The 72089-nt window shown below is 36.0% G+C and overlaps 5 protein-coding genes and 3 non-coding genes across 9 annotated transcripts in view; 3 read left to right on the top strand and 5 right to left on the bottom strand.

Moving 5' to 3' along the window:
* The window catches only part of LOC121297249 (TNFAIP3-interacting protein 2-like), a 5997-nt gene extending 41 nt beyond the window's left edge, over positions 1-5956 (bottom strand). Inside the window, exons 1-6 of the mRNA XM_041223437.1 lie at positions 5131-5956; positions 3102-3407; positions 2400-2495; positions 2039-2287; positions 1600-1716; positions 1-1468 (exon numbers count right to left, since the gene is read on the bottom strand). The exon at positions 1-1468 is cut by the window's left edge and continues 41 nt beyond it. Of these exons, the coding sequence (XP_041079371.1) occupies positions 1175-1468; positions 1600-1716; positions 2039-2287; positions 2400-2495; positions 3102-3407; positions 5131-5523 (1455 nt within the window). The 5' untranslated portion in view covers positions 5524-5956 and the 3' untranslated portion in view covers positions 1-1174. The remainder of the gene's footprint in view (positions 1469-1599; positions 1717-2038; positions 2288-2399; positions 2496-3101; positions 3408-5130) is intronic.
* A 6054-nt stretch (positions 5957-12010) lies between these two features.
* Positions 12011-12123, top strand: trnal-caa. The gene is made up of 2 exons: positions 12011-12048; positions 12078-12123. It is a non-coding gene; the product is annotated as a tRNA-Leu (tRNA).
* Positions 12124-13501: 1378 nt separating this feature from the next.
* On the bottom strand, positions 13502-13575 carry trnai-aau. Its single transcript has one exon. It is a non-coding gene; the product is annotated as a tRNA-Ile (tRNA).
* A 329-nt stretch (positions 13576-13904) lies between these two features.
* Positions 13905-13977, top strand: trnak-cuu. Its single transcript has one exon. It is a non-coding gene; the product is annotated as a tRNA-Lys (tRNA).
* A 10733-nt stretch (positions 13978-24710) lies between these two features.
* On the bottom strand, positions 24711-29504 carry LOC121328021 (N66 matrix protein-like). Its single transcript, XM_041272457.1, has 6 exons — positions 29436-29504; positions 29252-29299; positions 28819-28842; positions 28251-28295; positions 27578-27802; positions 24711-26181 (listed from the first exon to the last, which is right to left on the bottom strand). Exons 1-6 carry the CDS (start codon positions 29490-29492, stop codon positions 25735-25737), a joined length of 846 nt encoding a protein of 281 aa, XP_041128391.1. The 5' UTR covers positions 29493-29504; the 3' UTR covers positions 24711-25734.
* Positions 29505-37548: 8044 nt separating this feature from the next.
* Positions 37549-47161, bottom strand: LOC121326685 (dentin sialophosphoprotein-like). The gene is made up of 4 exons (XM_041270052.1): positions 47059-47161; positions 44350-44459; positions 39116-39764; positions 37549-38677 (listed from the first exon to the last, which is right to left on the bottom strand). The coding sequence occupies exons 1-4, from the start codon at positions 47159-47161 to the stop codon at positions 37863-37865; spliced, it is 1677 nt and encodes a 558-aa protein (XP_041125986.1). The 3' UTR covers positions 37549-37862.
* A 3263-nt stretch (positions 47162-50424) lies between these two features.
* LOC121328011 (dentin sialophosphoprotein-like) lies at positions 50425-57006 on the bottom strand. 2 transcript variants are annotated; one of them, XM_041272435.1, is made up of 14 exons: positions 56921-57006; positions 56285-56353; positions 56142-56189; positions 55026-55055; positions 54305-54337; positions 54061-54093; positions 53626-53667; positions 53469-53501; positions 53208-53240; positions 52566-52601; positions 52390-52431; positions 52050-52088; positions 51784-51849; positions 50425-51409 (listed from the first exon to the last, which is right to left on the bottom strand). In XM_041272435.1, the coding sequence occupies exons 2-14, from the start codon at positions 56336-56338 to the stop codon at positions 51035-51037; spliced, it is 864 nt and encodes a 287-aa protein (XP_041128369.1). In that variant the 5' UTR covers positions 56339-56353; positions 56921-57006; the 3' UTR covers positions 50425-51034. The 2 variants fall into 2 exon arrangements, with proteins under 2 accessions (XP_041128369.1, XP_041128378.1); XM_041272444.1 differs by lacking the exons at positions 54305-54337; positions 55026-55055 and having other exon boundaries at positions 50426-51409.
* Positions 57007-71925: 14919 nt separating this feature from the next.
* Positions 71926-72089, top strand: part of LOC121326677 — a 6251-nt gene continuing 6087 nt past the window's right edge. Inside the window, exon 1 of the mRNA XM_041270041.1 lies at positions 71926-72009. Within this exon, the coding sequence (XP_041125975.1) occupies positions 71926-72009 (84 nt within the window). The remainder of the gene's footprint in view (positions 72010-72089) is intronic.

The raw sequence follows: 72089 nt of genomic DNA, 5'->3' as shown, positions 1-72089 counted from the left end.
TTGAAAAAAAAATCAAACATGAAATACAGGACTACTACTATGGCTTATGGTACTTTTGCACTATAATTTTCCAGATGTTAAATAACATATCTAAATTGTGTTCATATTGTTTTTTTTTTTAATTAATTAATGTCTCAATCCTAAAATTATAGGTGTTGCTTTTGGGCACTGCTGTGGACTACACAAAAATGTGTGTCACTCTTGAGTAGAGTGACTTGTGTATAGAGCCTGGTTTCCCCCTATATTGTCCATGTAGCAGAGTGGACATTGTCTGTGTAAGTCTTACATAACATTTCAGCTAAAAAACAACAAATTATTGTTATTATTAAATTTCCCTTAACACTGAATTATGTATTCTAAGAAAAGAAGCTATTACTATTAAATTAAATATATTACCATTTACAATATGTACACAAAACAAGCACCAAGGTATTACACCAGCACTTATCCCAAGCTTACTGTTCTTTTAGACTTACTGTACATAAACAACAAAAAAGTGCAATAAGTAAACATTTATTATTATGGACAGCACAATGATAAAACCCCCACTAACATCTTACTTGAAAAAGAGATTCTGTAACTGGCTACAGCTTTATTAGACATGTGCTCTGAGAATATCTGTTTCTGTTGCTTCTCACAATAAAATCTCACAAGTACAACTGGCCTTTTGGAGCACACAGTTGCGACAGTTTGTGAGTCGATAAGAAAGATATATAAAGTTCAGAAATGCATAAACAGACGAAACAGAAAAAAAAAACACTATTTTAAAATCAGAAGAAAATTATTTTGCTTCATTTTACCAACATAGTGTCACATGACCAAAAATAGCATGTGCTATTATTCACAAAACAGGGCAATACTCTAGCAGTCAATTGTCACATTGTAGCCTGCAGCTTTGGGTCATGTAACCCACTATCTGTCACTCTAACCAACAGTCTCAACTCCAGTAAACACCTGTATAAACTGACATTTGGAATATATTGGGTGTATTTTGTAGTAGTGAAGACACAGAGAAGTAGGGCACTACACAACAGTTAAGGATGCTGTAAAAGCAGCAAGACTGTAGCTATTTCTGACAACAGCATTGTAGCAGGTATTTGAAACCATACAAAGTAGTGCTGTTACTTCAATGGTTACATATCGTCTCCTTGGATAGTTTTCTTGTTTCTTTGTTTTACAGTTCCGCACATTCTGTGCAATGTTTCAGAAATGCAGTCGTCTGTTCCTCGTTATAAACTACAAAACAGCGTGGACACTGTAAGTCAGTCTGTGCTCTGTGCTCTGATCTTGAACTCCTGTTTGTTGCTGGAGAATCCTTTGTTGCTGGAGTCGACTGGGAGCTTGATCTGTTTGCTCCTGATTGATCAGGGCTATTGCCCAGCAACACTTCAGCAGCACCTGTCTCTATGTGCATAAGGTTCCTACTGCCAATGTGTATTCTGTAGGGGGCAGCTTGATCTCCTGCATCCTAACAAATTAAAGGTGTGGGTTATTTATTTGTTAATATTTTTTCAATATTACAAATAATTACTTTTTTAAAGTTCCAAATGTTAATATTGCTTTCTTAAATCATTGATGAATATTAGAATTTTCAATTACCTGTCTTCGCAGCTGCAGCTCTAAACGGACTATATCTTCCTGAAGATCTTGTATTTTGCTTTGTGCCCTCTCTCTATCAGCTCGCTCAGACTTAAAATCATCTTTATAAATGAGAACCTGAAAAACAAAAGAAGCGATTATAACCGGATGTTATTCTTCTATCACTGTTAGGGTTCTAGCCTATTGGTCCCTCACAAGGAATGTATAGTTAGGAGTTAATAACAATTCTGCTAAAACAGGATCGAAGAGTCCCCCATTGGATTCAAGCAAAAGCAACTTTCCTTAAGAATAAAGATATTGTATACAACTAACGAGATGCAGATGGAGCTGTTAAATTGCAGTTTGAGTAGTTTCTTGTTAGCAGTATGCCTTCGCTTCAAAGTAGTGCCTTTACAACTTTTAAGAATTGTATTTAAGAAATGTACGTGTGAAAAAGTACCTGCTGTTCAAGCATTTGGATGCGTTCTCTGTCCGTTTTCCTGGTTTCACTGCTGAACCTGTTGCATTCCTTCATCTTGTCTTCCAGCAGTTGGTTAAGCCTCAGGATCTCCTGCTGCATCATGTCCATGTTGGTCTGCACCGAGCCAAAGCCTTGCTTTGGATTCACTTTCAGATTCTGACACAGTCCTTTCACATACTCTTCCCTGCTAGCATCATACTTCTGCCACTTGGCATTCAAGCTTTCTACCTGTGGCACAAAACAGAACAACATTGTCTTTAACATATAAATTATATAAGCTTGTCAACTCAAATGTCTTTTAAACAGCATTCAAAATACTGTAGTTTAAGAAATAACTTACATGAGCCACTTTCTGCTGTAAAGCTTTATTTTCTTCCTGTAGCTGGCATACTATAGCCTTAAGATGAGCAGTCTCATTAGAGTCTGCACACTGAAGCTGTGGGGGGGGGGGGGGGGGGGGGGGAATAGAAAGTATTGTTATTTAGTTTATTTTTGCATATTATAAACTGTGGTCAGGATAACATTTACTATTTTAATTATTTTTAAGGTTAGTTTGTCAAAATACACATGGTATACTTTCAGGTAATTTTATAAAAAGAATCCCCTGAAATAAATATATAAATAAATTTTTAAAAATCCATGTTTACACTTGCTTTTGGAAAGTCCCTACTTATGCTGTAGCAGAGAAAGACATTTCACTACTGGTAAAAGATGTACTAAAGCTTTTGACATCCATGAACAAAACTATCAAAATGATTAATAATTAGAAAAACTTTCACCTTCAAATGGGCAGTTACTAGTTTTAGTTTTCTCAGTTTCAATATCAGCTCTGTGAAATTCCCAAAACAGCTTTTGATACACATTTGGCTATTTTCCATGAAATTAAATAATACTGGATTAAACCTGCATGAATATGCCTACCACCCCTTACCGTCAGTAAACATGACACTATTGGGTTTGGTAGAAAATCCTGGGCCTAAATAATAATAAATAATAATTGTTTATAGGGTATTTTTAATTCTGTAACCATGATCTGACATACCTTGCTAGATTGTTCTCTATGAATCTGTTCATCTCCAGATTCAGGATGTTTCTTCTGTTTACTCTCCAGTCTTTGTGACAGCTGCTGACATACTTCCACTGTGGCAGCCAGCTGGGCCCGGAGCTGCTCTGCCTCATCAGTGAGGGAATGACACAGCACCTCCCTGGTTGTCTGGACCCTTTCCTTCTCTGCCAGAACCCCCCGGAGACGCAAAATCTCCAGGTCTTTCTCATGTGGAGGTCTAATTATCATTCTCTGGATTTCTTCATCTTTTTCTCTCAAGTCCTTTCGTAGTTTCTGAAGCTCCTGCAATTAAAAGTCAACACCAATGGTCTTTTAGCAGTTTGGAGTAATACATGCTTTGCCATGAAACACAGATGAAACTGGACAATGACAGTTTGCTGTATCTATCTCGGCAATAAACTTTTTTTTGGTATTCGTATAAAAGTCAGTGGAAGTGAAGCAGAGCATAAACATAAAAAAAGTTCACTAAGGCAAGTTTGTCAACAACTTTAAACCTCCTGTGGGGGAAAAAAAAAACCGTAAACCCCAATAAAAAGATGTCCCTCAAGTGGATCTGTGCGTAGTTAGATCAGATTTTAAAACCAGTTTCCTTCCAATTATTCAAGACAATAATAGGCACGTAATATAATCAAATACATCCTGAAAAGAGGTACATACATTACTGAATTTAAAAAAAAGTAGATTATAGATTGTCAGCCTTTGCATATGGATTATATGTTAATGTTTCTTTAAGCGCTTTCATTTTAATAGACTTATTTTGGAAAAATTGCTAGCAGTTTCCACACTTCATGCAAAAACAGGCTGAGAAAAGTTACTATCTTTAGAGGAACAACATTATTTCTATATTTTTCAGAAATACATACCTGTGTAAAATCTAAATCTACCTGTGTCACACCCAGGTCGGCAGCAATTTTGGTTGACAAGCTTTGACCCGGGTCAAGTGAGACGAAATACATGATGGGCATTAGTAAGCAGATGAAGTAACAGCCACGCTTGCATGAAGGTTTCACTTCTGCAAGGAACATTTCTGTTTATTCTGTTTAGCCATATTTCTGTTGATTGAGACACAGCATGAGCCAAACTGAAGAAACGTTTGATCTAATCAACATTTGGGCTGAAGATTCATCTTGAAAGCCTGAACAAATAAAAGCGTGGTCATGTGAATGTTGCTGCTTCCCCGGCATCACACACCCACTGTGTGCTTGCTTCTGTTACCCAGGTAGACCCTGCTACCAGTCACAGCTCGGGTTGAGTCTGACCCAGGGAGAACATGCCAGTGTGAAGGGGGCTTAACTAATTAGAAATTTCAGACCAAATTGCTGGTTATTGACAGTTATTCACCCACCCCAAAGGTAAATGACATATCATGGTCATTCTGGTTTGTTACTAAAATGATCAGGTGTGACTGAGGCCCATGTTATTAACCCATATAATGTATTAATAACTGTCATCAAGGAAACTCGAATAACTAGGGCTGGTTACAGTCGATTGGGATTTATTAGAACAGATCACTTACTGTATTGCAAGGCTTAACTCACCATGACCGATATGGGTAATATATAAGTTTTACTTTTATTATATATTTTTATGAAAGTTTAAGGCCCGCATATACAGCAACAGTCTGGTCCGAAACAATGTCATTTCCGCATTTACAAGCAAAACTCCTGCATTCAAAAATATACATTTTATAGTTGCCATTCTGAATGTTTACTGTACAACATCATATTTATACATGTCAGTATAGTAGATAGATTATGTTTCAGTGATTAAATTGCCAATGGAAATGGGAAATTGATTTCAACCGTATTTCCATGTGTAAATCGAAAACGTAATGGTGTATGCTTATAGTTTATTTTCCTTAGACTACGTCACAATGCTTATTTTTTTTAGAAACAGCAACTGTATCATTTGTCGTTACTTTACTACAGCATAGCCTTCACTGTTCGAGGTATTAACATTACAAATAGAAAACAAACATACGGATAAATAATAAAATAACACTTACTAGTTTCATTGTTTCCAGTTGCTGCTCAGAATTTATTTCAGTTTCCTTCTGTTGCTGTTTAAGTTTGCCGATTTCCTTACAGAGATTCTCGAATAAGGACTTTGAAGGTCCGAAAACCAGAGGCCCTTCTTCTCCCACATGAACAGCGGCATTTTCGTATCTTGCTAGCCTCGCCTTTAGGTCCCCGATTATATTGTCTTGTACGCGGACGTGATGGTTCAATTTGGCCAGTTCCAGTCTTGCTTCCTGATAAAAAGTGCTCAAAGTTGTATAGCTCTGTAGTTTGGTTTTAAGCATTGCGTTTTCCATCTTGATTCCTTCCACCATCTCTTCTTTTTTATTGTATCCGTGGGTCAGTGGTTCTGTGCTGCTGAAGCTGGTGTGGGAAGACATTGTAGTACTTTAACAAGCTATTCCGCTTGCATGCCAAATGTGTTGGGACAGAAATTCACCTCTATAAATTATAAAACACCTACTGTAAACTACAGTACCTGTACACAAATGGTAACTAACATCTACCAGCGGCAAATCAATGCAATCAAACATACATGCAGATCACATTGCGAAATTAATAATATTCCAGAACTGCAGGGGGGGGATTTCCTTTTGGGACTTCCCCACTGCTCCGGCGGACTTTTTATGTAATTTTTGTAATGCCAGGCTTCTTTAGACTGCTCCTTTCTGTATTGTTGTGATTAATCATTGCTGGTAATCGAACTCAGAAGATTGAGTTTTTTTTTTTTTTTTTTTTTAAATATTATTTAATGAAACTGGTAGTTTACCTTTCAAGAAAATAACTTTTCGGTGCACATGCGCACTGATACTTCCTGACTGTCGGTTTGCGTAGGCAACTGCGTATGATGAAGTATGTCTGTTTTTTTTTTTTTTTTTTTTTTTTTTTTTCGTCTTTCAGTCAGAAAACGATTGCGTTACCATTTACTATGATGTGCCTAAGTTCCAATATTTTATACTTGATCGTATAACTTCGACGGCTCTATATTTTTTACTTTGTATGTTGTTCAATTATACAGTTGAATTACAAAGTTGTGCATTATTTAATAAAGCGTAAGCGTTTAACGCTAACAAGCCATGTTCAAAAAGCTTGTTAGGCCTATTTAGATTGTAGTTAAAATAAACTTTATTTATTTAATTAGTCAAAACATACTAGTAAAAGCTTTGTGAATTTGTGATGACAAAAAAAAACCCCAAAACCCTGTAGTACTATTTAGTATGTAGGCAGTCAGAATGGCATGATTTGATGCAACAAGCCCCCTCCTTCCCCATCCCTCCCTCTCTCCCACCCTCCCAATACCCCAGGACTGGCAAGGGGATTTTTCCCACATTATATGGAGCAGCAAACAGGCAAACCCCCCACCTTCTTATGATGTCTCTGACTGATGCATTACTCACATGACCCTTCATGCATTCAAATCCTTTCTTAATATAAATGGCACGCATGGGTGTTTTTGTAACTAGCAGTAAAAGTAAATTATGCATCAACAGTGAACATTCCTAGAAAGCATCTGCTGAAAGCGAATTCTGAGTGATGAAGTCACAGTTCATGATGAACTGTAATGGACTGTAAAGCACATGTCCCTCCAGTCCATTCAAGGTATATAGCAATTGGGAAAAGTCAAGTACATAGTAGAGGTGACATTTTCTTATTGTGATTATGTTTGTGAAAAAGTACTTAAATGTAATAATTAACTTATATTTCTTCAGATTTCCTAGTTAGCATTAACTTTAAAAATATTTAGAACCATCACAGAGTTTTATATTGCATCTTAAGCTAAGTAGGTTTATGAATCTAGTATGATGGCAGTATTCATATACCGGATTATTTTATGGACTTTACATGATGTTTTAGCCAATGTTTTGTAACACTGAAGAATGAGTCACTCCATTAAGCCAATTGTTAAAATGTAAAAGAAAATGTTCTCTTTTTTCTTTTAGTTATTTTACTCTGTGATACTATGCTATTGTACTTTGTTAAACTTTACATTAAAATTTTGCTTTCTGCAGTATCTCAAGATATATACTTTTGTTCTTTGGCTCAAACTGGCTGAAGTGACATAATGAAAAAGAGAAAATAATAGGGTTGATAATAACAATAGCACTGCGCAGTATTTCTTCTGAGAACTTGTTAACACCAGAAGCAAATTTTCAGAGTTACTGTTGTGATTTTGTATAATAAAAGGCTCAATCTGTAGTTCTTTTAATCTATACATTTATTTGGTTAATTCTAAAGTAAACTGGCAAAACCAGTAGTTGTTGTAATAACTGGACATGTGTCTATTTACAAACATTTACCGATATTAGCTGGCAGTTGTTTTTTTGTTTTTTTTGCCTGGATAAAAAAGACAATTTAGAATTTAGAAAGTAATTTGTTGAGTAAAATTATTTATCTTTCAATTTTAACTGACTTAAAATGCAGAAGTAGATCACTTCTGGCATGCTAAACTTGGTAAGGCCTACTTGTATTTAATTTATAGAAGCATGGGCAGCTCACTGCATTTATCTATGTTGCTCTTGCGTTGATGCAGACTACCATAGACCCAAAACCATATAGCCATAAACAGAACTCACAGATTATTGTTGTGTGAATTTGGGGCCAGCAAACATGTGTTGCTGTTGGGGGTTAATGTGTAGTTTACAAACCTTACGTTACCTTTCGAGGAGCCATGCCAACTTGAACAATCACATATTAGTGTTATCAGTCTTCAAGATCAATTGTGATTTTGATCCTATAGTCACGGCCCCTTGGTAAGGGTGTTTTTAGATATAAATGGATATTATTAACTGTCTGCAAAGATGAACAGACAACTGACATTTTTGTTCTGTAAACTTTTGGCCAAACTTTTGTAGTTTCCTGTTGTATTTATTTATTTGTTTATTTTTAGAATTCCTGTAAGGATTAGTGAAACCTTGCAAAATGCAGAACACTGTATAATCACACAAAAAGTCAACAGAGATGATATACTTAATATGGGGATCATAATTACAGTATGCTGTATCTGCCCATTTGGGTTTCCCTTGGGAAAAAAAATCATAAAACAAATTCTGAACTTCTGAAATGTGTACATATCACCAAAAGGGGAAAAAACTATTAATTGTAGAATTACACGCTACAGTACCAGATACAGAAAACATTGCATTGTTCTCTTTAAATTAAGATCATATGATTTTAAGAAGTGTTGACCATGCATTATTTGTTAGGGTATTTGAACTATAATGATCAAATATAAATGCTGTAGACTGTTCAGACTGTAATTAATATCTAATTTTTTAGATCGAAGATGAAGAAAAATGACTGAATATATTATCAGTAAAATTTGAAAACACCCACAGTACACAGAGATGATTTTCTATGGTTCAACAACAATTACTCAGCTAGCATTGCACTTCCCAGTGACCTCTGAAATCCCTTTACTACAAGGAAGAGTAACTAGGGATTAAGACTGAAACTCACAGTGCTGCACATTGTTGTATAATTAATATCAAGTTAAAAAAAAAATGTTGCCAGATTCTAATAATATATCTAGATGTCCCAAATACTGCATAGTCAACCAGAATTAAAACAAAAACTGTTATTGTAGCATACTTTGTGCACTGACACAAAACCAGTGTATATTATCAATACCATTTTATGTAATGTGACATGGTAAAAAATACTTTACATTATTTAGTGAGACCATATTGGTTGGAGTTTATAAGATTACTCTAATCGAAACCCAATTTATTCAGCTTTTCCTACTTTTACAGCATGCAAGCATGTTTACATGGCATTTGATTCACATTTAAACAAACATGAAGAAAAAACAAGCAAACAGCTGAAATAAGTAATTATCTGTGTCTGTTTTCCAGTAATAGTTATTATTGATAAGGTTAACGCAAAGGTTAGGCCTAAGATTATGGTCAATATAATGTGGTACCACTTTTTGTTATCGATGTGTAAATATTACAATAACTAAAATCTCAAGGGATCGTTTTCTGATTCATTTATTTGATATTTAGACAGTTATTTGTATATATTGAAGATGGTGTGGGAATAATTAACATGTCATGAATCACATTTGGAGTACCACTGTACTTGTGGGACAGACTGCTCATTAAAAATATTTTGCATATTTTCAAAGAGGAGACAATTATCTTTTCGGGGATACCAATATATTTAGGGGCTGATTTTAGGATACTTGCAAAGTAATTTGAGGATGCAAAACACCCATATTGCGGTCAAAAGCAGCGTTCTGCACATGCAAGCTGTATTTAGCTACCATAAAGTGGGACTTTAGCGGTCACTAAAAATGTGCGTACATAAAGAATGTTTTTCACCTGGCAATCTGCACCCACTATAAAATGATATTGAAATATATTCAAATGAAGAAAAGAGCATGGAATTGGGCGGGGATCTGGAATACTAAACAGGCGCAAACATTACAATGAGATGTAAGGATTTTGCCTTGCACTTGGGCAATCGCTGACCCTCCAAAAACTTTGCACCTTCTCTTACAAGGTACAAACCATTGTAGATGCGAGTAGCTAAGAGCTGTATAAAAGCACACACCTGCAGAGACCTGTCACTGGCTTCAAGATGGCTGCTGTGATACACTTCCTGGCCCTTGTTGAGAACAGGCAGGAAAACCTTTGGAGGAGAAGGGCAAGACGGAGAAGACGTTGCATATTCAAACCCAGGGTCACTTTGTTTGGGATGCTAGAGGATGTGATGGTAAGGCGTTATCATCTCACTCTGCAGGTCATCCTAGACCTAATAGCTGAATTGTTTCTCGTGCTCCACAAATCTCATACAGTGCCTACTGCTCTCTGTACTCCTAACTCACCTCATCTCTGGGCTGTAAGTGCGGCCGCTAAATATCCTGATGCACAGGCGGTGCTCATTGTGACCCTCGTTATCATGATTGCGGCTCATTATTTGTGCGTGTTGAGTAATTTGCATTGTTCTTCAATTTAACGTTTTAAATTGCCACCTAGGAGAACTTGAGTGTGACTAATGCAGTCCTATTAACCCCCTCTCCCCACCTCACGGAATAGTGAGAACACAAGTAGTCAAATCACCCATCCTGTGGGGCATAAAACATGTCTTAAATCCCCAAGTAAATCCCCATGGTACCCCAGGATTGGCAAGGGGATTTTTCCCACATTATACGGAGCAGCAAACAGACAAATCCCCCACCTTCTTATGCAGGCAAGGCTGGACTCCAGGTAATGCCCCATAATGTCTTTGACTGATGCATTACTCACATGACCCTTCATGCCTTCAGATCCTTTCTAAATATAAAAGGCAGGCATGGGTGTTTTTGTAACTAGCAGTAAAAGTAAATTATGCATCAACAGTGAACATTCCTAGAAAGCATCTGCTGAAAGGGAATTCTGAGTGATGAAGTCACAGTCCATGATGAACTGTAATGGGCAGTAAAGTGCATGTCCCTCCAGTCCATTCAAGGTATATAGCAGTTGGGAAAAGTCAAGTACATAGTAGAGGTGACATTTTCTTTTTGTGATGTTTGTGGAAAAGTACTTAAATGTAATAATTAACTTATATTTTTTTAGCTTTCCTAGTTAGCATTAACTTTAAAATTATTTAGAACCATCATAACGTTTTATACGAGGGCGACCTTTATTAATAATACTACGATTTTCAAACGCTGCAATATTTTATGACATGATTTATAACATTTTAGAAGGAACGTGGTTGCTTATTTTCTGTAATACGGTAGCCTACCTGTACGTAGTAACGTGTGTGCCTAATCTATTCCACTACTGTACATTTATCGGTGACAGTTACTGAGAGCCTATTGGGTGAGAGTTGGAAGGTCAGGGAGTACTGTATCAGCGAATCAGGAGTGTGTATTGGTTGTCAAGGGGCGGGACAATGCTGGTGTGGCTGTTAAATCCAAGAGTGTGACGTAGATGTTTTTCTGCACCAAAAATTACCTCAGAATATCAGATTGATTTCTGTAAAAACTACAATATAACCTACTCGGATATTTATCTTATTTGTAATCAATGTAACTTGTTTGTTATTTCTCTGCAAGAGAAACCGAAACTAAATATGTTCATAGATAGTAAGCAGTTTTTATTTGTACGGGATTGAGTACAATTGAACTAAAAACAAAACACCAAACCACCTTATAGAACTTCAGGACTGCTCTTCTGTACGTAGTTTGTCTTGCATTTTCTTTCAAAATTGTACTACCATAAAATAAAACATGCTTACTTTGTACATTAGTTTGTAATTGATGTGCTAGATTGAGGCTCCCGTCTCTTACATGCACATAGTGTTGCACTTGTATTTGTTTTACTGTGTGTGTTTTTTTAGTAGGGGGTAGAAAAAATACCTTAATGTTTCTTTATTGATAGCGGCGTTTATTCGAGGGCGGCCTCTATTATAAAGCTGATCACTGCGGCGTCAGTACGAAGGCGTCTTTAATTTGAGTGCGGCGCTAAATTGAAGTAATACGGTAAGTCTGGTTTATTAGGCCTTTTATTTGCCATGCATGTTGATGTAAAACGAAAACTGTATTCAGACTGTCAGATGTTTAGTAGCCTATTTGTAATGCTACAAAAAATTTGCTAAAAATATATTTATGTATAAATATATATATATATATATATATATATATATATATATATATATATATATATATATATATATATATAGTTTTTTTTTTAAATATATATTTCACAGGCACAGCTAATGCTAAGTCATACTGCGACGAAGTCAACAGTTTTTTTTTTAAATTGTCAAGACGAGCCATCGGTTGAAAGACTCGATGACGAACCCTACACCCCTTTTGCTCTACGTTGTCAGCAAACATCCAGACTGGTCTGATGTGAGTAAGGGAGAAAAAAGTTACTCATTGTCAGGATGGCCGAGTGGTCTAAGGCGCCAGACTCAAGGATTAATAGTCTTTCCATGGACATGGGTATTCTGGTCTCTGTATGGAGGCGTGGGTTCAAATCCCACTTCTGACAATCCCTTTTTTTTTTTTTTTTTTTTTTAATTAAATCTGTGAAATGCTTTCGTTTTTGCAGTTATTTATTGGAGTTAATTCAACTAATTCGTCACACTTAGAACAAGTCCTATTTTATTGTTTTAATTAAGAAAGAAAAAAGAAAAATACGGCCAGTACTCTAGTCCCCTATGAAAAAAAGGTTCCCACCTTATGTGAATGTTTGCCCCCCACGAAATATGATCCCCACCCAAACCAAAATGTTTTTTTATTGTTTGTTTGGTTTTTTTTGGAAGGAGGCCCAGTTGCTTAATTTCCACCCAACGCTACAATATAATTTACGAAAATATAAATGTGATATTTTTAAATTTACAAGAATCTGTCTGATAAGAGCTTACACTCACCACCTCTGGTGGTGGCAAGGTGCTTTGCACTTGTGATAAGTGAATGCATGTTCAAAAATCAAAGTATTTTCTAAGATATGTTCTGATAGCAACTTTAAAAAACAGTGCTTACATTATTATGGTGAATTGGACATTGTAAACGACAATTAGAATAAATAATTGTGACGTAGTTTGTAATACAAAGCGGAGTAGTGCAGTTATTCAGAGAGTGTACCAGATAAAGAAGTGCATCATTTAGTCAGTAAGTTTAGTTTTTAGAAGGGTTTTTTTTTTTTTTTTTTTAACATTGCATTAATTGATGTATCGTTGAACAGGTTTCTACTGCTAGTTATGATTTATTTACATTTTTTTTTTTTTTTTTTTTTTAATTTCTATATTGAGTTATACGTTTTAGTTAACAACACGTTGGCTTACTTTTGGGAGATCATATGTAATAAAAAAGGAAACAATTCCTAAAGGCAATAAAAAATATTTTAATAAACAGTAACCTAACATCGACAGAGGGATTTGGAAACTAGCATGAAAATAAAAATGGAAGTATTATATTGTATATTTAAAAAATAAAAATGAAAAATTTCCCCCAGACCTAATAATGATAATAATTGTTTTATAGCTACAGTAAATAAATTTATTTTTACTACCCTGCACAATCCCTTTTTCTCTATAGGGATCAGAGATATAATAGTGGCTCTCACGTCAGACTACGCGAACTCTAATTCTAAGATTCCGCCAGGTCCGCGTTAATATATCCCCACTTCTAAATATATATATATATATATATATATATATATATATATATATATATATATATATATATATATATATATATATATATTTTTTTTTTTTTTTTTTTTGGGGGGGGGGGGGGGGTCGGGTAGCTGTGACTTTACGCATCGTTTTTGCAATTATTTATTCGATTTAATTCAACTGATTCGTCACACATATAAGAACATATGTTTTACTGTTTAGATAATAAAAAGAAACAAAAAATAAATGTGGCCAGTACGGGGATCGAACCCGCGACCTTGGCGTTATTAGCACCACGCTCTAACCAACTGAGCTAACCGGCCAGTTAGCATAAGCGTTTCTAAACAGCCGTAAAGAGGTACGATAATATGAAGAATTTTGATTGGCATAAAGCACCAGATTAAGAGAATGATAACTCAGTCAGTTCATGGCGGGACGTACAGAAAGAAACACGAAACCTAAATCTAAAGTCTAAGAAGACCCTTAGATACGCAAACAAGTCAAGAAAACGAGCTTGGCCCCGGGCGAGTTTGGAATGACAGGTAAGGAGAACAGCAAATAGGCACTTTTTTTTTTTCTTTTAAATTGAAGGCAGAAAGTGAGATAACAAATATGAATTGTAGTATATGAGCTGTTATGACACATTTACGTAGCCCGGCTAGCTCAGTCGGTAGAGCATGAGACTCTTAATCTCAGGGTCGTGGGTTCGAGCCCCACGTTGGGCGCATGCTTTTTTTTATTTTAACGTTGTGTTATATTTACATTTATGTCTGTGTTAAATGGAAAATATGAATATTTTTATATTTATTTAAACCTGCATGTTAGTTAATACACCCTCACATTTTGATCAGAATTAAAAACATGGCAACATATCATCTACGAACATGTAAGAGACATCTTTTTTTTCAATTTATAAGAATCTGTCTCATAAGAGCCTATTCTGGTGACCTCTGGTGGTGGCAGGGTGCTTTGTAGATTTGAAAAATTAATTTCCCTTTGAATTCGAATGACAACCATTACCGAATGGGAAGAGCCTCTCTAACCGTCAATCTGTGAGCAAATATACAAAAGCTGCCCTATCAGGGCCCTGCTATGAAGAGGGGGGAAGTCCCGCCTACCTCCTGTTGAAGAGGGACGTCCTCACAGTAGCACATCGCCATTTTCTCTCTCATCTCTCTGAGACAGGTCGTACATTGCTTTTGCTTTTTACGTACCGAATTTGGCTAATTTGTTGGATTTATCCATAAATTAAGGAATAATTTACTGTAAAATCCCGCTCAAGCGTGTCTAAAAGAGTGCCCTATTCTCGCGTCAGTCGTTACATCTGCCAGACCAGTAAGTGAGCTTCATGCGCTGTCCATTGATGGAACGAACAAGACCCTCTCTAGGCTCTAGAGTTTTGCAGGCGGCATGCCCTTAGGCATCACGTGGGCTCTGTTGCTATCGCCGTGGGTCTGTACTGTTGGTAATCTAGAGCCACAACATTTGGTACAGCTTTCCCATTCAGTAATGGTTGTCATTCGAATTGAAAGGGAACGTTAGGTTATTACCATAACCCTGGTTCCCTGAAAAAAGAGAATGATAACCATTACCCTTTAAGGTCGTGTCCCCAGCTGACCTCTGTTTTTGAAAGAAAATGGCAATGTGCTACTGTGAGGAAGTCCCTCTTCAACAGGAGGTGGGCGGGACTTTCCCCTCACAAAAGGGGCCTGATAGGGCAGCTTTTGTATTTTTGCTCAGAGATTGAAGGTCAGAGAGGCTCTTCCCATTCGGTAATGGTTGTCACTCTCTTTTCAGGGAACCAGGGTTATGCAAATAACCTAACGTTATGTTCACAAACCATGAAACCTGTTTCCAACTCTTGGTAGGGTTCTATTTTAATGTTCAAAGTATTTTCTAAGATATGTTCTTATAACACCTTTAAAAACAGTACTTACATTTTTTTGGTGACTTGGACCCACTGTAATCGACAATTTGAATAAATAACTGTGATGTAGTTTGTAATACAGAATGAAGTAGTGTAGTTATTCATAAACTGTAACAGATCCAACAGTGTTTCCCAAAGAAGTGCATAATTAAGACAGCAAGCTTAGTTTTTAGAGTGCATATTTATTTAACATTACATACAAGATCTTGCATGGTATTTCACATTGAATGTGTTGTTAAATAGGTTTCTACAGCTAGTTAAGATTCATTATTTAAGATTTTTTTTTTTAATTTGCATATTAATATTTTTTATGTATGGAAAATGTCAGCAGTTCAATTGCTCTTTCCATAATTCAGTAGCTCATCCCTTATCTCATTTTTGTTGTCTCCAATTTTGGAATCAGCATTTTGATCTTCAGCATTCAAGTACTTTTCTTGTTGGTCATGTAGTTGTTTTTCTGCAACATTTTCACTGTCAGCTACAACATGATGGTACAGGTTTGCTCCCTATAAAGAGTTTAGAGATACATATCAATTGCAATGAATATAATTGAAATGGTTCAAATGAAATGTATGTATATCTAAAGCCATTTAACAATAACATACAGTCCCCATCTTCAACCAAAGAGGGCATAATGATTCATTTCTAAAATTTTAAGGAAAAAGTTTACAAATTTATGATAATAAAACAGTTACATACGTTTAGATGTGGATATTTTCCTGGTGGATATACATGGAGTTGTTTGTAAATATAATGCCCATTGTGGAAGATCCGGCTCCTGTAGTACATCTAAAGAATACAAAAAAAAAAAAAAAAAAAAATCAATATTAAGAAATGTATAAATGATTTTATAGATTTCTTTTTTTTTCACCCCTGCATTATCTCTTCTTTTATACAGCATGCATTGGACAATGGACAGTATAAAGTATGAAACATTTTAAACAAATACTTAACTGTATATCAAGTTACACCTAAATAAAAATAAATATTTAGATGTTTAAATTGATTTCAACAAAAATAATAGAAACTTAATAAGCCGTGTTACATTTCTTCCTATGTAAGTAAGCACAATATCTGTAACCTCCCAGAGCGAGGCAGTCACCATCTGTCACACACTTATTCCAAATAAGCCCTCAAGTGCATTATCGTACAGCTAAGCTTAGTGATATACAGGAATTACATAAACTTTTATACAAAAACTGATCATAATAGCCTTAAAAATAGGACAATCGATGTAATTGGAGTAGATCCGATGACCGCATTTGTAAATACATTTTTACAAATACATAGTGTAACATGAACTTGCCTTCTATTAAATTTCAGAGATCTATTAAACAGATTAGGTAGTGTTCCCCATCTTTCGCAAGCCACTGTGCAAATGCTATGAAGATGTTGAATGTCTAAGTTAATGGCTTAAATACTGGACACATGATTCTACTTACATTACATTATTTTTTTATTCCTGATTATAATTGGCTGCAGTTATGCTGTATGGTTTTCTGTAGGCTGATTGGCAGCGGCACCACCTTAGTCTATTAAAAACCTTGATGGTCAAAATTAAGACATTACGTTGGCTTACTTTTGGGAGATCTTGTGCGTAAAAAAGGAAAAAACTCCAAAAATATAAAGGCAATACAAATTATTTTAAGAAACACTTGTAAATGTTTTATTGGATTTGTGGCACATTATAACTGTCTGCCAATAAACTGATTTGAAAAGACCTCAATTACTATTAAGTATTTAGTTATTTATGCACAATCTTGTTTATATAGTTTACATTAGAGTTTTCAATAATAATAATAATAATAATAATAATATAATAATAATAATAATAACAGTAATTGCTAGTTTTGATACCTGGCAACATTGAAAACAAGCAAATTACAGTGTAATATATTTTTTTTTCTCTTAATGTCAACAGAATGATTTGCTTGTTTTATGTTATGTAAAACTACTAACATGTGTACTAACTAAATTGACTGAACAATATTACTACTACTACAGTGAGAGTCCACCTGGTGAATCTGCTCCTGGCTCTTGCTAGACTAGCCATCTATAAGAGCAGGAAGCGTAAGATTATTGGAGAGGGTCTCTTTGACTGCGGAGCCATGTTCAGGGCCCTGGTCCGGTCCCAGGTTAATTTGGAGCACGCCCACGCAGAGTCCGCTGGCGACATGACGGCCTTTGTCGACCAGTGGGCTCTGCGTGGCGTGCTCTGTACCACCCCCCCTTTTTGTCTGAACATTTAATTTAAAGTCTTTTTGAATGTTTTTTTGTTTAAATTTGTTAATTGCCCATCCATTTAGCATCCTCAAATTGAGTCCTCCATATTGGACTGTCCTAATCTGGGCATTTAAATAGGACTACTACTACGACTACTCCTACTACTACTACTACTACTAATAATAATAATAATAATAATAATAATAATAATAATAATAATAATAATAGAGTGAATATTGAATACATCATTTTACCCCTTGTTCATCATAGCAGTTTAACCCAGGTTGTTGATAAGGGTGACGAAACATCTAAAAAAAAAAAAAAAAGAGGAACAATTTCTCTGAAGCAGTAACCAGCAGAAACAAAAACAGTGAACATGAAAACTTCTAAGAGTTTGCATTTATTATGTCAATTATCTCTTCCTCATTCATCCAAAATCATCTTCATTTCTTAAACAAATCCTTAAAGTACGTTTTTGAATCCCTTATTAACTTCATTTATCAACATGTATTTTTCCGTTAATTTGGGATATGCAAATATTTCAAATACAACGCTAAACTGTTGCATCTTGGTACATTTACAGTTGGTCATGTGGCTTGACTGTAGTAGCCTGAGTTTGAACTAAAACACATGAAGTGATGGGGTGACAGGAAGCAGCAGTAATGAAAATACATGCAAAGAACCAAAAGATCTTAAACAGAAGAAAAATAATATAATATAACCTGATAGTTTTTACAGTGACAACATGTAATACAGTATGTTGTAAATGTGAAAGTTGTTTTGAGTTTTCTGGCAAAAGTTGAACCCAAAACATGAATAAAAAAACAAAACAGAAAATAGGCTGACATACCATCAAGGCAGAAGCTGCGCTCACAAGGAAAAGGCAAACAATTGCAGTCTTCATGTTTTTTATCCTAGAAAAACAAATGTATATATACAGGTATATACAGCAGATCTCATGGAATCTATCTTACATACATTCAAATCCAATGACAGAGTAACTGGCAGACCCTATCAGGGGCTTGTCAGTTATTCGGCTCAGGAAAGAAATAACTACAGTACTCCATGAAAGTTCATATAGATAAGTATGAGAATCCTAGGGTTTGTATACATTTCATATGCAGTTTATGTATATATACATACATATTAGTGCATCTTCCAATTAGGATACAGTTAAAGTACAATGCTAATTTTACCTTTGGTGTGCAATGAGCTAGAAACCTGAAAAAACAAAACACCAGAGATCTTGAGTTAAAAAGTGTGAGGACTCTGCCAAAAAATAAATAAATACTACATCTACCCCTTATATAGGATACCCAGAGTGATATTAAAAATACAAATTGGATTATCAGACTCCCACACTTAATTGGTTGGGAGGGAAACAGTGAAAGTTGTTTGTTTGTGGGGGTTGTAAAGTCACGATGCATCTTCTCTTACAAAATGTAACAAGCTAAAATAGCTGAACTTGTTCACATTATATTTATAAGTATCTATTTGTTTTCAATGGAATATGTTTTATAATGCTTTCAATGTGTTTGGATTTTGTCCCAGATCTGCATCTGCTTGCAAATTATCTGTGTTAACACAATGGAAGTCCTCATTTATCGATCAATCTAAATCAATTAATTTGTTACATTTCAAATAACAGGGGAAAGATCTATCATTCTCCATGGGAATATCATGTTTAAGTAATCAAGTTAATCATCATACGTGAAGACATTGAGAAAGACTTTTAATTGTTGTGATTTGAAGAGTTAGTAATGTTTATTTTAATAACTTGTATTCAAACCCTAAAGAAGCAGGTGCCATTGTTTCATTTGTATGAAACAAGAACATATTTTGAAATTAAATAGACAGGAACTAATGTCTATTAGAAAATGCCATGTTTGTTGTTTACTGGTATGACAGTTTATTAAACTGAATTTTAGCAAAGAGTGGATTTGTGGAATTTTTTTCATAAAAGACAACTTTGTAAACTTGAACCAATTTCAGCATTGGGTAGTAAAATATCCAATGCTGTCTTTGGTTTAAAAAAAAATCTGTCCAAAGACATCACTAGACTAGCTTTAGCCAATGTTTCCTATCCAGAGGTACAGTAGCAGTGGACACATTCCATCCATAGTCAGCCTCAGGATTGATGCTGGCTTGAGGAGTAGCATTTATCTCCCAGAATTGAAGGATTGAGTGTGCAAGATTAGAACATTCAGGGTTTTCCTTTTTTTTTTTTTTTTTTGGTGAGTCCTCATCTTTGTGGGATCAGTCAAGCTTGCAAGTAAAGCTCTTAATGATTATGTACATTAAAATTTGACTCTTTAAAAACACACAAGATCAAGTTTTGGGATTTGAGTCTACCATTTAAAAGGACTAAAAAAAGCAATTCCTTAAAGCAGTTCTGAAAGTTTTGGGAATAGGGCTCATGTATTTCAGTAGCATGATGACAACCTAATTTTAGATTTCCTCCTCAGAATTTAATTCAGTGTAATTATTGATAATGCATTCAGTTTCAGTGACATGAGTGCTTTTAAATTGCCAGAATGTTTACTGCTTAGATAAAAACAAGTTGGTTAAAGAGAGGGTAAGCCTCTCCTGCTTTAGTGTGTGTATATATATATATATATATATATATATATATATATATATATATATATATATATATATAAATTGGAAAATACAGTTATACAAAATCTCATACACATTTGGTTCTTAATATTGTATTAATCCACAATGTCACTCTCATGTATTGTCTTTTATTATTTTTGATCTGAAAAAATGTATTTTCACAAAAACAACACAATATTAAACCATTAAAAACATTATTTTTTAAGAATTACTTTGTTTGCTTATCATTCAACACAGACTATCCTACACAACTTAATTGTATAATATGTGTAGCAAATATACTTTTTTCCACCTTACTACAAACTGTTGTTGTGCTTTTTAAAATATTCTGCACAAAGCTAGTGTCCCACAATCATGTTTTTTAAACTAAGATTATTCTTTCTAGCTCTTTCATTGCAAAACACAAATACAAACATGGAATCACAGTTTTATAAATATGTTTTTGTTATACACTAACAAGGGGAACCAGCAAAACTTAACAAAACTTCCCTGACCAGTTGTTGAGTTATAAAATATTTTGCATGCAAAGATATAACATATATCCTCTTACTTAATCATTATTTAAATACATGTTTTGGTTATTCTCTGTCTCCTCCTCCTCCTCCTCCTCCTCCTCCTCCTCCTCCTCATCATCATCCCACTATTCATTTTACTGATGTTCTGGTTAGTATTGATATCCATGCACTTCTGCTTTCACATTGATGCAATATCATTATTCTAAAGGCTGCTATAACAGTATTTGTTTATGTTGTTTCAGTTTTCATTGCCAGTTCCTTCATTGAGCTTGTCTTCATTTTCCACATTCTTGATATCAGTGTTGTCGTTGTTGGCTTCACCTTCAATGGTGATACCATTGCCTTCATTGTTTTCCTGCTCGCCATTTTGTGTCACATTATCTTCGCCATCACAAAGATAATAACGACCCTATATAAAGTTTTCAATTAGTTTTTCAATTAGTTTTACTACTTGTCTGAACTAATACATCATAATCATTTCTGTGTATTATGAACATAAAGTATTTTCAGGCAGTGTAAATGTGTTTATCTAAAGGCTTTCCACATAAAATGTCTCAAGAATATGTAGAAGCACTTCTTAATGATACACAAATGAAATCATTAAATATTCAAGAAGAGTAATCAACCACATTGGCCTAGCGGGTGAAGACAGACACAAACAAATATTTTAAATATCATTATTTACCTTCATTGTTAGGTACTGGTGGTGACCAGGTGAATATACATGTACAAAGCTATAAAGACAGTCTAAATTTTGGAAGCTGAAGCTTTTGTATTACATCTAAAGAATGATATTAAACAATCATTTAGTATGCACAGACACAGATTAGATTTATTAAATAATATATTTGTCACACATACACTGTAAAACAGTTAATAATAATAATAATAATAATAATAATAATAATAATAATAATAATAATAATAATAATAATAATAATAATAATTTAAACACAGATGTCTGCATGGGTTCTATTAATAAATTCCTTAATGTACAGCTATGGCCAAAAGTTTTGCATCACCTTATAGAATTATATATATTTTGTCATTTCAAAACTTAACACGAACTACTGTACTACTATTATGGCTTCTGGTAGACTTTTGCAATATTATTTTGTGGATTCTTTGATTACATGATGTTAAATAAAAGATCTCAATGATATGCAAAACTTTTGGCCATAGCTGTATAACTTTGACTTCTCGGCATCTGTTGTTTCCATACATATTAAAAAACGTTTTTCTGTTCCATTTACTGTGAATGTAGTCAATTTAGCTACCATATAATATGTCAGATCAGACACGAATATACACATTGGTTTAGGAATAATATAGTTTTTTGATGGAAATACATTTGGTTGCAACTCAGCAGCTTTGTTTTGGGTGGTTCTTTTTTGGTTTCCTTGCAGTTGGGTTGGCTTCTCTGCAAACATACTGGTTTAATTCCTTAGTTATTAAAAGTGAGACATTAAATTACACTGGCCAGAATATGAGTGCCAGTTGTACTAAAATAAAATAATAAAATGTTTAATATAAAAGCAATAAAACCCTTTGTTTATAAAAAGATTTGTTGTTGTTTTAATGTTAATGTATTTCTGGAAAGCAACCATTTCAAGATGAACTCGTCGTTATTTTTTATATAAGAATGAATTCCTCGTGACATTTCTCATAGTTTATTTATAGTTCTTTGTTTAAATGTATAATATGTAAAAACAAATATGGTGACTGAATAATGTAATGCATGGCTTCAGAGCCAGTGAAGTAGTGAATCTTTTCTGCAAGTGTAGTGAAATGGTAAAGCAGTGAAGAAGTATAACTCTGTTAAACACAATTATAAAAGGTGTTCAATGTATTAAAAAAACAGTTTACCTTTAGGAGTGAAGGAATTAAACAGAAAGAGATTATAAAACCAAGTACTTGAAGGTAGTTTTTGAAATCAGGAGTGCCAACAAGAATATAAAATCTGCTTATTGCATAGAACATCTAATCAGCAGGTCAACAAAAAGAAATGGTCCCACACAACTAATTAAGTGGGCAGTGCATGAAGAAAATAGTTGCTAATGGAGCCAATTCTGTTTATTCTATTACAATATTACACAATGTGCAGTCTTATTTTCACAAACTGAATAACCTTGTTGGCATGTTATTTATAACTCGTACTTATTTTCTTTGGCAAAATGACATTGTGTATTAACTTGAGGAAAAATGCTTGCTATATTGTTAGAGACACAAGTATTCCTTATTATGCTATGATTCAAGGTAACAGATTGGGAACAAGCATCTACTAAACTTTAACCCCTTTTAATGAATCAAAAGCAAACCACACTTCCAGTAATTTAACAAATAGTCTTTATCAAAAAGCAAACAAATGTATTTTGTTTAAAGTCTTCATTCATGACAGATGTATTGGCACTATTGCTGTAGTATTTCATGTGTCCTTCTTTTGCTTTTATTATGGCTTTCAGACATTTATGATAATTCTTAATCATTACGTTGTTGAAATCTGGGCCCATTCTGTCTTGCATATTTCCTTCAGTTCAGACTGATTGGGTACAAGATGCTTGGATAAAGCTTTTTTTCAGATCAGTCCATTTTTGTTGGATTGAGATCTGTTAATTGCAAAGGACATTCCAGAACTTTTGTCTACGTTTTCTTCAAGAATTCCAGTTGACTTCACCGTTGTCGCGTTGGAAGATAAATTGTTTGCCAATCAGCCTACGAGCAGATGGTATCATTGTACTTGGTAGAATGTTTGATCCATGGCTGTGGTCTATTTTCCGGGAACCACTCTATTTAAGTCTTATTGGGCAAGATCATTTTGTTGAAGAATGCTTCAGAATTTTCTTTAAAAGTGGTTTGCAGCAAGGTCTATGTGCATACAACTCCTCTGTGTTCAGATTCCTCTGTACAGTTCTTTCATGCACCATTATGGCTGATGCTTCTAAATCTTTTTTTAAGTCCCTGGCTCTTGTATTTTGTTTTAGCTGCTCAGATGATTCTCTTACCTGCTACACCCATAATTTTCTTTGGACGTCCACATCTTTTAAATGTTTCAGTTGAATTTGTTCTGTAGTACTTCTTGAATATTGCTCTGATTGTGGATTTTTGTATTCCATGTTTCTTTGATACTATTCTCTAGGTATTTCATTTGTTGTAGTTGAGTGCTATGAGTACTTGTCTTGATCATTATCTGCTGTGTTACTAAAACTTTTTTCTTCAACAGATGTTGAAAATGATTACCTTTTTCTGGCTATTGACTTGTAATGTAAATGTGCCAATACTTTTGTCATGAATAAATATTTGAAACTGCTTACATTGTTTTTTCAAACTACCAGAAATTGTGTATTTTGGTGTTTGTCATATTAATTAGTGGCTGGGGGGGGGGGGGGGGGGGGGGGGGGGGGGGGGGGGGGGGGGGGGGGGGGGGGGGGGGACTGGGGGGGGGGGGGGGGGGGGGGGGTAGCCTGTGGGTTTGATACAAACAGGACTACATCCTCCAGAATGCCTTGGGGTTCGGAATTGGAGCCAGTAGGGGAAACACCTGGCTCTACTGAAATGAGGGACATCTGCCTGTGGTTAAGCATGCAGGTATATAAGGAGGTCAAAATGTGTTTGCACTCTGTGTGAAGCCTGTCGGACCCTTGTGGAGCCTGGGTATAACCTGTCTTGGTAGACTTGAACAAAGGTATTGTGTGTAATAGGTACTGTGTACAGTAACTTGTTGTAGTAACAGGTGGTTTTGGTGCCCGGTAAATGGCTTAGCTGTCTGGTTGATAGCTAAGACTGTGAAAAGTTTAGTTACCACTCCTTGCTGGAGTTAGGCTTTTGTCCAATTGTAAGTAACTGCAGCAGCAGTTGTGATACATAGTTCACCCCCTAGTCTCTGTAAGTCACTTTGAATAAAAGTGGCTGCTAAATTACTAATTAATAATAATAATAATAATAATATTAATAATAATTCAGAAATCATTCAATTCTTGTGATTACTGGTGTCCATTGCATTGTCAGTATGCACCTGGTTAAAACAGGACACTTTTGATGGTGGAGGGTTTCAGGGACTGGCTTTAGTTGCATTGCCATATTATTGGTAAGCTTGAAATAAGTTTGTGAGGATGTTTTTTTTTTTTTCAAAAAGTAATCTTTATTTTACATTTGGCCCACCAGGGAGCCAGGGGACACAAGACCACATTCAACCATTATAACAATCATATGAACCATCCATAATACACAACATATAACACCAAATAAACCTTATGCCAGATCTTTGTTCTTAACACATAACAGGACAAAAGTGTCTAAAACAAAACAAGATAACTATACTTTTTATTAGATAATTTGGCAGTAATTTGAAAAGGGCCTATTTAAATCACGGTCCCCAACTTATTCCTTAGTGATTTTTTTTACCAAATTCTCCCGCAGTTTACCAAGAGTATGCTCTATTTATTTAAAAGAAATCACAGTACTGTTTAAACAGGTCCTCCAAAGGTATTGGTAAATGTGGGGTTCACTATGTCACTTTGGCATGGGCATGCTCATGTTACTACCTGCAGCAGCAGGAGGTTAACAAATATAAAAAAATACTTTTGTTTTTCAGAATGTTTTTAGACTGATAACATTGACATTTCAAGGCAGGATTGCACATGAGGCCATGCACCTCCCCAGACATCAACCTGTGGCCCCTATATATAAGCTTACTCTACAGGAGTGTTTATTTAAGTAATCAAAGTAGCCAATACTGTTTGATTTCCTTTTTTGTTTAAAAGAAGTGGGCATAACAGGTCAGAACAACTGCCAACAAAATTATTTTGTCTACAATAGTATAAAAAAAGCATGAAGCTGTATTATCTAAACTAGCAAATGAATTAAAAAAATCAAAAATGTCACTTTGTTTTTCCATCATATATAATATGCATTTGTCATGATTTCCATTGTTCATTTATGTACATTTCTAATTTGTTTAAACCATAAGTCTGCAGTCAATGCATCAATCACTAGCTTCTCTAGTGCAGAACTATATATTTGCTGACATGTGGAAGATAATACACTTTTTAAAGGGAAACTATCATATTTAAACATAATATGTTTAAAACATTCTTTGTGCAAAGCATATTATATGTAAATAATGTAATGTTGGCATAGTACATCTTAAGCTTTATTATTGAAACCACTGAAATATATTATTCATTTGAGTACAGACAAAATCATATTTTTGCATAGGTATTTTTATAATTGATGACAGCATTGTCATAATCATCACTTTCACCAACGTCACCATTGTCACCTCCTTTGTCATAATCTCCATCTTTTTCATTGTCTCCCCCATTGTCATACTCCCCCTCTACTCCATTGTCTCCCTCATTGTCAGTGTTCTGTCCATTAGTTTTCTCACTATTGTCACCAGTATCTTCAGCATTATAATCTCCAGTTTTGTAATAGTGCTCATTTCTAGTGCCATCGGTATCTCCCCCATTATTATAGTAAACACTATTTTCAGCATTAGCCTCCCATTCATTTTCACTGTTGCCAGCTTCTTCAATGTCAACACCAGTGTCTCCATTTTCAGCAATTTCATTACCACTGGCATCATATCCATTGTCACCACTGTCAACAGCTCCATTTTCCCCGTTGTCTCCATGGTCCCCATTAACCTGTGAATATGTCACAAAAATTTAATGCTCACTCTTCATCACATACACACACACACACAATATATAAATTCCATCAAACATTGGGGTTGATTAAAAGCAGAATTATTCTGTTTTTTTAACCTACTCAGACCCTTTGCTCTCTAAATGTCCTGGTATCCCTGAATAGATTATTGTTCCATCTTCGAATACACATAACACACTTTATTGTTCAATCCAATCTAAAATAAACAAAAAACGATGGCAGAGATAACAACATTTTCTAAGCAAGAGGTCTGAATATGGGTAATAAATACTCCCACCCACAGTCAAACAATCGTGATTGTATACAAGTAGTATGTAAACACAATCAACGTGTGTCATCTAGAAAGAGATTTGTGATAATAAATAGCAGAATAAGGTAAAACAAACAAAAGACCAAATTGAACATATGAAACATAAAGCGCATAGTGGGTTAAACATTCAGTCTAACCAGTGTGGGTGAGACGGTTCGTAATTCACTTATTTATGTTCTATCTTTGGCGCCATCCTCTGCCAATTATGTATGCTCTGTGTCTAATTATCACTGGCTAAGAGAAGGTTTATTATTCCACTGCAATGGATTATATGCATTGTGGTAATACAGTAGAACCTCAGAGTTCTACCGAACCCCCACTTTCAACCGGAATGTAACCATTCGTACAAAGCAACAGATAGCCACTTTTATAAGCAGGAGACTGGTCATGAAGAAGGTAAAGAATACAAATGTATCCAGACAGGTGAGACAGATTTTGGAGCAAGTATGATCAATTTCTTTTCAATCCAAAGGAGGCTGAATGACTGAGCAAACTGCATGAATGCATTTTGTTTAAAATAAAATAAAAACAACTACATGTACCCACATTTTCCTTGATGTTTAAATCTGTGTTTTTGCTAGTTACAATTTCAATGGCAACCTAAATGGAATATTTTTTTTTCCATTTATGGTGCCAGTTTAAAGACTTCAGAACAATAACAATATGAGTATGGCTTACTGTGCTGTATAGCTGGTGTACATATTTAAATAACATGCTTGTTGTTAGACTGCTAAAACTGACACCAAACATGACTTCTAAGAAATGAGTGAGACTTGAAATGACTATGGTAGGCTATTCCAACCACATTCTTACTGTATGTATAACATGAAAATGTGTCCTAAACTTATAAACTGTTATGTCCTCCTGTCCTACTCTCTGTGCTATATTTGAAGAAGTGACTTGGGTAAACTTAGCAGTAGTTTTCTGTGTTAGTTGCATGTTGAAGAATAACTTTTACATGGCATACCATGAAAATGTATGTATATGTTTGATCTGATTTGTTTGAAATAATGTAGTCTTTATTTTCTGATTGTACACGGCCTGTATTAAATGTGTACATTTACCTGCAAACCACTTTTTTCAGACACTTCCTCCTCATTGCCAGTTCCGTCTTCTCCATTGCCATCATTCCCATTTCCATTTTCCTCAGCTTCATTTCCACCATTTTCATCAGCTTCATTTCCACCATTTTCATCAGCTTCATTTCCACCATTTTCATCAGCTTCATTGACAGGTTCCTCTGCATCGCCATTACTTTCATCTGATTCATCCGAGTTACTGGAGTCACTCTGGGGAAACCAATCAAAGAATATTTTTTTTTTTTTTTTATTTTTTGGCACTAGTCATAAAACTTGGAAGAGCTTGCAAGGTTTTCAGGAAATCTATGGTATCATTACTACAAGTGGCACTGGCTCCAAAGAGTAAATAGCTCGCGCTGCAGCCTTAAATAAATCAAGTTTGCCATTCATTAATAGATGTAAATTGTAAATTTGAAAAACAATCATGATTGTTTTCATATTTTTGTATCCTCATGTCCTAGAACATCAAACCAATTATCTCCCCATCATTTGTAATATTATAGCACCCCCTACAAAAAGCTTAAACACAGTAGGAGGAAGTAAAGTATTTTGGTAGCATTCCTTCTTTATAAAAATGGCCCAAAATACTTTTGCATGACAATAATAATAATAATAATAATAATAATAATAATAATAATAATAATAATAATAATAATACATCATCTGAGGTATCTCCATTCTCCTCTAAAGAGTCATCACTTTCCTGAAAAAATAAAAACAACACATAAAATCATCATCCTTGCCCCTAAATAACAGGCTTATGCGACCTAACTGAAAAATCCTCCCGGTACACTGAATCATTAACCAAAAGTCAATTCTCCATCTTAAGACTCCCTTAAAATGATTCCTTTTACATATTGTTTTGACTGCAGTACTGTATTTACAAGACCATAAACAAAGTTTGCACATGGTATTAATAGGTTTTACTAGTCGATTACTCAGTCGATAGTCGATATGCCTTTTATCTTAGAAAACTTTGTCCAGGTTGTTAGGTTTCTTTTTATTATTATTGGTCACAAGCGTGGTCTGTTTGGCATCATCACAAATTGTATTGTTACCACACTCGTCAAAGAAGCAGGTCTTGCTGTGCAGTAACATTACTGGGAACCGTTCATTCAATAGCAATATTTGTATATGCCTTTTGATAACTGTGTCAGACTTTTGAAATTGGTAATTTTTAAAGAAATATATATATATTTCATGCACTGTATGGATAAGGACCTCACCTCTTTTTCTGTATTTTCTTTTGCCTACATAAAAAAAGAATAAGTATTAGGGGGGCAAAGTAATTTCCTGCTATTACCAGCCAGAGTTAAGTTTGTATACAGTGTTTTTTCTTTTTTTTTTACAAAAATAAAACTCATTGGCACCCTCTGGTGGCAAATTGATAACTTAAGATTTTGCAATAGGTTCAGAAAAAAAAAAAGTCATACCATATTTAAAAAAAAAATTTATGCCTTTGCATTATGTTCCACCTGATTAGGCAGAATGTAGAAGACAACACTGACCCTGTTCTTTTTTTGCAGGTGTGGTCTTTGCCAATTTCAGTTGCAGGTTTGTTATTCCTTTAAAAGCAACAGGATGATTTCCAAATGATAAGACATTGTGATGTATAATGATCTGCTTATTCTCGTGAAATAAAAAATACAGTAATCATACCTCTTGTTCCTCTGAACTGGCAGACCGAATTTTCCGATGCCTGTGCAACTACAATAAAGAAGATAAAACAACAACAATGTAATCTAACAAAAAAAAAAAAAAAAAAAACCCACACCTGTCCTATTGGTATTCATTTGAGCTGTTGATCCTGCATTGATAATATTGAACAAATAAACATACTTACCGGGAATGCAAAGGCTGCTACCAAGAAACAGATTAACAGAAGTGCAATCTTCATCATTTAAAAGGTTCTGGAACAGATTTAAAAAGTGACACATTGGATATTAAACAGTTTTGAAATTACAATGTATTTCTAAGATTCATTAAAAAAGGGTGGAGATACATGTATACAAAATGTGATAATAACTGTCTGTTTAAGATGTACAGCCATACTATACTCTACCTGTGGATGGCAGTATATTATACTACATCATTCTTTAACAAAATAAAATGTGTAGCCTTTATTAACAATTATAATAAATGTATTATATGTAATTATATTTAAGTAACAAATGTGAGTCATGGTCATATTTTCTAAAACAATCTGGTTATCGTTTCTGAAAACTAACCCTAATTCAGTTAGTTTACTGAGAATGGCACTTTTCTGTGTTTAAGTGCCTTAGAACAAATAATCAAATACCAATATTCTGTTATGTCTTACCTCCTCTTGTCCTTGTCCTTAAAGTTGTACCCTTGAAAAAAAAAAAAGAAATGCGTAAATATACTATAGTAAAGTATTTTAGGTTAATTTCAAGTTCTCAAACTCCCAACTAAGCAGGGTGCAACTTAAATAGTGGCCAGAATATATTCAACCAATCAGTACACAGGAAAGGAATTCTAAGTGCCACCATAATTTTAAAAAGGACTGCACACCCACATGATGGAAAACACATTCAGAGGTCTATTTCACACGAGAAAGTCCTTGTGGTTACCGGCGAGACAACTGTCGGTTTAATTGAAGAGCTTTAAGGCAGGCTTTCTAAATTTAATTTTATATAGATATGTCTATTTAAGGGAATGTTTTGTTTAATGACCACTAACATTACATGATGTTAAAAGTACACTATATTGGGTTACATGTTATTCATTATTATTATATATTCCTGATTTTATATACTGATTTATATATATATATATATATATATATATATATATATATATATATATATATATATATATATATATATATATCAGTTAATAATACAGTATTCTGTACTATTTATATAAAAAAATAATGGCACAACATTTTAGTACCTAAGTAAGTTATACATCAATTATATAGGGCATACCGGCCAGTTGACTGGTCTGCAATACAGACTTTACAATAGTCTGAAAAAAAAAGCAAAACATAATAAATAGTTTCCCCTTTCTTCTACAACTACTGTATTTAACCATCCTGGATCCACTAACTCAGTCAAGGGAGACATTCACACAGGTTTTTATAACCTGCAGATAAACTGTCAAATCAGGAGACTGCTGAATATTGATAATGTAATAGTATAATGAAGCTGTGTTTAGACTAGACTGAAGCAGAATACAGAGTATTGGTTACTGTAATAGAATGAAGCTTTGCTTAAACTAGACTGAAGCAGATTGCTAAGTACTGATTAATATAATACTAGAATAAAGCTGTATGAAATAAATTAGACTAGACTGAAGCAGTACACACACACACACATTCAGATGTTCCTTGTAATTGCGTTGTAATCGCACAGTACCTGAAAGGATTTAAACATGTGTATAAAATTGAGAGTTTATTGGACTGTAGCCGATAAACCAGGAGTTTGGTGAAGACTGGTGCAAAAGCAACGCAGGTATCGTGTTCACTTAGAGTGAATCAGAGAGGTCGGCCTTGTCTTGTTTTTTTTTGTATTTCTAATTTAATTAGTTGTGTGCACTGAGAAAATGCAGAGTTCTGAGAGAACACAACTGGAAGCCACAGCATTGATTCTGCTTCTTTATTATTATTATTTGTATTATTATTATTATTATTATTATTATTATTATTATTATTATTATTATTTTTACAAGAATCCAAAATGTGTTTCTTCCTCAGTTAAATGTTTTCACATATGGGACCAGCCTTTCTTTTTCACACTTTTTTGCCTTGAAGTTTTCTAAAATGTTTATAAGAACCACAACCGGCTAGAAGCATGCATTTCTTTCCCTGCTATCACCCTGTAAACTGCCAACAAGACACTACTTAATGCATAAAGTCAAACACAAGTCTTTGCAATCTGTTTAATCACATTCAACACATGTCTGGTCTTTAATACAGCTTTGGTATATATGGCAAAAACCTGTGAACAGAGAACCGAGAAGCCTCATAGAAACCCCTCTGTAAGTCAAGTTTTATTGATCTTTTCATTGAAGAGCACTATTCTTAGCTGACTGCAAACAAAAACAGGTGGCGTCTCAGACTTCAATGGCAGAAGCAGCTTTCTCTGAAATTTCTTTGCACCCCCTCTCCCTGCATTAAATATACACTTGCAGTAGCCTACTTACAGTATAGACTATGTACTGCAGATTACACATTATATATATATAAACAATAGTGCAAAAGTGAATGTATCAAAATGACACAGACCTGTTCCGTTACCATTAGTGAGAACCCTGAGCTTGAAGATCCTTTACAAACTTTGAGATGTCTGGCGTTATATTTGTAACAGCAAGTCAAAAATCACTGTGCACATCTAGTCTGTTACAAGCTTTGGTTTTGATGCTCACCAGTGTACTGAATGCAGTCTCTGACAGGTATATGGTTACAAGAGGGAGAAGGATTCTAGTGGTTGCATGCAAAGTTAATTTGGGAGCAAAATATTTGCTCTCTTAGCAAGCCAGAATTTTCGGTAGCCATACTCCTGAAAGTATCATTTGCATAGAGAATTTTCTTGGAGATCTATAAGTTCATCTTCACAATTCAGGTACACCACTTCCTTCTATTTTTTAAAAAAGGTCCAACATCCATATATCTTTAGAAAAGTCTTCCAGTCTGAGAACCTTGATTTGAGTTCCTTTTGAAGTGCTTTTATGTGGTTGATAGACATCACAAGGAGATCCACGTGTTGTTTGCCCTGAAGTTCTTTTGTTAACAAAGGAAACTGAGTAAGGTCTCATTTCTCAAGTTTGGGAATTAGTAAGTCCAGTTTTTGAATAAAAGCATCATTTGCTTCCTTGCATTGCAATATGTTTGTTTCAGCCCTTTGTAACCTTTGATTTGTTTCATTGAAAAGACAAAATGTCTACTTGGTACGCAGTTTTAATTAGAAACTTTTCAGTTAGCTGAGTCAATCAAGCAGATTAATGTAGTTCTAAAAACTTTTTGCCCTTTTCTTTGAGTTCAACAAAACAAACTAACACTTTCCCACATGAAAGCCATCGAACTTCGTTGTGAAATATGAGCATTTGGTGAGCTTCATCTTCACACATCTCAGCAAAGAGTTGATTGGTAAGTGACCGACCTTTAATATAGTTTTAACTACAGTGCTCAGCATTTCATTGAGGTCCTCACACAGATTTTTACCTGATAGTGCCTGCCGATGAAACATGCAATGAAATATTACGCAGTTAGGAGCTTTCTGTTTTAAGCGACTATTGAATCCCTTAATTTTTCCCATCATAGTGGCTGCCCCATCAGAACAACATGCAAGAAAGTTTTCACATGACAGGTTGTACGCTGTAAAGTAACGGTCAACTTCATGAAAAATATCCTCACCTATAATTGTGGTGTTAAGATTTGTAGACATTAAGATATCCTGCTTTAGTTCAGCTTTGTTGATTTACTGCACATACACGAACAGGACCACCTCATCTGCCACTGTGTTTGTTTCATCCAACTGGATAGCAAATTGTGTCATCTATAATTTTTGTACGAGTGTTGTCTCGCAGTTTACGGCCATTTTGTTTATCCTGTCTTTCGCTGTATTGTCTAATACTGGAATCATTTTAATCTTATTTGCCATTTGCAGTCCACTCATTTTCTCGATTATTTGAATACAGGCTGGTTTGATCAGCTCTTCGTTGATAGTGTGTGGTTTTTTTGTTTTTGCAATTAAAAGTAAATAGCAAAAAGAAGCTTCTGTGGCCTTCGCTCCCTACTTTTTCAAAAGCAGCCTTTATACTAATTGCTTTGTTTGCAATTGCAATTTCTTTCTTTCTTAAAAAGTAGTTATGATCTTTACTTACAGATTCCGGGTGTTTGGTTTCCTGGTGTCTTTTTAATTTGCTCAGCTTCATGCTGTTATTTTCAAGTATTTTACCACAGATAACACATTGAGGCTGTGTTTTGTCAGTAAATCCTTCCATAAACCCTTGGCTTGTGTTTTTCAGACACAATAAAAGCGGATCGAACTTGCATCAAAAACACAAACCAAGTTAGTAAAAACAATTGGGGCAACCTTGCAGAGATGATGAGCTTTTGATTGGCATAAAAAAACACAATAGGTTACTTAGACAGCTAGTGTATGATTAATGATAAGACCACACACTTGATAGTTGGCACACTGCTATACACTATGATTCTCTCATTAAAATTCCATTATAGATAGTGTCCAGTAAAAATGAACTGTTTCAGTGCCACATTTTTTTAACCTCTGGCCATATCAAGAATACACAACAATTACATGTGCATGCTCTTTATATGTTTTGCCAATTATATACCGTGAAAAATCTAAATCATTCAGTTTGCTAATTTGTTATACTTATTTTAATACGGTTCATAGGACAACACTATTAGTTCTACTTATTGGTCACTTTAGCAGCAGAATCTCCATCCAGTGAAAACCTTCTTTCCATCCATGGTCTTTTCCAGAGCTTACTGCTGACCATTAACTACCCTAAACTACAGTATTTAGATCTTTGGCATGAAGATGACTCATCAACATCATCTCAACCCTTCAATAAGTGGAAGTTCTGGTGCTGACACAAACATTGCTTGAACTTAAAAGGATTATATGGATAATATTGCAATCACTGATTCTACATTAGGTCAGTGAAGGTTTTTTTTTTTAGTATACATGTGTGCATGTGTGTTATTATTTCTTTTTAAGGAGCTGTCTTTCAAAATAACATCTAATTAAAGTTGTTTTGAGTGGGCTTTAATTGATACTTAAAAATGGGCAAATAAAGTGAAAAACTGCTTAATGATGGAACAATCAGGCTACAGGCATACCCTGCGGATTAAGTTAGTACCTCTTTAGAGACAGTTTTGTTGTCTTGAATCAAAATGCTCAATATTTATTTATGTATGTTTTTATATAGTGTAGCGCAGTTCAGGGGGTGTGTAGCTGGGGATCTCTAATTACTCTAATTCACCTGCACTCCCGCTGTCTAATGTTTTCGTTGTCCTCCTCCTCCCCTCCACTACTTTTTCGCACATGTCTTTCGCATTGGTCCCTCTGGCGGGCAAGTGATCTCACTTCACCGACCTCAGAGCGAACCCACTTCCACATTATCCTATCGCAGTGCAAGCGCTTATCTTAACTCACCTAGAGAGGTTCTGTTCTGTCCATTCCTCTCTTCGGGACATGGCCGCTTTATGCTTCCAGTGCTCAAGTCCCATACTAACCTGCATGCTTTCTCGTTACTTCAGGTCCCGGGCAGCGCAGAGTCTCGGCCGGTCAATTACGGGGTTTAATGAGTGTCCCTTTACAGAAGGGATGCTGGGTACCCTACTCTCCCGAGGGGCAGCTCCCTTCTTCCATTTCGTGTGCTGGCGCCCAGGACTGATTTCCTCTCCCGAGGGTCAGCTCTTCGAGTGTTAACGCTTGTATATGTTTTTCTGTAGCTGGGCTTCGACCCTGGATGCTTTGGCTACATCACCCTCAGTGAGCAAACACCTTTCTATCCTGCTTTGCCCGCTCCTCTGTCCTAAGTCCGTTCCATCAGCAGCAATCTCTCCTACTAACTGCTCTTTCTGTTGTCTATGCCCTATCCTTACATACCAGCTCATGCCCCATGAAATTTATTTATATCCAACACACAACACATACTATGGAATATTCATTTGACACTTCTATACATTTATTTTGTCAATACATCAGGGAGCTTGTGTAAAAATGTATGTAACTCTAGCATCAGTACAATCCCTGAGCGTTTTTACAAGTGATATTTATGGTTTGTCACTGAACATATTGTGACAATCTTGTGGGCACTGTTTTAGATTTTGTAGACAAGTTGGGTGCTGGGTGAGCCGCAGCAACCCTACACTCCTCAACTGAACACTTCCACAAAAGAGACTTGATTATAGAGCAGTTAAAAAGCCTCTTATTGCATCACCTCATCTTAACTTTAGGAGTCAATCATGTCACAACTTGACATCTGGCATGCTACACTTCTGCTTGTCAGTCTTAAACATGTCCTTGTGCTTCTGCACACAAGTTCAGGATGATTCGTGTCCTTCTGTGACACCAATGTAACAATCTGGGCTTCAATCCACAGAGCCTAGTAGTACTTATCATGGAGTCAGAAGCAAAAGATTACATTAGCTATGTCATGCCATATTTAAGATCAGTCATCACCGTTTTGGCTTTACTGATATGTCAGTTATTATTACTTCCAGTTTTGAATACACTCCTATGCTAATTGCCAGTTGCAGTTTTGATAACATAGTTGGATAATGTTGTCTGCTTTGTGTGGTGGTCTTTATTTAATCAGATGGGGGTACACGTTGGTAAAAGCAATATGTTAAAGAATGAAACTGTTTCACAGCTGTTCCACACCATTTACAGTATCTAGTCTTTTAACACCACTGTAGTAATTCATAACCGTTTAGGGAAATGTGCCAGCGATGTGTAACAATGTCTAAAACTAGACTAAAATATCCAGGGGCCTGCCAACAGGTGGCAGCATGTTACCTTCCAATTAAAATCAATACACTGTGGTTTTGTTGTGGTTTTGCCAATCCAGCTGGATGTATGTTAATAAGCTGAAATGCATTATTGTACTGGGACAAAATGTGTTTGGTGACCATCTACTCTACATGTTAAATGGGGCCTGGAAATGTAATAGTTTGCTCATAGGGCATGAGCTTTATTCACTGTACTGTCATGTAGGTGCTGCAATGAGTAGAACACTACAGTATGGTTGGAGGTAGAAGGTCTTTTTCTAGGGGTCATAACCAAGCCTTAAAAATGGTATTCTTAAATTCCTAAGTTCCTTCTCATTTTCTGTTGATAGTTTTTTTTTTTTTTTTTTTTTTGGTAAAGCCCATTATTTTTCTACCACAAAATAAAGTCACTTCTTGTACAGGTTTTAACAACACTTTACACCTGAACCCACATGCACGTGGAAGGTAAGAATCACAAGGGTCTGAAACTGGAAGTTAATGTATACTGTAGTATATTTGAAAGATAATAAAGTCTGGGAAACTTTGTCAACATAGTAAGGCTTGTGAAATGGCTGTGATGGTGATAAGCAGTAAACATATTTTGTGGTAGCCTTCACTTGGTTATTACCCCTTTCAAGAATAATTCCTCTTTTTAGGTTAATTTAAAACAAATCTAAATGCTAATTAATATGCAGTAAGGTTATTTGTTTTGTAGTGGATGTTTGTTGTGAAAGAAAAAACTGAATTTCAGACTGCTTACTTTAAAACGGGGGTTTTCAACTGGGGGCACTTCTAAGGGTCATAGGGGTACGCAGGACGACTCAGAAATGCACAAATAAAAGTAAAAGAAAAGAATTATCCTGAATTGATGTTTTAACAGTATTACATATTCTCTAAACCACTATGTATAATTATTTAATCTTTGTTTAGCAGCTCATAGTGAGAACCGCAGATGAAAAAACCCACAAAATCTATCATGTCCATATTTTCCACCTGTAAGCATGTGCGATTTTGATTGCGTGGATATTGACTCTGAGATATATGTGTAGCAGATATCTGGAGATTGTGATTATGGAGAGCGCTCAGTGCTGCTCGTGATGTATCAGTGAATTACAGTGTTTCTGTATTTTTTAGATGTATAAGGTAAAGGTAAACATAAATAATAATCACAATACTCATACTTCTGCGGTTTTTGTTTTATTTATTAGGCGCAGCTGCATTTAGCAATAGCCTCTGCTTGAATGTTTTCAATGTTTGAAATGGATACATTTCTTTCTTGCAAAAGAAAAAAGCTGGAAGAAAAGTCAAGAGTCTACAAAAAGTGCAAAGTAACAGAAAGTTATACAGAGTCCCGTTGGATACTTTTTATGTTGGCTTTAATAAAAACACGTTTATCATTGTTACATATTATAGTTTTATCTTGGTTATGTTTTTGATGTTGTAAACATTTTAAATGGAACACATAATTATGCTGAGATGGGAAGTAAATGGTAACATGATAAGCATTTACAGTGCAGTCTGTTTTGTATTATTTATAATGGCTTTGCCGAATAGACGAATACAAGTGTTTCCAATGTGATTCCTAAATACTGTCTTTTAATTCTGTGCATCCAAAGACATGTCATTACATTTTAAGAATGAAGCCTACTGTTTGGTATTCTGAAATAAATACCTTAGACAGTAATGCTTAATTTACACACCCTGTATTTGCAGGTGTGAAATACCTATGCTACATTAGCATTTTCTATGAAACCCCTTCTTAAAATCATCATCGTTTTTGCCATTTTATTTATTTTCCTTACTGCTGCTGCTATTGTCTGAATCACTTGAGTCACATGAGTCGCTGGAATCAGATGAGTCACTGGAATTGCTCGAGTCACTGGATTTGCTTGAACTGCATGAGTCACTGGAATCACTTGAATCACTTGAGCTGCATGACTTACTGGAATCACTACAATCTGAAGAGTCACTGGAATCACTTGAGTTGCATGAGTCACTAGAATCACTTGAGCCAGAATTACTGGAATCCTTGGAATCACTTGAGATGGAATCACTAGAAGCATTAGAATCACTGGAGTCACTGGAGCCTGAATCACTGGAATCTGACGAGTCACTAGAATCACTTGAATCACTTGAGCTGCATGGCTTACTGGAATCACTAGAATCTGAAGAGTCACTGGAATCACTTGAGTTGCATGAGTCACTGGAATCACTTGAGCCGGAATCACTGGAATCCTTGGAATCACTTGAGATGGAATCACTAGAAGCATTAGAATCACTGGAGTCACTGGAGCCTGAATCACTGGAATCTGACGAGTCACTAGAATCACTTGAATCACTTGAGCTGCATGGCTTACTGGAATCACTAGAATCTGAAGAGTCACTGGAATCACTTGAGTTGCATGAGTCACTGGAATCACTTGAGTTGGAATCACTGGAATCCGATGAGTCATTGGAATCACTAGAGCTGCATGACTTACTGGAATCACTAGAGTCTGAAGAGTCATTGGAATCACTAGAGCTGCATGCATCATTAGAGTCACTGTTAGCAGAAGTGGTATCAGTGGAGTGACTGCTATCAACTCCGTTGGGGTCATCACCTTGCATTCCTTCATCATCAAACTCATAGTGGTCTGCTTTTTCAGGGAGGTTATCAGCAATATTCTTTACTTTGTCATTGTGGGAATTATTGTTTCCAGACCAGTCAAACAATACATTATCTCTATTATGTGTATGGAGTTTACCTTCTTTGTCAAAACTGTAAATATCATAGTGGAACTTGTCTTTTTTGCTATCTTTCTTATCTCCATCAATATCCTCTACTTTACTCAATTTAGTAGCGGTAATTCTGTTAGGATTATCCCCATTGATGATTACAGTATTATCAGGTTCTTTAATGCCATTGTCATCATTGCTATCGCCACTGAATTCATCAACATGGTGACTGTCGTTAATTCTCATTCCACCTTTGACATCTTCATTCTCTTTGCTATTAGAATCTTCATCTGAACTGCTATTGAAGTTTTCAGTTGAAGTACTGTTGGAGTTTTCATTTGAACTGCTATTAGAATCTTCATCTGAACTGCTATTGGAGTTTTCAATTGAAGTACTGTTTGAGTTTTCATTTGAACTGCTATTAGAATCTTCATCTGAACTGGAGTTTTCAGTTGAAGTACTGTTTGAGTTTTCATTTGAACTGCTGTTAGAGTCTTCATCTGAACTGCTATTGGAGTTTTCAGTTGAAGTACTGTTTGAGTTTTCATTTGAACTGCTGTTAGAGTCTTCATCTGAACTGCTATTGGAGTTTTCAGTTGAAGTACTGTTTGAGTTTTCATTTGAACTGCTGTTAGAGTCTTCATCTGAACTGCTATTGGAGTTTTCAGTTGAAGTACTGTTTGAGTTTTCATTTGAACTGCTATTAGAATCTTCATCTGAACTGCTACTGAAGTTTTCAGTTGAAGTACTGTTGGAGTTTTCATTTGAACTGCTGTTAGAGTCTTCATCTGAACTGCTATTGGAGTTTTCAGTTGAAGTACTGTTGGAGTTTTCATTTGAACTGCTGTTAGAGTCTTTGCTAGAAGTGCTATTAGAATGTTCAGCCAAACACTTGTTTGAATCTCCATCTCCACTCCCAGCAGCACTTTCATCCAGGCTAGGTAGAGTGAAGTTATTTCCACGAGAGAAAACCTTAAGTGAAAAAAATATACCAACAAACTATAAACAATAATAATTGTAATCGCTAATAGGTGCATTTAAAAAATACGATGTACTGTATAATTAATCTGTTTCAAAGTAATAACTTACTGTTTAATTTTCATGAAGAAACAGGATATTTTTCTTCCACTTATATAAATACTATGTTGGTAACACTTAGTTTAGATATCTGTTTCCAGTGGTAGTTTTTGCCCAAAAGAGCCAACAGTAATAATGAGTTGTTTTGAACTGTCCAATCAGAGAGATCGATACAGTTACTGGGTGGAACATGAATGGTCAGCCGTTTGAAAGTGTTTTTGACAAGCAGTTGGAGAGCGTACTCAGAGAAGTGACTAAGGGTGTAAGTTAAGTATATAATACATATCTGGATTTTAATAATTTGTTTCAAATAAACATTATGTATGTATCTGTGACAGAAAGACAATGATTCTTGTGGTAAATCTCCCTTCCGACCTGTGAGGGCACTAAATAACGGGAACAGAGTACCCTGGACTGTTTAGCCTGACACTTCATTCCTAGGATTAAAAGGAAGTTTTTTCATTTAGAAAGGGGGAGGAGCTTCAGTGCATTAACTCATCGACCCTGAAGGGAAATTATGTGGCAGCCGCGGATTGGAGGAGCGGCTTGTGTGACGGTATAAATAGGGGACGAAGCGATGTAATCTGTTCCTTCGTTTTGGTTAGAGAACAACCTGGAACAACCTGTGTTTTGTGTGGAGAAATCTTGAGTGTTTTGTTTGTTTATTGTTGTGTTGTTGTGCTGTTTTGTGATTATTTAGACGGCTAAACACGATCCAGGAGCTGTCGATAAAGGCCAGCACAAACCTGGACAACACTTCACTTTGTTTGGGATTCATTATTTAACTCCTGCTCATTTGTTTTCTTTAAAAAAAAAACTCTTTATTAATTTAAAAACATGATTATAAAAAACAAACAAACAACACATTTCGAAACTGATGTGTCTTCATCAGGTTCATGTTTTTAAATTAATAAAGGGATATATTATTTTTTTTGGCCTTGTCTTTCATGTCTCACAGGAATTCATTCTTGTTGGTTTTAAAGCCGTTGTCAGCAGAGATGTTAAAACTTCTACTGTTAAAATATGTGTTTAGTCCAGCTCAACGTTATAAAACTGGAGACTGAATACTGTTCTTAGTTTAACTTCTTGCACTGGCATTAAATTCCCTTATGTTGTTGAGATTATTTTTTACTTATTTCCATATTTTTTGCTTTTAAGTCCATTAGCAGCCCATGCTGTAGTTTTTTAAAGTGTGTTTTGTTTCAATTGGTTGTTCCTCATCTACTGTTGTGTGTCTACTCTTGATAGTTGCTGGTGCATTTATTTTATTTGTATTTTTTTTCAGGTGTACTGTTGTCTTCACTCAGAAAGTTGGTGTTGTACCAGTTATGTGGAGTTTCATTCCCTAATATATTAAAGGAAACAAGTGAAATGCCACTCATTTTGGCAGTGGTTTTGTAACAATAACAAATAAAATGGCAGTTTGTCACGTAATTTAGAATGCAGTGGTGCATAGTGATTTATTCAGTGTGAAGCAGCTCATTAGTATGCAAGTCATAGTATATGCTCTATATACACACGGTCATGTGATGCTGTTTAACCAATCAGAGGTTGTTATTTTTCCAAGCCGTGTTATGTATATACAGTGCCGTAAAAAAGTATTTGCCCCCTGTCTGATTTTCTGCATTTTTGTACATTTTTCACATTGAATTTGGTTAGATCTTTTTGTGGGTTTTAGTAGTATATAGAGGAAGTCTGAGAGAAAAAATGACACAAAAGATTGGTTCTTCATTTGTTTGGTGTGCAAGGTAATCAAACATGCAATCTTCAGGTGTGAAAAAGTTATCCCCCCCCCCCCATTTAACTCAACCCAATCAAAGGGATAATTAGACTCAGCTGTTTCAATACTTTGGTTAAAAATCAGGCCTGATTTGGGCCAGCTCTGCCCCATACAAATCTGACTAGCTTTGTCCCTTACCATCAGAGTGAAGTTGTCAGTACACAGGTTCTAGAGGCATATCATGCCACGATCAAAAGAAATTCCTGATGCCTATCAGTCTGGAAAGGGTTACAAAGCCATTTCTAAGGCTCTGGGGCTCCACCAAACTACAGTAAGAGCCATATTGTCCAAATGAAAAAAGTCTAGGACAGTTGTGAATCTTCCCAGGAGTGGCCGTCCTGCCAAAATCTCTCCAAGAGCAAGGCGTAAAATCGCCCAGGAAGTCACAAAGAATCCTAGAAAAACATCCAGGGATCTGTAGGCTTCTCTCATCTCGGCTAAGGTCAGTGTTCATGACTCCACCATCAGAAAGACTCTGGGCAAAAATGAGATTCATTGTAGAGTAGCAAGGCGGAAACCACTGCTCACTAAGAAGAACATGAATGCTCGTCTCAAGTTTGCCAAAAAGCACCTGGATGATTCTCAAGAGTTCTGAAACACTGTTCTATGGACAGATGAGTCAAAAGAGGAACTTTTTGGTCAACATGGGCCCCGTTATGTCTAGTGAAAACCAAACACTGCATCCACAGTAAGAACCTCATACCAATGGTCAAGCATGGTGGTGGTAGTGTCATGATTTGGGGAAGCTTTGCTGCATCAGGACCTGGACGAATTGCCATCATTGAAGGAACCATGAATTCTGCTCTGTATCAGAGAATTCTACAGGAGAATGTCAGGCCATCCATCTGTGAGCTGAAGCTGAAGCGCAGCTGGGTCATGCAGCAAGACAATGATCCGAAACACACAAGCAAGTCTATATCAGAATGGTTAAAGAACAAGAAATGTAAAGTTTTGGAATGGGCTAGTCAAAGTCCAGACCTAAACCCCATTGAGATCTTGTGGCAGGACCTGAAATGAGCAATTTATGCTCGAAAACCCACAAATGTCACCGAGTTAAAGCAGTTGAAGCTGCATGAAGGAGTGGGCCAAAATTCCTTCATGGTGCTTTAAGAGACTGATCAATAAATACAGGAAGCGTTTGGTTGCAGTTATTGCTGCTAAAGGTGGCGTAACCAGTTATTGAGTCTAAGGGACGTTTACCTTTTCACATGGGGGCATTGGATGTTGCATAACTTTCTTTAATAAATAAATGAAATAAGTATCAAAATGTTGTGTTATTTGTTCACTCAGGTTCCCTTTTATCTAATATTAGATTTTGGTTGAAGATCTGATAACATTCAGTATCAAAAATATGCAAAAATGCAGAAAATCAGGCAGAGGGGAAATACTTTTTCATGGTACTGTAAGTGTTTTGTAATTCAGTGTTACACGTTTTCAAATTTGAATATATAACTGTAATAGCCTATAACATGGTAAAAGAATGTATGACTAAAAATAATATAGTGACTCAAATAATATATTTGGAATGCATTTGTGTTACCTTTTCTTCTGGGATTGTACTATTGTTATCATGGTCACCATTTTCCTGTGGGAAAATACAACATTATATACAAATATATGTTGAAGAATGTAGCAGGATACATAGAGCTTTACTTTGACATTGTATTAATACTTTCTGTGATTTGTGTGGTGATATTATGAAACATTAAGGTGACTGTGAAGAGTAGTTTTTGAGGGGAAAAAAAACCTATGTAAATAATCTAGTTACAAGTATTTTTATAATAAATTAAGGTACATATATATTTACTGAAGCCAGTGGATGACAGCTGGTAGACATACACAGCAGTCATTATCAGAATCAAGTTCATACTACCATGACCCGGTTAAGTATCTTTTTAGGACTGTTTTGGAATTTTACATTCGATGCTGCATAAGAGAACCCACAAACTGAAAGCGGCACAATTCTCAGAGCTCCTCAGAGCACACATGGCCTCACTGACTGAAATAACCAAAAAATTTGCAATAATTTATCGCAGTATGTTAATGTACTGTAGGACACACTTACTGTTCTTTCTTCTAAACTCCTAGACTTTGGATCTTCTGGTAACTTAAAATAAAATAAAAAATACATTGTTATTATTGTAATTTTCAGGTAATGTTAATTCTGTGTTTTACTGTAGGATTTGTTTTTCTTTTTTTTTTTATCAGTACCATGTTCTGTTGTCAAAACACATCCTTCATAATTTGTTACATATGAATATGGGTGAATATGTTTAGGGTTTATATTCAGGTTAAGGTTAAGGATTAGGGTTAAGGCCATCACACACCTGACACGATGTGATTTTTCATACTTTTACGGTGACACAACCGTACATAAGTGACAGAGAGGCAATGTGACCGATTTGAAAACTGACAGAGCTATAGAACTATAAAAAATTGCTATTGACAAGACTGGTACATTTTCGTCAGCATGATGTAGAAATTATGTTTGTCTTCTCTCTGTATTTGTATCATTTTGATGATTTTTGTCATAAAGCTCTGGATATTTTTCCACGGTAAGTATTATTGCTTCCTCCGTCATTTTGGATACTGCTTCACCCTGCTGGACCACGTGCATTGAAGCTGTTCTCTGATTGCACAGTGCTCTAGTTGTCACACAAAATCGACAATCCTATTTATTTTGCATCGCTTCAGTGTTGCCCTAGTGCTGCTTTTGGTGTGAAAGATGCTTATCAAAAGTAGAGATTCTATTCCTTTTGTTGTATCGCTGCACACTTTTGCTTGTCGCGTGGTGTCTGGTGTGTAGCGGCCTTTAGTAAGAGTTAATGTAAGAGTTAAGGACTTACATTCAATTTAGGGTACCATGTTATTCTGATATTTAAAAATGTTCAACTTTGGAATTGGTACAAATATTAATCCTTTAAAGTACAAAAGACATATGTATTGCTGCAAATACAATGATGCTAACTTTATTATTTTTACAATGAGGGTTTACAATTTGTTGACAGTTTGGAGCTGGTCAGTTTTCTTGTGATACTTGAGTCACTCTCAAAGGTATTTTAAGAAGAAACTGTTTGAACAACAGCTCAATTCCTTGTGTACCTTAAATGGTTAAAAGAGAATGTTATATAAAAGTGATAATATACTTACTGGGACAGCACAAGCTGCCCCTAATAGGCAGACAAGAAATAATGCAGTCTTCATGTTTACCGGTTATTTCACTGATAGAAAACAAATAACATAATTATTTTTTTTTTATAAATAACAATCACATATGCATACACATAACAAACTGCCAGTGAAATTTAATTAAATGGTTGTACTGTACAACAAAACTCAAACACACACAATCAGTAAAACACTGGTGCTGTCATTTACAAAATAGTATCATTAAAATTACCTATATAGAGGTAAGACAGACAGACAGACAGACAGTCAGACAGAGAAAAGAGAAATATATGGGTGGAAGAAAATGTTATCCCAACACAACCTATATCCCCTTTCTCTGTTTTTCTAGTTCTATCGCACACTAAAAGAATAATGACATTGACACAAAATGTGTTCATGGAGAACCAACAGTTTGTGTTTAATATAAATAGTCGTAAAAATAATGTAACATATATAACTATATTCAAGTTGTATGATTTTTATAAAAGCTGAATGAGAACAGACTGTGTAATAGTACATGGGTTATTATATATATATATTATATATATATATATATATATATATATATATATATATATATATATATATATATATATATATATATATATATACAAATAAATAAATAAAAACTTCTTACCTTGCTGTGCCACCAGCTACAGCACAGGCAGTTCAGCCACAGTGTATTGGTTGTAAAGTGTTTCAATTGGACAGACTGCTTACTCCTTGTGATGGATAGGGTTTTAAACTATGCTTCAGGCTGGAAACAAAAAATCTGTACCCTGCGATGATGCTATAAGGTGTGACCAACGTTCGCTATTGGCTTTTTCAAATCCCACTCACCCATTTGTCATCAAGGTATATTTACCTTAAAATGGCCATGCTGCTCACAAATGACTAGTGTTTTTTTTTCCTTAATTGGCTGTCTTATCAAAGATTTATGTTTTCAGTTCTAATGTATGTTATTACTACAAAAGCAGTGTAAGAAGGATATATATTAAACCAATTTTCACCTACACAACATCATCAATATAAATGCAGCTCCCTCTTGGTAAATATTTACATTGGCACACACAGTGACCATCAAATCTTCTTCTACAGTTTCACATCTAACCTTTAGAACAGGTTGACAAGATAACACTGTGAGGCCTGAGGTATCCTAACCTTTCTAGCCCATTTTTACACAATTTTAATACATTATTAATTGAGTAGGCCTAAAAATGTATCAAATAATGTGTGAATAAATATGCAGTTATCTAACACTTAGTTCTAACTATTTCTGGAACCTATAGCATGTAAATATAGACCGGGCTTGATAACTGCTCCTTTACTAACTACTGCATTGAGTATTTTAGATTTTTATTTTTAGATTTGATACTGTGTAAGAAAAACTATCAACTGAAAATGTATGGTATTTAATATAGTGTACTATGGTGTTTAACTTGTTTATACATTCACAAAACAATAATATACTGTCCAGTGTGTTACAATATCACATGTACATAAAACATTTATATGAAAAAGTGGATGTACTTTCTTAAATAAACAGTTATACACAACAACCTCTAAACCATTTAATAACTGTGTGTGGTTAAATATAATTATATTTGGTTAGAAGGTTACCAGCTTTGGATATGTAACTACATAACAGCACGTGCTATTTAGTGTTTATAAAATGCAGAACCATTTAAAAATTACCCCTTTATAAAGTAAATATTTAGTAGTGGTAGCTACAGACTTTTCCAATAACATATTCTCCTCTGCTTTCAAACAGGCATGCATCACCCCATCTCAAAAAACCTCCATTGACCCCTCATCCCTCCAGAACTACCATCCTGTCTCCCTTAACTCTTTAAAACCCTAGAGTGAGCAGTACATAGCCAGATCTCTGTTTTCCTGTCAAAACATTCTTTGCTCGAACCACTCCAATCCAGTTTTCGCCCGGCACACTCCACTGAAACTGCTTTTTCCGTCACTAACTACTCTTTGCTCATGGTGCCTCCCTCTCCTCTTTCTTAATTCTCCTTGACCTCTCTGCTGCCTTTGATACAGTCGATCACTCTATTCTCTTCCCTCGCTGTACTGGAACTCTCCGACACATTTCTTGCCTGGTTCTCCTCCTACCTCTCCAATCACATGTACAGGGTGTCCTGGCATGGCTCACCCTCTGCCTCTTGCTCTCTTTCGACAGGTGTCCTCCAAGGCTCAGTCCTGGGACCCCTCCTGTTTTCTCTCTACACCCACCCCCTAGGCCCTCATCTCCTCCCATGGCTTCTCGTTTCATTTCTTCTCCTTTCCCCCCTCTGACCCACATCCACTCCCGTATCTCTACCTGTCTCTCGGCCATCTCCTCCTGCATGCACTCACATCATCTTAAACTCAACCTCTCCAAATCAGCCTTCCTTTTCTTCCCCCCTCTTCCTCCCCCACCACTGGTCTCTCTATCTCTATTCCTCTTGAATCCATCACCCTCTCCCTCCTCATCCATCAATAACCTTGGTGTCACCATCGATCCCTCTCTCCTCACGCTCCTGTCACTTTTTCCTCAGCTACATACATGCATACACTACATACTCAGCTTCCTCACCGACCTAGCCACGCAGCTCCTAGTTCAGATCTTGGTACTGTCCCACCTTTACTACTGCAACTCCCTCCTGGCCAGCATCCCTGCTTCCGCTATCTGTCTGCTCCAGCTAATCCAAAACCCTGCTGCTCCCCTTGTCTTTTCCCTTCCTCGTTTCTCCCATGCTACTCCACTGCTCCGCTACCTCCGCTGGCTCCCTGTCGCCATTTGCATCCAATTCAAAACTCTTGAACTTGCCTATCACTGTCTTGACCTTTCTGCTCCCTCCTATCTCCAGACTGTTATGTCTCCCTACAACCCCTCTCACCCCCTCCTCTCCTCTGCCACCAGCAGATTAGCTATACCCACCCCGCTCCCCCGCCTCCAGAGACTGCACCTTCTCCACCCTTGCCTGTCAGTGGTGGAACAACCTGCCCCACGGATATCAGGACCGCTCAGTCCCTGACCATCTTTTGGCACTGCCTCAAGACACACCTGTTCTGACAGCATCTGTAAACCTCACAACTCTCGACTATCCTGAACTATATGGTACCAAATTGAATCGGTACTTGCATCATCTTCTACTTGCACTTAACTGCTCCACACTTTGCTGTATTCTACTACTGCTCTCAATTATAATTATAATATATACTTGTACTTGATTTTATTCTTAAAGGTAACTATATTCACATTTTTTGTAATTGCATTTATTATATATACTACTTGCTCTTAAAGGAATTTACTCTTCTAACCAAATATTTTTAAGTTGAACTGCTCTTATAGATGTAATTGCTCTCAAATGATTATTTTCTCTCATTTCAATTTGCTCTTACGATTGATTTTTATTGTATTTTATAACTGCTCTTATCTGTATTGTGATGTTTGTATTGTGGGTACTTTGTAACTACTGTAAGTTGCCTTAGATAAGGGTGTCTGCTAAAAAATAAATAATAATAACAATAATAATAATAATAATATCATTGGCACAAAGATGTTGGCTGCACAGTATAGTAACAGTAATCAATTAAAATAAAGAGTAACATTTATGAGAATCAGGAATACTTATGAAGGCACTACTTTACTTTCTTTTATGTCTCATACAAGTTTTACCATAGTTTAATCTCCACTGGTCACTCAGACGAAGAAAGGGGTGTAAATAACAATAATTAGCTTATACAGTCTTCATTATCCTCATCATTCTTACAGGTCAACAACATACGCATCTTTTAAATAAATGAATGTTAATCCCTTATGAAATGACAAAAAGAGGGAACTCACAAAAAAGTGAAAATGCACAGTAAAGAATAAGAATCAACCTATTCAGACAACCAGAATCATTGCTCAAATAGCAATGTATTTTGTAGTCTAACTAAAAGTTGTATAAAGAGTCATTTTTTTGTTGTTTTCATTAACCAAACATTCAATTCACACTATGCACCCAATTCACACCATGCATTTAGTGTACAGATGCCCCAGGGTGCAAGTATAGCCAGTCCCTATGGTATATGTAGCCTTCATGTTGACGTGTGCATCACAATAAACTCATTTCCAGAGGATGGTGCTCACTTTTTGTATGACTCAGTTTAAAATTGTTGAGTAGAGTCATCATGTATTTTAAATAGACACCATCTGGACAAATAAACACCACACCTTTTTTGCAATAATTTAGTTTGAATTAAAATGAATCTTTTTCAATGACAGTATCATTGTAGTCATGTTTCAGGGGTTTGAATTAAACTGCTTTGTTTCATGTACAATGTAAATAATTGAAGTACACCAGAACAATTGTCATAAACCTATTTGCCACAACGTTCTGCAGACTCACCAAAGAAAATATTTGTGAATCATTCATTCAGCATGTGTCAGCATTTTTCTATGAGCACTATAATTACTTATGAATATTACAATAAAAGCTATGTAATCAAATACAACTGACACACCATTTTTGTTTACAACCACTTGCTAAGACACAGTCTCTAAATAGTATATACAATTATAATGCAATCTTTCTTGAAAGTAAATCTGGAACTCTGGGTCAATAGTGTTTCAAATCTAATCTGTTTAGCGATATTTTGCCACTGTGAACATTATTGTAGATGTGCATTATCTGCTGTTATGAATGCCTGACCTTAAAATGAAATTGTATTTTCAACTAAAAGTAAAAAATACTCAACTCAGCAATTTAATTTCATTGTTTTGTAAGAATAAAACATATTGTAGTGGATCTCTCATTTTTACCTTTTTACTGATCTTTCATAGAAAAAGATGTAAAAGTTGTGTGGCAGACAGTGTGACATGTGAACAAGCCCTACATGATTGGTTCATTTGTCATGTATAATTTGAAATATACTGAACAGATGGTTCTATATAATGGGTTCTATATAGAACTAATTCAAAAGAACATTCATGAGGAATTCCAAAATTATTTAGGTGTTCCATTTATGAAGCATCTCACTGTGGAACCCCTATTGGTCCTTTTTAGAATTCTTCGGTTTCATATTGAACCCACTGTTGTGCTTGCATACCCTCAGTTCTCTAGAGAGAAATACAGAACCATATGTTTCTAAATAATGTGTCTTTGTTTGTACAGAATACAGTAAAATACAAAATGCAATCCATAAGCCTTTGACATCTGAAGAGGATGAAGAAAAAATGTATCTTTATATTTACAGTATGTCAATGACGGGTCTGTGGTTATATAGATAGGAGTTATGGCTTCATTTTTCCCAGGCCAGAACCTTTCATGAGCGCCAACATTCGTAACACACACACACACCACAACACACACACACACACACACACACACACACACACACACACACACACACACACACATACTTGAACAAGATATGAAGTATTTTAAATTATTATTTATCTAGTGTATCCTGTAGTTTTATCCCTGTGTAATGTTTAATTGAGGAGACATTTTATTGTATATTATTTAAAATGTTAGTTTTCCAGCAAATGTTTGCTTTTTTGACCAAAAAAACATTGATTAGAGGTCATGTTTATTATGATAATCACCTTGGGATAATCACTGGAATTCTGTATGTAGTTATTACAGGGCTTACTCCTAAAGATTGTACAACCTAAGAATAGCAATAAGAACCTCCACTTGCTATGCAAAAAAGTATATTAAAATTGAATGGCTAATGAATGACATTTATTAATTGGGAAATATTCTGAACTCTTTTAACACCCAGTGGGTTTTTTTTCTTCATTTTATTAAGTACATGTATTTGTGATTTTATATAAATAAGTTCATACAATGTAAAATATAAAAATAAGAAAAAAACAAAAACATTGATTGAAAACTGCTCAAGGGTTATACAGAACATATTGTAAATATACTGCAGGCTTGTGTTACACACATGTATGCATCCAACGTTAGTTTTGTTTTACAGCTATACAGTTTTACAATATTAATACAGTGGTCTCATTAATACAGTAGGCTAACAGATACTCTGTCATCCCATTACCAGCTTTGAGATCAATGTCATATATGCTGACAGTATTTTACACCTGGAAACATAACCTTAATGATTTAAAATCATGATTTGAATTACATTTTAAAGCATGTAAACACTACACTCTGCATAATATAAATTGATGTGATTATATGTATACAGAGTGATTTTTTTTTTTTTTTTTTTAAGGTCACCATGACTGTAATTCTTTGGGCTCATCTCCATGCATGAGGAGTTCCTCGCTAAATGCATAGCTATTGTCACCTATGTTTTGAAAAATGTATTTATCACTAGAATCTTCACAGCTACCGTCCCCTTTTCCAGCATTGCACCGCTCCCCTCTTCTGTAATGTCTTGTGTCCATGTTGCTGCTATTACCCTCTTCTTCTTTGCTGTCTTCATGCTCAATGCCTTCATGTTCATCTTCACTGTCACTCCCCTCCGACTCCTGCTCCTTCTCCTTGCTGCTATCTTCATCATCACTGGTATCTTCATCAGTTTCACTATCGCTGCAGTCATCATCTTTGTCACTTTTGTGGTTGATGTCAAATATTTTAATCCTGTTCTACATGCAGAAAAAACAAAACAAAATTGTACGCGAATATGAATACATTTTGATGTGTTTGGAATGATTATATGCTACATTTGTACAAGGTCTTTCATGCACTTAAGTTTCTTCAATTAGGCCCTACCTTGTCTATTCAGATAAATACTGCCTCGTGATGGTATTGCGTCTCACGCCATTTCATTTTTTTTATTTTTTATTTATTTTTTGACTATTTCTCCCCCTTTGTTTAATTTTTGTTTTTCCTCCCTGAGCCGCAGCAGAGATTGCTGATGACATTCACAAAGTTACAGAGTGGCAAGAGGACCCTAGAAATTTAGAAAGCTTGTGTGCCTACTTAGGACTGGAGAGCCAATTTGTTTCTTAAAACTTACCCTTTTATAAGCATCTTCACTGTCCCTGCTGTCATCTCTGGTATTCCCATTTTTATCTGAATCACTCTATAAAAAATATTTTTATGTTTATAATATTTATTAAAAAAAACAAAAAAAAAAAACAACATAAGTGAACTCTAATTTGTTTCTTATTAGCTTTGTAACAAAACAAAAAATAAATAAAATGACACATTACCAACATCGCTTTACTAATAATGCAAAAAATATCTCTCTTGATTTAAAATGTCTGTGTATTGTTGACTTACCTCAATTTCTGAGGTATCATCATCTTCTTCTTCAAATGTCTGTAAAATTATATATTATATACTGTGAAGATATGACCATCATTGCAAGGCATACAATGGTGTAAAATGTTGCTTTATAGCCATGGAAAGCTTAACTGGAGTTCCTGAACGTTCACATTTGGTCTGATTTTTGCTGCAACAATGTAACAACGTCTCCCTCTTGGTGCTGTCAAAGCTCGCCATCCTGCCTTACAGGTCTGGCTATGCCAGGCCTCATCTCATGGAGGGTGCACCTTACTTCTCGCTAGGCCTCCCATGCAGCCGTTGCTCCAGCTTTGTGAAATATTGTGTGATGAGTTACCTTGTCTTCTGAAGTATCAATACTGTCATTTTCGTCAGAGCTCTGTAAATTAATGATTGACAATGTAAATATTTCTGTTATGACCATGGGGGGAAAAAAGTAAATTCCTTAAATGTTTATTATGAACCATAGCAAAAAATGTGTATCTTTGAAGACTTTATTTTAATACTACTTACCGTGTCTTCTGAATTGCTGTCGCTTTCATCAGAAGTCTGAAAAGACATAATTAACCTTGTCAATTATCAGTGTCAACAATATCACTCAGAAACAGAATTCTGGTGACACAACAAGACCAAAAATGAAGCTGAAATTACAGCTTTAATGGGTATTAGTATTGATGTAATTTTAATGTCACAGCTGTTCTAAGGCAAAGTCAGTGAAGACATTTCTGTTTATTAACTAGGCATGTGCAGTCTTGTTATATCTGTAAATAATGAGCCCCTGTAAACTCATGTAGTTTGCTCAGTTGTAAATGTTTACTACTGCGACTAATACAAATAAAAGAGAGGCTGTTCTGCACAGCCAGAAGAAGACTGACACTTTCATGTGATGGTTATATTGTATGTATGACAGATCAACAATAAATAAACACATACATAAATAGGTGATGTAAAGATTTGAACGATCTAAGTGATCTAATAATCTAAAGTGATGGTTCTTAATACTGCCTCTAAGAAACTTAATTGTGTCTTGTGTTGTTCATAGAGGCTCAATAATTCACCCCTGAGGAACAAAACCCTGTACAGGTAATATGGTTAAAGGCTGGCGATTTGACGCTTTTAGCCAAATATACTTTTTCCTAAAATATTTAAAATTACCTTGTCTTCTGATGAACTGCTTTCTTCAGAAGTCTGTAGAGACGAAATGTTGATGAATATTTATAAGATGTAGTATAATATGTGATGATAATAATAATAATAATAATAATAATAATAATAATAATATAATAAATAATAATAATAATAATAATATGTAGTATCTGATTTGGTCTAATTGTTTAAAACACTGTCCAAACAAAATAGTGAAGTGTTTTAAATGTGGTATGTAAAGCATTGAAAATGCAAGCAGGTACAAATCACCTGGTCTTGTGATGAACTGTTTTCTTCAGAAGTCTAGAAAGACAACAAAAATCATTGTTAATGACATCATCAATTCTACACATGTTAAGCATTTTAATTGTTGGTTAAGAATTTTCTGCTAAGAATTAAACTCTGAAAAGAAAGAAGTTGAAGTTACCTGGTCTTCTGATGATTCTGATGAACTGCTTTCTTTTGAAGTCTGTAAGACACAGAAAAAATACATTTATAAACAAACTAACTAACACAGTATTTACTACAGTAGTAATAAATCAGGAAATTATCAAATCAATATGTTTTTTTTAAATCATCTGTCAACTACTTCATACGTAAGACAATTGTAGTGCTGCACACAAGTCATTTATTTATTTGAACTATGCTGAAACAATTAATTGAACAAAACAAAACAATTAATCTGACCTGGGTATAACAGTTAGACTTGTGTTTTGTGCCTTTAAACACATAAATATAAAAAGTTGCATAAAGTCTGGGCAAGCCTTTTGGGGGAACTAGACCTGCTAGACTTGCTTTAAATTGCCTATGTATTTTTAAAAAACATACTGTAATTTGAACATTGAATGTAAATTTCAATCACCTGGTCTTCAGAGGTATTATTTTCTTCTGAAGTCTGTAAAATATATTGAAAATGCAAAAAACATGAGTGATTTGACTGACCCCAAGTATCCAAAACTATCCTTAATAGCTACTACCAATACCAGACTGGTGGAAATACAGGCTAACCAATTATTTCATAAAAATACTCTATAGAACACATTATTAATAAAACTAGATTTCAGTCAACAGTTACAGGTATGAATGTACATGGATGTTTAAATTACCTTGCTTTCTGATGAACTACTTTCTTCAGATGACTGTAAAGAGAAAATGTATAACAACATTATAACCCTAAAGGAATTACATGAAAAAATGTAAAGTAGAAGTGAGAGGGGTCATGAGTTTAAAACCTCCACACTCAGTTATGGAGGACTATTCTGCGACCGACGGCCCTGGCAGTGTTTAGCTTGATTTACGGCTCTGTGAATAAGCAACCTCTAGAGTACCGTTACTCTCTTTTCTCTCATGAGAACAGACCTCCTAGTAGACCCTATTCACAAACCTTTAAGTCATGACTCACAAGTTACTTTTTTATTTTACTTGCAGGGTTGCGTTTGATTATAACTTTGAATATAATTTAATTGTAAATGGTACTGTTATAGACTGTAATTACAGTGCAGTTAATCTGTATTTAGGAGCTTATCTGATTGTTTCAGTTATTTTTATGCTGCACTATTGAAAAGAGTGAAATGTTATTAAACAAATATTAAACAAATATAATACTTCCTAAGTAAGTAATATGACTATTGAATCTTACAAAATGTCTGCAATAAGAACGTTGTATAAGTTTATTGTTGCTACTTATATATTATTTTAGTGTTTTATAGTTATGAATGATGTACTAGTAAATCCACCCATCCATTATCATTAACCACTTAATCCTTTACAGGGTCGCAGTTACTAGTAAATCTTAAATATTTATTGTAAAGAGTGTTGTGCCGTTACCGTGTCTTCTGATGTATTTTCTTCAGATGTCTATAAAGAAATTATAAAAAAGGAGATTAATGCCATTGATAGTTAATATGGTAAATACTTACAAATACAAGATAGTCCCCTGAGGAATTTAATAAGTCATAATATATAGGTGCCTGTGGAGAATATTTTTAAATACATCAATGGAATAATCATATTTAAAAATCAAATAACTATAATAAACATTTTGTTGGATATTTTAAAGACACACTTTTAAATGTCCCAACCAATTTGTTGTTATGTACATATAATTATTTATTTATAATGTTTTCTGAGGTAATACTTGTTTCCGATGTACTGTTGGTTTCCTAAAAATATAAATAAAACTTACACAGAGCAGAAAGGTATAGATATTATAGAGAAAAACACTGCAATAAAGTTATGTATGTAATATTTTTCAAGTCGTCTTTAGGGTTAACAGAGCATCCTGTACACTCATGACACGTTTTTCATTTTAGTATTTAGCTTGTATTTCAGTAGTTTCTGTATAGTACAGCACTACATATATGTTTAAAAATGACAGTGTGTAAGTCACACTTATAGGGATGAACAGAGGTTTTTTCCAAGGTCAGGTAAAAAAAAAAAAAAAGAGAGAAAAGATTGAATTTGTTTTATGATATTAATTTATTTACACTCTTCACTCTCATCTTTTTTGGACTAGATCTTTTTTTTTTTTTTTTTTTAAACTCACCCAGCATCTTTTTTTATGTAATTCTATTTTAATTGTTACATTGCCTGCCAAGGTCTGGTTGAATTATGCCATTTTATTTTAATTATTTTAATTATGGGTACTTGCAACGTGTTGCTTTTCTTCTGGCAACAGTAAATGTTATCCATTAGTAAAGGCTACCATTACTTCACCTTCACTACTTGATCACTTCCTTTTCTTTCTAAGTTGGATATAGATACACCTCCTTCTTCCCTTTACAATCTACAGCTTTAAAAATCACATTAATGGATTGAGTCCAAAAAAAGAAAAGCTATACTCCATGCTCCTTGTGCATTGCCCTATTTAAAGTATGCAGAGGCATGTGTGTCCCATTGTATATCTTTCATACGATATATTTAATATATTTGTGAATGACTTACAATATGGTTTTCTGGCCTCTTATCTTTCATTTCACCATTTTGAAAAATCTGTTGGAAAACAAGAAAAAAAAATTAACACAATCCATCATTATTTTATGTATCATTAATCAAACAGCATCAAGTAGTTGATATGAAGTACTTACTGGGACAGTGTAGACCTCACTCAGCAGATAGAAAATGACAATAACTGTCTTCATTCTTCCAGTTAATTTCTACCAAAGAAAAGGTCATGCTTTGTTACCAGACTGTACTGCTTCTTTTTTGTATTACAACTATATACATTTAGACCTACATTTAGGTACTGTGAGTTGCCAAAGTCAAAACAGGACATATTTACCAACACCTACTCTAAAGTTACAAAAATGCATTTTTTGTTATTCCTTATGGTCAGATAAATAATACGTATGTACTGCCTTTTCAAGCAAGAATGTATTTTAACCTTTATTCCAATATTAGCAAGGGTCACAGAAATATAAATAGATTAGTTGATGTAGAATTTGCATACACAGTAATTTCAGTATGTCAAACTACACAGTAATTTCAGCTACAAAATGCAACAAAGTTCTATACATTTGTATAACATGGCTACAGACATCAAACTGAATAAGATATACTGGAAACCAATTAATAAGGCTTTCATTCATTTCCAATTTAGAGCAATGCTGGCTGTTTTACATGTGCCTTTCCAAAGCGAAAATGTGTGCACAAAACAGCTAAATAAAACACACTAATATAGTAAATAACATAACAGAGTAAAAAGGATCAATCAGAATTTTTACCTTCTAGTTAAAATATCCTGAGTTTGTTGACTTCAGTGCTCTGAAAACAGTTTGTTATCCTCAGTGAAATTGTCTAAAGATTCAATCAATGAAGCCTGAATTTAAACTCTGCTACAGGTATCTTGCAACCAATCAGAACTTTTCCATATCGGTATGACAAGACAAGGTGTAAGTGACATTTCCTACCAACCTACAAAACCCCTACACTTCCTTTTGTCAGAGAGGCGTGTTTATTCTAAAATGCTCTTGTGGTTTAAAGATGTTTACACTATTTTCCTCTCCATTGACTGCCTTGTCAAAGATTTCTAAATTTAACTGATTATTATATAGTCTGCTCAGAGTGAACACAGAGTTTTCGCCCACATTCTTAAGGTTGTAATGCGTCTTCTGGCAGGCAAATACTTATGTTTCTCTAGAAATAAAATTGAATTGTTTCATACTTTTTAACGACATTATTCGCTATTTAAAATGTAAGATAGTACTGAACATTCATATCAAGTGATATGTTTTGTAAGGCCTACATCTCATAGCTAAATACACATTCTCCAAATTATTTGTTTTTGTGAACTCAAAAATAAAAATGTGGTCAGAGCCACATCGAACTTCCTTAGGGTTTTCTAATGTCATATAAGTACATAGTTGGACGAAGACATCCAGTGTATCTAAAGCTGAGCTTGAATTTATTCTTTGCATACTACCATCCAGTGCTATAGCCAGTGCTAACTGCTAATGCAATATGCATAATAGGGTGAAAATATGCTCAAAAAGATTTAACATATGCTTTTATGTCAATGTCTGGTGTTGTCACCACACAAGTGACTTAATTGTCAGCCTTCAGGCTTCAGGCTCCTACCAAGATAACATCTCTGAAGAAATTACCACAATGGATTCTGACATATCTTCAATTGAATCTGAGGATATACAGCCTGGGCAGCTATCTCCTACAATTAACATCGCTTCCAGGCTCGTATCATATCCTCTGCCATCACCACCAAACCATGGCTCGGCGTCCTCCCGACCAAAGCGGAAGAGCCCCTGGCAAGCATCGGTTCCAGGGAAAAAACAGATGATTTTCAGGGATGTTGAAAGCAATCTTCGACTCTGGGGCCCCCAACGCCGACCATAACACTTTATTCTTGATGCTCTGCAACATCCAGGTTGCAGAGCCCATCTTTCCACCTGCTAGAATTAACATCAGCAGCACCTTCCAACAGAGCTTCACATAGCAGGAATACAAGATATCAGCAGAGCAACTAACCTGACTCTGATTTCAACCTACCAATACAGACTTAAACTCTGGCCAGTGCTGCAGCCCCTTCGATCACTCATCATTGCAACAATTAACAACCGTTTGGATGTCATGGAAGCCTGGTTCAACTCTTTCCTACACTCAACCAGCACTCCTGCCTCATCTACCATCACAGCTGAAACAGCACCAGCCTTCAACCTGACTTCAGCTACAGCAACAGGTATTCAACCAGTCTCCACGACCAGACACTACACCTTATTTGCTTCGCTCTGTAAACAAATCATCGAAGGTGAAAACATCTATCTGATATCTATTCTTATTGAAAAATTGCTTAATTGACCATCGCGTTGTGAACTGTGGAGATGTGTCTGTCACTTTAAAATCCAGCAACCCCCATCTGTTAAAAGATCTTCGGGCAAGATCGGGAAATCATATAATTAACTGGGGCACTCCTGATCATGATTTGTTCAACCGGGCCTTTGGAGGCCAGTGAGCTCACGCTTGTGGGGTCTGTGCATCCACTGTGCATTCTACACATCTCTACCTACAAACAGCCAGCACTGCCAACACTAGCACCCCTCAGCCTCCAAAGACCCCTCTTCATTTCAGAAATCGGCTTTCATCACCAAACCCGATCCGTGCATCTACACCTCCTGTTGCCTCCCATAACAGGGACAAATACTGACAACCTATTAAATTTGTAGGTGAAAGGCAAATTTGCAATAACTTTATAAGGTTGTCTTGTTTCAACTGCAAATACCTGCACGTCTGTAACCACTCCCAGCTCATCTGTCCCCTGCAGCACAACAAATGACTATCCACATTAACAGTACGCTCATCTATCAACATAGAGGCTCTCACTGAAGCTCTCCTCTCTCATCCTGACCAGCCATTCACTCAGCATCTCATAGACGGGTTACAAAATTGATTCCATACTGGCATTAATAGCATCCCTACTTCATCCTATACCTGCAAAAATCTCAGCTGCGCCAAATTGGATCCACAAGCTGTCTCCACCCTCATCAAAGCAGAAATTGATAAGGGCTTCATGGCTGGGCCTTTCCCATCTCCACCATTTCCAGAATACTGTATCAATCCTCTCAGTAAATCAGGAAAAAAATGTCTGATTATCAATTTATCAGCTCCTCACAGCCAATCCACCAGCAGCATCAACACACTTATTCCTCATAACCAGTAGACTACACTATCAGATGCCATCAAATGCATAAAAATAGCAGGGCAATTGACATTTATTTGGGATTTTCTGGCAAGACTACTTTTCAACTCAATTAACTTTCGGATGCCGCAGCAGCCCCAAGATATTCAACTCACTGTCAGAAGCACTCTGCTCTACTCTGTTAAACACTTGCCATGTTCCCTTTCTCCTGCACCTACTGGATGACTTTCTCTTGATATCTCCAGCCTCACAACCCGCAGCGCAAGCCATTACACAATTAAGAACACTCTTCTCTACCCTGGGTGTCCCCTTCTCTGAAGATAAAACTATCTGCCCCATCACTGTCCTTGAGTTCCCTGGAATTACCCTGGATACAATCAAATTCGAAGGCCGCCTTCCTCTTGTTAAACTACAGCACCTTCGTCAGCTCATTAAATCATTTCAGAGAGCAAAAACAATAAAAAGAAAGATCTCCTCTCTCTCCTTGGACACTTCAATTATGTTATATGCATCATCCCCCAAGGCAGGACGTTCATATCCCATCTCTTGAACCTCTCTACCACCACTCAAAACCTCAATGCTTCCATCCTGATCCCTCTCGAAGCCAGGAAAGACATTAAAATGTGGATAACGCTGCTTCAGCACTGGAACAGACTGTTCTGGTTTTTTGTCCATGGACGCCTCACACACAGGATTTCAGGGGCTATTCAGGTCCTAGTGTTTTTCCAATACATGACTTCAAGAAATTCAAAAATCTCCTCAAAAAAAAAATCATCACATCTGTTGAATCTGTATCCTATTGTAGCGGCCTCTTCTCTATGGGGACACCTATGGTCAAGAAAATCCATTCTGTTCTTCAGTGACAACACATCCACAGTTCACATCATTAATAAAAGCCGTTCTTCATCTCCATTAGTCATGCAACTACTTTGCCGTCTAGTCTGGATATCAGTGTCAGACAACTTAATTTACAAGCTTGCCACCTACTGGGCATTCTCAATTATGCTGCTGATGTTTTATCTCATTTCCAGATCCACAACCTGGTCCCAGCAGCAGACTCCATATTTCTGCAGGTCTCTACTATCAGCCATCTGATGTTGTCAGCTTCATCTAACTTGCTCCAATCAGCTTACCAATACATGGCTGCAGTTCTGGCTCCATCTACCAGAGCTACTTACTCCTCTGCATGGACTACCTTCTCCATCTTCTAAGCCCAGAATCGGATTTCACAATATTCATTCAATCAAGCTTTCCTGCTGGCATTTATTGCTTATCTCTGAGACATTCTCAAACTGGCACCATCATCTATTTGGTCTTATATTTCTGGCATCCATTACGAGTACTGCCTTAGGTCTATACCATCTCCTCCTTTGCTATCAATTCCAGCTGTCTGCCTAACTCGTTGAGGGGTCAAAAAGAGCATGCCTTCAGCCTCCCCAATCAGACAGCCGATAACCCGAGACATTCTTTCCAAAATCATCAATACATTGTGAAACAGCTGCTTCAATCCAGGCAACAACCTCACCATGGAAACCTTATGTCTCACAGCTTTCTTCAGCTTTATGAGATGTGCAGAGTTTACAGTACCATCAAAAAACAGCTTTCCAACCCTGGGTCTACACCGCTCTGACCTGTCTATGGTTCGTGGCAGACACTTCATCCAACATCTCTCAGTTTCTAAGACTGATCAACTACGGCAAGGGCAGTTCATCCACTGGCAGGAGCTGCCTCTGCCTCCACCATCTCCACCAGCAGGAGTAGAGCAGCTGGAGCTGCCTCTGCCTCCGCCACCTCCACCAGCAGAGGGTGAATGCCTGCTGGGTCCCTGTCTACCAGCAGAGGGTGAATGCCTGCTGGGTCCCTTTCCACCAGCGGAGGATGAATGCCTGCTGGGTCCCTTTCCCCGTCCTGTTGTCGGGAGGCTGCTCTTACTTACGGACTGCCTCGCTTCGCCCAAGGATGCCTGCCTCGCTTCGCCCAAGGATGCCTGCCTCGCTTCACCCAAGGATGCCTGCCTGGCATCGCCTGGGGTTGCTAGCCACTCCGCATGGCCTGGGGTTGCCAGCCGCTCCGCATCGCCTGGGGTTGCCAGCAGCTACGCATCTCCTGGGGCTGCCGGCTCTGCTTCGCCAGGGGTCACCGTCAGCTCTGCTTGGCCGCAGGGGTCAGTGTGGCCGGAGTCCCACAGGAGGGATCTGCCAGCTGAGAAGGGGGAAAGGTCAGGAGACCACCTTCCTCAGTAGCCTTTCCACTGCTGGAATTGCCCCGGCTGAAGAAGTGTGTTGAATGTTGCATGTTGTGTGTTAAATTTGGTGTATAGTCATTGGTACACGGGATATAAATGGGTCTGTGGAACGCGAGTTGTTTAAAATGTATATTTGTATTTAGGCACGAGAATTGCAGAGCACTTCACGTGCAGGTAAAATGTAATAATATGCGAGCACGGGGAATTGCACTTTTTCATGTGCAGTTGTACTGAGACGCCAGTTGAATAATTGATTACCAATCGAGTCTCGGTACAGCTGCATAAAAGCAGCATGTGACAGCATCCCAGCGACAGCGAGTGGAAGCGTCAGCGAGTGGGAGAAGTACAGGCGTGGAAAAGTAGAGCAGTTTAGAAGCAGTAAGGAGAAATTGCATCTTGAATTGCTTTAATCAGAAAACACAGGACATTGGGGAAACACAGCAGCAGCTCAAAGCACTCCCTGGGATCCTTCAAGAAGCTGCTTGATGAGATTCTGGGATCAATAAGCTACTAACAAACAAACGAGCAAGATGGGCTGAATGGCCTCCTCTCGTTTGTAAACTTTCTTATGTTCTTATGTTCTTATGTTTTCACTCACTCGGGTTGTGTGTTCGGTGAGTGGAGAACGGCATTGGAGACGAGGTTATAATAATAATAATAATAATAATAATAATAATAATAATAATAATAACAGTTAAATATCAGCCCACCGTGTTTGTCTGTGTAGTCTGTTTTGTTTGTCTCTTTATTTTGGTGAAGTGCCGTGTCCTGTGTGTTTTTGTTTTTTTTTTCCCATCGTTCTTTTGCTTATTTCCTGGTTCCTGGTCTGACGTCACCCACCGCAGCCGTCTTTGTGACAGCGGGTCATCTTTTTTTAACGTATTTAAGGTATTAAATAAATGGATTAATTAACATGTTGACTTCGAAACAAGAAAAGCTGGCCTTCTCTTATCTTTACAATTGAGTACCAGTCAATGGAGATAAACCTCAGAGTGTTCTAAAAAACGCTTCAAAGCAAATTTTCTTCTCATCTGGGTTGCTGCCATTTTTACTATGGCTGTAAACTGACATGGATTTATTTAATACCTGCTGATAAATACTTCTTAAAACAATTGTGAGTGTGAGTATTCTTGACAATAAAATGTTTCCTTTACAAATAACCTGGTGGCTTCACAGAAAGATAACCTCACAACCTGGGTAAAAACTAAATACAGATAGCACAAGTACTACTAGGGTAGTAATGGATGTTTATTTTTAATTTAATTATCACAACACACATTCATACATACATTGCTTGTGTCTGATTCCACTGCCGAATATGAAAAAAAGTACTATTTAAAAAACAAATGCTGGACATAATCAATGCTTTTACAGAAAACTAGAAAACAAGCTGTGGAAGGTAAAATATGTTTTATGAATCAAATAACTACAGGAATAACTGTATATTGTTAAAGTGTACAGTATTAATTCTAAAATTAATGTATTTCAATTTAGGAATTATAAGCGGTACAAAATTTAACAAGCCTATTTTAGTCGGACCAGCTTAGTAAATAATTACCGGTATTGCTTGGTCTCAGCTGGGCGGAACACAATTATAATTATCCTAACTGCCTTTTAATTTAAAATTGTTATAAAAGCGTATGTTATTAATTATAGTGGCTGAGAATGATTCACTGTTCATGCTCAAACATAGCTGCTACTAGGGGTTAGACTAAGAAATAAAACAGGAAACATCTGAGACATCCTGTGACACCACATACAAGTGACAGTACCACTAAGTGGGATATAGCTATACCCAGAAAACAATGAGGTAGTATTTAAAAAGATACTACAGTGGGAGATTGGATGAGGGTGGTTGCTAGTATGTTATTATGGTATGTGCTGTTGGGCTGTATCAAGTGAAAAGACATATTAGGTATAAAAACATTTTTATCGTTCTTGAAAGACAGTAAATAATTTGATAAACATATTTGTCTTTGTTCAAATGATAACTAATTGAAGCTGATTCTTTTTCTGATTCTTTTAATGCTGGTTAGACCAGAAATTCTAACCAGAAATCAATAAAATCGCTGATAGACTACAGTATATCCTTACAGAAACACTTTATTCTGTGTTAAACCTTAAATCAACCTATACCCATGCATTTACTATATTTCCTAAATAGATCTATGTCATATACAGTATATTAGCTACTGGTATTTTCAGCCCTGCCATCATCATTGATCCATGTAGATGTCAGGCAAAATTATATATTAAAAAAAAAAGAATAAAAAAGGAAATAATGTGGTTAATTTAATGTGAGTTTAGTTTTTCAAAGCTTGCCAGACAAATGAAATTATCAATAATAATAATAATAATAATAATAATAATAATATATAATAATAATAATAATAATTCAAACTGCATTTATGTGGGACACAAAACTTTCTCAGCACTTTTCCAAATAAAATGACGTCTGACTTGACTTTGGTGGACACTGGCATTGGACAAGCTTGTTCTCAGCTGATTTGACTTTGAGACCTGCTTACAGGCTGGCGTCTTGCTTGTGTGGTTTTGCCATGCTTTTTGCTTCCTGGATTGGAGGAAACATGTAATATTGTTAACTTTTAACTCTGACTATCCACTTTGCATGTGGGATCCTCTTTTGATCATGCTGGGATGTGGAAATCTGGTGAAATGTAATAGCAAATTAGTTTTAATGAAAGCAAGTTTAAAATACAACTGTGAGACAATTTATGACTCGTCTGAGGATTTTTTTGCAGTGACATACACAACTCCCAAACAGAAAGTATAACCCTTATAAATGCATAAACCACATTTCAGAGAATCTTGCCACATAATTTATAATAAAAAATATTTTACATTGCTGTTTCTTAAAATGACAACACAATCAGTCAAAATCGCTGCAGTTGCTAAAAGTTTCTGATTGGCAGTTTTTATGTTTTTTCCATTCTAACTATGGCACAGCAAGAGTAATCAAAAGGTTTTACTGAGACTGGTTGTAAAATGACCCCGCTACTTTGCCCATAGTGATCTGCCACAGTAAATCTTTGTATTCGTAATTAGTTTTAAAGTGTACTGTCATTTATTTACTGTTAGATGTTAAACATTTATTTTGCTTTTATTAAGAATATCTTAAGTTTATTACAAAAAGTTTACCATAAAACAGATTCTGAGGTATTACATCACCCACATATTGTGAAACGTTCCGTTTATGACTTTGTTCAGGGTGTTTCCAAGACAACACTTCCACTTTCTTGCAAAAGTCAAAACTACACAGACATAACAGCTTTAATGAAAATATGAGATCATCAAAAAAAAAAAAAAAAAAAAATGTTATGTAGGCTCCACAGGAAGCTTCCTACCAGAAACTACTTTAAGTGGTTATAGGTAATGAAATAATTCCTGTTGTGAACTTTCATTCACGATTACTATAGGTCTCAGATGTGCAGTTTTGAAATAAACACATTATAGCAAATGTGTGTGTGTGTGTGTGTGTGTGTGTGTGTGTGTGTAACATATATAGATATATATATAGATATAGATATATAATATATATATATAACTATATATATATATATCTATATATTATAATTTTTAACATGTTACCTGGTGCTACACTAGGTCAAATAATGTTGTCTGTTTGCTTGCCATGCTTAAGGTGGTCTGTTATTAATTAATTTTAATGTCATTTTCTCTCAGAAGTGTATTTGCGTTCAAAGCATTACTGGCTACAAAGTCGATAGAGGAAGCAGCTAGTTGGTTAATGACTAGACAGAAGGCATTGAAGGGGTGGGGACAATTCCTCTCGAGGTGAAGTGAGCAAGACTATGTAAAAAAAAAAAAAAAAAAGCGTATTTGAGACTTAATAGCTAACAAGTGCAAGACAGGCAGATTTTTTAAATTAGTTTGTTAGCTGCAATTACTACTTTTTCATTATCCGTCAGTTTTATTGGTTCCTGCTTGAGTTGAAAAAAACAAGAAATAAGATTTAGTTCAGTTGCTTAATTACATTTGTGCAGATCTAATATCATGGTAATTGTCTTAGAACAAAATATGTAGTTGATTCAATCTATATGAAAATATATTTTGTGGTTTTATTCTTAGTTTTATAGCACCTTTACATGCTATGGTCATTTAAATGACGTAATTGAGATACGAATTCCCAGCTGCTTTTTGTGATTCCCTTCTGTACAATAGCATGCAGTACATAACTTAAAAAATACTTCTACAGTGGCTTGCGAAAGTATTGACCCCCCTTGGTATTTTTTCTATTTTGTTGCCTTACAACCTGGAATTAAAATTGATTTTTATTTGGATTTCATGTAATGGACATACACAAAATAGTCCAAATTGGTGAAGTGAAATGAAAAAAATAACTTGTTTCAAAAAATTCTAAAAAATAAATAACGGAAAAGTGGTGCGTGCATATGTATTCACCCCCTTTGCTATTAAGCCTCTAAATAAGATCTAGTGCAACCAATTACCTTCAGAAGTCACATAATTAGTTAAATAAAGCCCACCTGTGTGCAATCTAAGTGTCACATGATCTGTCACATGATCTCAGTATATATACACCTGTTCTGAAAGGCCCCAGAGTCTGCAACACTGCTAAGCAAGGGGCACCACCAAGCAAGTGGCACAATGAAGACCAAGGAGCTCTCCAAACAGGTCAGGGACAAAGTTGTGGAAGTACAGATCAGGGTTGGGTTATAAAAAAATATCCGAAACATTGAACATCCCACGGAGCACCATTAAAGCCATTATTAAAAAATGGAAAGAATATGGCACCACAACAAACCTGGCAAGAGAGGGCCGCCCACCAAAACTCACGGACCAGGCAAGGAGGGCATTAATCAGAGAGGCAACAAAGAGACAAAATATAACCCTGAAGGAGCTGCAAAGCTCCACAGCGGAGATTGGAGTATCTGTCCATAGGACCACTTTAAGCCGTACACTCCACAGAGCTGGGCTTTATGGAAGAGTGGCCAGAAAAAAGCCATTGCTTAAAGAAAAAAATAAGCAAACACGTTTGGTGTTCGCCAAAAGGCATGTGGGAGACTCCCCAAACATATGGAAGAAGGTACTCTGGTCAGATGAAATTGAGCTTTTTGGCCATCAAGGAAAACGCTATGTCTGGCGCAAACCCAACACCTCTCATCGCCCCGAGAACACCATCCCCACAGTGAAGCATGGTGGTGGCAGCATCATGCTGTGGGGATGTTTTTCATCGGCAGGGACTGGGAAACTGGTCAGAATTGAATGAATGATGGATGGCGCTAAATACAGGGAAATTCTTGAGGGAAACCTGTTTCAGTCTTCCAGAGATTTGAGACTGGGACGGAGGTTCACCTTCCAGCAGGACAATGACCCTAAGCATACTGCTAAAGCAACACTCGAGTGGTTTAAGGGGAAACATTTAAATGTCTTAGAATGGCCTAGTCAAAGCCCAGACCTCAATCCAACTGAGAATCTGTGGTATGACTTAAAGATTGCTGTACACCAAGCGGAACCCATCCAACTTGAAGGAGCTGGAGCAGTTTTGCCTTGAAGAATGGGCAAAAGTCCCAGTGGCTAGATGTGCCAAGCTTATAGATACATACCCCAAGAGACTTGCAGCTGTAATTGCTGCAAAAGGTGGCTCTACAAAGTATTGACTTTGGGGGGGGGGGGGGGGGGGGGGGGTGAATACTTATGCACGCTTATTTCTTGTTTGTTTCACAATAAAAAATATTCAGCATCAGCAAAGTGGTAGGCATGTTGTGTAAATCAAATGATACAAACCCCCAAAAAATCAATTTTAATTCCAGGTGGTAAGGCAACAAAATAGGAAAAATGCCAAGGGGGGTCAATACTTTCTCAAGCCACTGTACCATGAAGTGTGGTTCTTTTGTCAGCAACATGTGCAATTTAATAAATTAATATAATGCGTATGATTTATGTCCTTTAAGTTGCCTTCGTACACCAATTTCCATTCAAGTGAATACTCAGCTCACACAATCTAATCTTTTTAATTAGATTTCATTATGTTAGCGTAACAAAATATTAGTTTAATATAATGTATAACCATATCTTTATTTTTATATAGTGCCTTTCATAATGGACCATCACAGAGGTAGGCTGTGAACTGCACATTATATGCAGAGTCACTTACAAAAGGGCATTGATTTAACATCTCATCCATATGATGGAGCACAAGGAGGTGAAGTGACTTACTCATGGTCACACACTGTGAATCAGTCAGTGGTAGGGGTGGGATTTGAACCGGTGACCTTCTGGACTATAACCACTGGACCACACTGCCTCATTAGTAGCTGTTAGTTACACATAGAAAGAATTGAGGAGAATTTTCATTCATTGTACATATATTACTTTTTTAAACCCTCCATTTCTGCACTGCTCACCCATGTCATTACTGCTGTCTTGGTTGTCTTGGTTAGTGTTTGGTTTGTCTGTGTCGCTACTCCCATCTCCCTCACTGCTTGAACTGCAGGAGCTGTCACTGGCAACACTGGAGTCACTGCTGTTGTCCTCTTCACTGGTCAAACTGCTGGAATAGCTAGACTCATCACTGGAATTGTTTGAGTCACTGCTCTTATATTCCTCACTGCTGGAGCTGCTTGAGCTGCAGTCATTGTTTTTATCTTCCTCGCTGCTAGCTTGAACTGGAGTTACTGCTCTTACCTATAGGATGCAGTGTGGTCCAGTGGTTAAAGTCCAGGGCTTGTAATCAGGTCACCAGTTCAAATCCCACCTCTGCCACTGAATGACTCACTTTGTGTGACCCTGAGCAAGTCACTCAACCCCCCTTGCTCCATCCTATGGATGAGATGTTAAATCAATATCCTATTGTAAGTGACTTTGTATATAATGCACAGTTCACAGCCTACCTCTTTGAAGCGCTTTGTGATGGTGGTCCACTATGAAAGGTGCTATATATATATATATATATATATATATATATATATATATATATATATATATATATATATATATATTACCTTCCTCGTGTTTGAACTGGAGTCACTGCTCTTACCTTCCTCGCTGCTTGAACTGGAGGCACTGTTCTTACTTTGCTCTTACCTACCATTAATCATGTCATACTAGCCCCTATAGTTCAGGCGCTAGTTTTTGGCCTAAATCCCTGACTAGTTATTGTCGGTAGACCCTTGCTAAATGAATCCCTGTGGTTTGTAATGTTTTATTGGGGTTCCTTTGGCAATCGCCTGGTTAGCACACATGAAGGGAGAGTTTTAATACTGAATGCCAATGGGCCGTGACATATTATAAAACTTATATGAACTCCAGTGTTATGTGACCTGCGTGTAAGATTGTGGGTAACCTGTTTTAATCTGTAAAGCTTGTAAATCTTTCTCTGCGTAGTTAATAAATGCACCTGGTGCCTGTGCTCTGCTTTTGACTTTTCCCAAGCAGTGGGCTCTACCTACTGATTGTACTGACTTTTGTTTTCATTTTGGCTTGCTTTGCAGACACCCCTGTTCATGACATTATAGTATCTCAAGGTTAAAATGTGTGTTTGGGGTCCAGTCACATTTTATAAAACAGGTCTGTAGTATCTTAAAGGAGGTTAGAATACAGCTTTTGGTAAATACACATATTAATTAGTAAAGACCGGCATCAATGATTTTACTGATATTGGCTGTTTAATCTTTTGAGAAAATGAGGACTCAATCCATTCTCATATTGAAGATAACTATCTTGATCTTTACTGAGCAACTTCTATATTTTGGTTCATGTCCTCAATGAGTTATTATTTTCTCTGTTTGCTATGAGAGTGTTGCAACACTATTGGCTTTTATAATATACAAGGCTGGCAAAGACCCTCACAAATGAAATCCACATATGGCTTTGGTAGTGCGATATTGCACAAAAGACCTTCAGTACACTGCAGAGAGCTAGCATTTTCACTGTAATTATGTGACACCACACAGTACTGCCAGTTGCACTGTATCTATCCCTGTAAGACAGTTGGTTACAATTATGTTGAGAATCCTAATAGAGAAAGCTAGACAGGGAAGTGTAGAGAGCTTTAGATACACATTTAGCTCTAGAAAAACAGTTCTGATTGCAAAATGTCTGCGAAGAATAGGAATACTGGTCTTCTGGAGATAATTATAATGTGAGTTTCACCCTATCCTACAATTTATCTAGTCTTAGGCAAGTGAAGGGGAAACATGGTGGAGCCATGTTGTGTCTTTCAAAAGTTGATGTGGTCTGGACACAAAGAAAAACAGAATGCAATATAATGTATAAACAGTACAAATGGTACCCAGTACATCGTATGTAGTATTTAGCTCCACAATATCAGTCTTTTGATTTAGAAAGTAGTTTATGGAGAATCAAGTCAGAAAGCAAAAATACTGATGCGATCTGGTTAAATACTTTTTTGTTTTCATTGCTCTTCAAGAACTCCCTGGTCATCCGTATGGCTCTTCTCAATTTCTTTTTTTTAATTTTTATTTTTATTTTCCTGCAAATATGCAAGGTTCAGTGATCGCATCCGTTAACAAGAGAATTCACCCTCTCTGGTTATTTTAAAATGATACTCTATGGTTTTATTCACAAGTTGTAAAACAAATGCATGCACGCTGACATTCAATAACTATTTCAACGAGCAACACAGACAAGGTACCATGTTCTCTGACAGCACTTTGAATAAACTTTATGAACACAACAAACAGCACGATTACCAATAACACATTAAAACAAAAAGTAGCCTAACAGTAAATACTGATATCTGCTGCACAAATATGCACTGAAATCCTGTTTGTTTTTTTTTGTTTTTTTAAAGTTATCGATAACAAACGCTTCACAAAACAGGGCATGAACAGCTGCATGTAAGTAGAATATTTTAATTAAATATGGTACTGTATTAAATTGATATTTAGGCCTACCACTTGGATTAAACCAAAGAGCCTGAACAGACCGCAAATGTTTTTTGAGAAACCCACATTACTCATCGAATACTGAAGTAAATAATTAGCAACCAAAACTAGTTCTTCATAAAATCAGGATAAAATTATTAGTAAAACATAATTTTTTAATGTTGTTTAACTTGGCTATATTCTACTAGCATTTGAGCCCTCAGGAGTGGGCTTAATCGTGTGGTAATTCCCTCGCCTATGGCTCTGGCATGTAACTGCACGAGGCGGACATTACCACACATTAAACCTGCTCATTCGAGCTCAAATGCTTAATCATAGCCAGGTGATGGGTATTTAAAGAAAGCAGCCACTCCCTTTAGGGCTGCTATTGTGTGAAGGAGCCTGATTTGAAGAAGTGCTCAAAAAAAAAAAAAATCTAATTGTGTTCTTTTTGTGTTGTAAAACTTTTTTTTTTCCCGCCGGCAAACAGTAAGCGGGACAGTTAAACTAGAATTAGGTTCCTGGCGTCTGTAATCAGCGCTCCAAAAACAGAGTTGGGGTTTCGGTTTGTTTTTTATTTATTTTGTAAACATTAAAGTAAGCGGAACCGCTTTTTCTTTCAATTCCTGTGTGTTGTCATTTTTTGAAAGGAAAAGAGCCTATGTGGCAAGTGTCTCCTTCACAATACATTATTTCACCAATCTAAACAAATGACAGCATTAAGACAAAAAAAAAAAAAAAAAATGGACAGCAGTTTCAAACCCAGGTGAAGACTTTCTTGGCTTGCCAGACCCTTCATGTTAAAAGTGTATCTTGCAGTATCTGCTTGGTAACTGACTTTTTAAAATAGATGCATTGTTTGAGAAAACATGTATTTAGTTAGTTATTTAACTATCTTGCAGATCTTATACATATAGCTGTTATTGTTGTGTGTTTAATACATCACTTTGGCTGTGCAAGCACATGTGAAATAGCATGGGTATAATGCAGTATAAACAATTATTGATACATGTGAAAGGAGAGCGTCAGGAGTGAGACTCAGACAAGAAGCTGCAGTTTAAAGCACTTGCGGATTTTTAGTAAATCAACAAACAAAACACTGATACAAATAAACAGGCACAAGGGCCAAAATAAAAGATTAAACAAAACAGTACTGACCACAAACACTAATGTCAGTCTGGGCATTCACCTTTACTGACAAACACAAAATACAGCGCACGCACAGTTAAACATACACCTACTCCCTTTCCCCAGACAAAGGATTTCTCCTTCATTTTATACATGTGGCCACTCTCCAATTAGCATGGCAATTACCTATTTGGGGAATGGCCACACCTGTGATTGCTAGCAGGGACAGATTTAACCCCATCCCTCCCAACCTTACATTCCCACACAATTTACAGCAGCAGGGTTTACGCTCTGCCACATTCCCCCTTGTACAACGTACACATGGCTGCAATCTACATCGGCACTGATGGGATGCGCTGCAACATTCTTGCAGCCTTTCCCAGCCTTCCTGGATTTAAGGGACGAGTATTTTCACATTCCCATTCGTCCAGAGCACAGGAAGTACCTCTGCTTCGTCTTTCAGGGAAGTGTTTACGAGTTTGCTG

Source organism: Polyodon spathula, chromosome 2 (assembly GCF_017654505.1).
Source record: "Polyodon spathula isolate WHYD16114869_AA chromosome 2, ASM1765450v1, whole genome shotgun sequence".
Taxonomy (NCBI): Eukaryota; Metazoa; Chordata; class Actinopteri; order Acipenseriformes; family Polyodontidae; genus Polyodon; species Polyodon spathula.
Note: the sequence above shows the minus strand (reverse complement) of the source record. Positions and strands in the feature narration are given on the sequence as shown.

What these genes read in the sequence shown, in the direction of transcription:
- LOC121328021 (XM_041272457.1), bottom strand. Translation starts at nt 29,492, where the DNA reads ATGATGAAGATTGCACTTCTGTTAATCTGTTTCTTGGTAGCAGCCTTT. An exon ending in ATGGAGATACCTCAGATGAT is followed by an intron (nt 27,803 to 28,250) that starts GTATTATTATTA and finishes TGGTTTCCCCAG; the next exon opens with AGTGACTCCAGTAACTCGGA. An exon ending in CTGAAAAAAGTGGTTTGCAG is followed by an intron (nt 26,182 to 27,577) that starts GTAAATGTACAC and finishes ACATATTCACAG; the next exon opens with GTTAATGGGGACCATGGAGA.
- LOC121326685 (XM_041270052.1), bottom strand. Translation starts at nt 47,161, where the DNA reads ATGGCCGAGAGACAGGTAGAGATACGGGAGTGGATGTGGGTCAGAGGG. An exon ending in ACACCAAAAGCAGCACTAGG is followed by an intron (nt 39,765 to 44,349) that starts GCAACACTGAAG and finishes TTTTCACTTAAG; the next exon opens with GTTTTCTCTCGTGGAAATAA. An exon ending in TTCAAATGAAAACTCCAACA is followed by an intron (nt 38,678 to 39,115) that starts GTACTTCAACTG and finishes AAGGAATGCAAG; the next exon opens with GTGATGACCCCAACGGAGTT.
- LOC121328011 (XM_041272435.1), bottom strand. Translation starts at nt 56,338, where the DNA reads ATGAAGACAGTTATTGTCATTTTCTATCTGCTGAGTGAGGTCTACACT. An exon ending in GTGAGGTCTACACTGTCCCA is followed by an intron (nt 56,190 to 56,284) that starts GTAAGTACTTCA and finishes GTTTTCCAACAG; the next exon opens with ATTTTTCAAAATGGTGAAAT. An exon ending in AAAATACATCAGAAGACACG is followed by an intron (nt 54,338 to 55,025) that starts GTAACGGCACAA and finishes TTCTCTTTACAG; the next exon opens with TCATCTGAAGAAAGTAGTTC.